The sequence below is a fragment of the Vitis riparia genome, chromosome 7, assembly GCF_004353265.1.
Source record: "Vitis riparia cultivar Riparia Gloire de Montpellier isolate 1030 chromosome 7, EGFV_Vit.rip_1.0, whole genome shotgun sequence".
Taxonomy (NCBI): Eukaryota; Viridiplantae; Streptophyta; class Magnoliopsida; order Vitales; family Vitaceae; genus Vitis; species Vitis riparia.
Window position 1 is genome coordinate 13,419,234 of NC_048437.1, and position 72,089 is coordinate 13,491,322.

At 33.7% G+C, this 72,089-nt stretch overlaps 2 protein-coding genes across 2 annotated transcripts; both read right to left on the reverse strand.

Moving 5' to 3' along the window:
- Positions 1 to 24,257: 24,257 nt before the first annotated feature.
- Positions 24,258 to 28,158, reverse strand: LOC117917733. Its single transcript, XM_034834105.1, has 4 exons — positions 27,969 to 28,158; positions 26,285 to 26,371; positions 24,928 to 25,007; positions 24,258 to 24,838 (listed from the first exon to the last, which is right to left on the reverse strand). Exons 2-4 carry the CDS (start codon positions 26,351 to 26,353, stop codon positions 24,577 to 24,579), a joined length of 411 nt encoding a protein of 136 aa, XP_034689996.1. The 5' UTR covers positions 26,354 to 26,371; positions 27,969 to 28,158; the 3' UTR covers positions 24,258 to 24,576.
- Positions 28,159 to 44,663: 16,505 nt separating this feature from the next.
- Positions 44,664 to 59,482, reverse strand: LOC117917264 (ADP-ribosylation factor-related protein 1-like). Its single transcript, XM_034833488.1, has 7 exons — positions 58,931 to 59,482; positions 56,838 to 57,038; positions 56,249 to 56,389; positions 48,251 to 48,363; positions 48,064 to 48,124; positions 45,262 to 45,365; positions 44,664 to 45,080 (listed from the first exon to the last, which is right to left on the reverse strand). The coding sequence occupies exons 2-7, from the start codon at positions 56,928 to 56,930 to the stop codon at positions 44,972 to 44,974; spliced, it is 621 nt and encodes a 206-aa protein (XP_034689379.1). The 5' UTR covers positions 56,931 to 57,038; positions 58,931 to 59,482; the 3' UTR covers positions 44,664 to 44,971.
- Positions 59,483 to 72,089: the final 12,607 nt, after the last annotated feature.

Genomic DNA, 72,089 nt, shown 5'->3' on the forward strand with positions numbered 1-72,089 from the left:
TCAAATAATTTTAATTTCACTCCAATTTTCAAATATTTTTTAATTCTACCACTTTTCATCATTCATTAGGGTTTTAAGTTACTAAAAATCTCATTTTAAATAAACTTGTTACATTTCCTTTCAGGTAAGCACTTTCACAAATTTTCTTTGATTTTAAAATGATTTTCATGCTTTCCTTGATTTTTAATAAGCATGAAGACAATTCTTATAATTCCAAAACAATGGAATTTGTGGGATTAATTCATGCAAAATAAATTAGGCTTTGGTGGGGGCCCTATATATGAGTTTTCTCTTTTGATTGTCAACTGCTATACTTAATGAATATTGCTTGATTTTTATCCTAATCTTTGACATGCATGTGATAATTTTATGCTTGAGCTAATCTTGTTTCCATGATAATGCACTATTATTTGCTACTAAGGTACGATCTCACTCTCGCTTTGCTTATTCTCATACATGTTTCATTTTATTATTTGATAATTTCATTGGTATCTATTGATTTCCTAGTTAATTGTCATGCTTGCTTCACCTTATTTAGTATAGACCCGTTTTTAGGGACTTAGAGGGGTGTTACGGCTCACTAACGTACCTTCGCAATAGGTAACCTGACCCCCGGACTTGACTCAATTTTTCACAGACATGTTTTTCCAAATAAAGAGTCACACTTAGGGTTTTTCTTTCTTATTTTTTTTTCCTTAAAAAATAAAACAAAAATAAATGGCCACTCTAAGCCTTTTCTAAAAATCATATTTTTACCAAATAAATGAAAAACGAGTTGCGTCATCGAATGGGAACGCATCAAGCGAAAATGCAGGGTCCACAAAATGGCAACTCCAGTAAGGACGTTTTGAGGGTTAAACTTGAACTTAAGTTGAGGCAAATGTGGCATTTGATTAGTTAGTTGATGGATACCTTATCTTTTTGTTTTTCTATGCTTGAGTGATCATAGCACTTTGAGGATTTTGATGTGGCGATTTTCTATGCTTGATTGCTATATCCATTTGCGACATTGACATGCTGATGATATTGAGTGATTATCTTGCTTGTCTTAGTGCATCGAATCTGCTCTTGCCATGATTATCTTGTTCACTTTGACATGTATGTTCACATTGTTGTATGTCTTGTTTGTCTTAGTGTTGGTGATACGTTCCCAATTGGTGTCTCAGCTGATTCATGTCCAACTGGTGTCCCTTGATTTTGGTCCTCAGGGAGTAATCAAAAAAATTTATAACCTATTACACCATGTACTAGGATAGCCTTAGCTAGCATAGCATAGTGGCTCTAGGGTCGTTCACTGGGATGGGTTTTCACTTCACAATTGATATCAATTCAAAGCTGAATTGGTGTCTTTTCATTTTAAGGTTAGCTTTAAAAGAAAACATAATCTTTAGTGGAAAAAGGTTTGGTTTTAAACTAACGAAAAATAGTAACTGATTTTACTTACAAAGAAAAGTGTTTCTTGGAGTTTCAGATCACTAGGTTCAGGTTCCTTATACAAAAAGGGAGTTCCGGTCACTTGTTTCTTTTCCTCGCATTAGATAATTAACATATAGTTAATTCTCTAACCGGTGTGGTACAAATGCTTCCCCTTAATGGGTTCAAACACTAAATCCCTCTCACTGATGCATCTTGCAATGGCTCATGCCTCTCACCTAGCATTTACCATTCAAGGTGATCTTTAACCTTGGATTACCCGTCAAAAGCTCGCAAAAGATAACTAATGGATGTCTCCTTAGAGTCCAAAAGCTTACCAAGTGTTGGCTATTCTAGAAAATCCTACCTTTAAACCACCTCCCAAAGGCTCGCAAGAGATAAACTAGTGCATCTCAATGGACGGAGATCACTTGCCTTACCAAGTGTTGGCCCAAGTGATTTAAAAGCGTTTTAAGTTAACTAAAAAGATAAAAACCATTAACGAGTCACACTTTCTCTTTATTAAAAACTAAAACAACAAAACTTCCAATTTATGCATGAGGAAACTTACCCGACTTTCTTCACTCCAAGAGACGAAGAGCCTAGCCTCTCATCATCTGAGGAAAAATCCTCAGAGTTTGATTGGCTAGAGAAAAAATAACGAGAAAACAAAAATATATATGAAAAGCAGAGCAAGTGCTCTATAGATATATTTCTTACTTATACAAAAGGTTGTCTCTGAGAACAAGCTCCCGAGAGATTTTTTTCTAAAGAAAATTACAAACTATATATAAGGGGTTATTCACCATTTGTTCTTACTTAAAGACTAAGGAATCCTATGATAGGTGGGTTACAAGGAGAGTTTGGGGATTTAGACATCAAATATCTAAAGCAAAAAATCTCAAAATGTCGGTCGCAAATATCAAGAAGCTTCAGGAAAACACCATGGCACTGTGCAAAATGGCTGCGAAATTTTCGCAGCAAAAGGACAACATTTTCGCAGCCGTGCAACATTCTGCCTTCAGCTTGAAGTGATCGGCTTCCAATGGTTGTAACTCCCTCATTTCAACTCCGAATCGCGTACCATTTGAAGCATTGGATTGTTAACTTCCTGAGCTTCGAAAAAAAACTCTCCAGGTAAGTGCTATCAGAGAATCCGGACATGTCTGACCGGGGAAGTTGAAACGCCCTCCTCTCCTATCCGGTGTCAGGCGCCGGATGTGAAATATCCGGAGAAGGTGGAACGTCGGCCGGACAGAATTCTTCCTCAGGTGGAATGAGCTATGACGCGTGTCGCAAGGGGGACCGTCTACGTGTGCAGGGGAGAGAGAGCCAAGTGGCATTTTTTAGGGAGGGTCCCACACTCCTTGCATTCCGGATTTGCTTATGGCAAAGGACTTCAAAGCTTCGGTTCTTCATATTTCTGAGCTTTCCATTGCTTTGCCATAAATTCCAAAGAACTCTCCTCAATATCGAATTGCTTTGGTGATCAAAAAGCTATCAAAACACCAAAACTTAACACAATTTGATTAGAATTGATTGCAAGGGTCCTTAACATGTTAATTGGGTTATAAAGTGATAACTACTACTCAAAAGTGTTTAAAAGAGTTAATTACAAGCTATCAAATAACACTTTTTGAGTAGTAATCAATTGGCTCTCTTGCTTGTATATTATCTTGATCATCTTGGAGCATGCTATCCTTGCTAGATATTCATCTTGATTATCATATTTCTTGCTTAGCTTGTGCGTAGATTTGGATGACATACATGTGCTTTGCATGACTGTCTGTTGCATGACTACTCTTTTCCTATGTGATTGCATGTTGCTTGTCTGTGTGGGTCACACACCTATCCTCTTACCTTAAACCCTCTGGTTTCAGTTATTTCCTTCATTTCAGCTCTTACTTTTGCAAGTGTGAGGCCTTGTGTGTGTTTGTTTTTCTAACCAAGCTAGAGGTTAGGATTAGGGTCTAATGACAGGCTATATCTATGTTTGGGAGCATTCTGGAGGTGGCCGACACATTGATGCTAATTAGAGTCCGACCTTTGAAGACCTGTATAGCCCAAAGCTAGGTTTCGGGATATTTGTGTGGCCAATGTGTTGTCTTTTAGTTTCATAAGATTTTCGGATGCACCCACACCGTTCATTGTGCACCTTATATTACCACTGAGTGTTAAGAGTTGTAAAAGCTTTCACCACAGGAAACCCCTTGGGATGTCGAGGTAGTGCATGTGTAGAGGTGATGACCACCTTGCATGGAAATGTCTCGTCTCTTCGGAGGCGTGCAGAGGGTTGCGTACTGCCGGAGGGTATGATCGCTTCTACTAGGGATCTTTTAAAGTCCACCCATCTCCTTTTAGGGCCACCTTGACCTTGTAGGATGAGCTTAGATCTTTTTATTAGGATTCCTTCCTCACATGTGGGTGCATCTAAGAGCCTTACGAGCCGCTTTAGTCACCATTTGGATCTAGTGTTTTCTTTTTTTGGTTTCCAGTTGAGAGTGCTCAAAGATCAGTATGAGTTTGAGTATCGGTTAGATCACCTTTTGTCATGTCCCCTTAGATTATTTTTTTCATTCGATGAGTTTAGCATGTTTTCTCCTTAGGGCTTTCGTATTCCTTTCTTGGCTTGGCACATCCTTTCACTTTGTCGTCACTTTCTTGATGCTTTGGGATATGTTCATTGATCATGATCATCTTTTTACACTGTACACCTATCACGGGCCTAGTACCTCATTCTTCGTTTGATCATTGATTCGATTTTTGACTCGATGCTCATATTTTTATTACAGAAAGGTGAAAGGCATGTTTTTACATTCACACTTTTTTCGAGAGATTCGTCTTGATTACCTTATCATTTTTTCTCTTTTTGGAGCTCGAGTTGAAGGTTGAGTTAAGGATATGTGGTTATAGATGGAGTATCAATCTCGTGATAGTGTGTTTCTCACACCTTTTTCATCTTGGATTATTGATAAGAATTCTCTAGTCACATTTTTAGCCATCTCATAGTGGACACCTTTATGACTCTAGAGTTCTCATCATACATCCAGATTTTGGATTGCCACCCCAGGACCATGTACTTACATGTTGTACAGTTATCTTTTAGGGTTCTATCTAGTATCCTTCATCCATTTTGTTTGCATTGTAGGGAGTCAGTTTAGGAGTTGGTTGAGTCTGGAGTCACCTTCTTGAAGGAGAGTTAGGGTTCGATTGATGAGAGTAGATTCACATCAGAGTTCAGATAGTTTAGTTGAGATGTCAGACGAGCTAGCTTCTAGACTTGCTTCTATCCAGGAGTTCATGGCAGGAGTCAGTAGAGGCTTGGATCAGATAGAGAGTTCTCGCCAGGATCCTCATCTAGTTGGCATGGTCACTGACAAGATAGTTCCTCATGCATCTCAGACAGCACATGCTCTTCTACCTAGGGCTTCACTTGGTATTCCATTCCATCTAGCAGATCATTATGAGACCATTCCACCACCCACTGTCACAGTACCACCTCCCATTGATACTATTACTGACGATACTAGATTGACCAAGCAAGAGGCCAGGGTTGAGAGGCTTGAGTCCAAGATGAGATAGATCAGATTACAGGATGGAGGTTTGACTTGGGATGATAGGAATGGCATACCAATGGCTAGCTTGCCTGCTAAGTTTTGCATGCCAGACATTGAGCGTTATAGTGGGATTGGTTGTCCTAAGGTCCACTTGAGACTATATGGCATGGTCATGAGAGCACACGGGATAGATGATGCACAGTTGGTGGCCCTCTTTCCCATGTCACTTAGTGAGGCAACTTAGAGATGGTTTGCCTCGGTTAAGCCTTCGAGACTTCGCACCTGGAAGGATGTGGCTCATGAGTTCTTGACTTAGTTCACTTTCAATGTCGATATTGATGTATCTAGATGAGAGTTGAAGGCCACTAGACAGAGGCCAAATGAGTCTATTTCTTCATTAGTCAGTCGTTGGAGGGTAAAAGTGGTTGGTATGATAGACCGGCTTAAGAAGCAGGATCAGATTGATATGGTTCTCCGGAACCTACAACTGAGGCTTGCTAGGCGTCTTGTGGGCGTTCCATTTCAGGATCTTAAGAGTCTAGTTCATGCAGCTTTCAGTATTGAGAAGGCCATTGCTCAAGGATTATGGATAAATATTGCTCATTTCCCTGACAAAAAGAGGAAGAGGTCGGTTGGATCATCTAGTAGATCTAGAGAGGTTGGCGTTATTAGCAATTAGCATTAGAGGCTCGCACATCACTCACTTTACAGGCCTCCTACAGTCAGAGCTCATTTCTCTCATCCACAATATTCATATCAACCGGTTTATGTTCAATACCCTTACATTGCTCAAACTAGCATGCAGCCACGACTACCACATTCGAGAGCCACTACTCTCCTGCCACCTAGACCATATGCACAGAGACCCGTGAGACAGTTCACTCCATTGGGCATGACTTTGATTAGAGCTTTTGAGAAGCTCAGAGACGCTAGTTTGATTGTTTTTTTGGCGCCACGCCTTTTGCCACATCCGATTCCTTCTCGTTTTCGCTTACATGAGCATTGCTTATATCATCAGATTCAGGGGCATGATATTAAGCGTTGTGTGGCACTCCATCATGTGATACAGGACTTGATTGATTCAGGGTTGGTCAACTTGTTTGGGCCAAGTGTGACCACCAATCCCTTGCCTACACATTCTACACATGCAATTCCTCTTCCTCCTAGTCTTCAGTAGATTGATTTGGATATTGATGGTACTGATGGTCATATGGTATTTTAGGATATTCCGAGTTGAGGACTTGGTCCAGTCAACATGGGTACATCACTTTGTAGTAGTTCGGCTCAAAGCACTTTTCATTTTGATTATGGTCGTCATCAGAGTCATTTTCGTTTTGTTGAGTCTAGTTTTTAGTTCATTAAAGTCATTTTTGCCTTGTTGAATCCGATTTTGGTTGAGCGTAGTTTATGGTTCATGTTGAGAGTCCCATCGTTTGTAGTCTTTATCATTTCACACATGGTGTACTCATTGGTTCATTTAGTGATATGATCTTTTTATTTTGAGTATGTGTTCTTCTCTTTCTCATGAGTATGCTTTACATATATTGTGTTGATGTGCGTTACGCTTTCGATATGAGACATCTTTTCACTTATACATCACGATCACTTTGGCCTGACCTATCATGGAGGATATTGAGCCTATTAACCTAGGATTAGGAGACCGACCTAAGGAGTTCGAGACTGTGACCCATTTCACCTTTTGATCAAAGTAGCACCATATCCATATCCATACCCTGATTTTGTGGACTTGATGACCTACCTATTTTGAGCCTGACATGACACCACCCATTGGGACCATTATACGACTTTACTACCCTTGTTCACTTTAGCACATTACAATACCATTGCCTATTATTTCCATCATTTCCTTGATTTGACCAAGTAGAGTCTGAGATGGTTAGACCTGAGGTGGGCTTTGCATGATGATAGATGGATCTTGATGAGAGAGTGGTTTGACTGCTTGATGATGTTGCTGAAGCAGAGGAGTTATCATGGAGCATCCAGATCTGAGCCATTGCACATGACTTCAGAGAGTCGGGACGACTAGAGATGGTGATCTTATGAGACAATGGTGAGTGGCTTATGATGATAGAGTGAGGTGATTGTCAAAGGGCTTTGATGATAATCACAAAGCATCAGTGAGAGCTTTCACACGTTTTCAGAGGAGTTGACATAGTTGTGTTTGATGGATGTCAGTCTTTAGTATTGACCATGTGAGATCTTAAAAGCACGATGTTTGAGGTTATGGTCAAATGATAGGTGGCCATCATTTCATGAGCCCATTTACCCTATCACCCTTACATATAGAGTTACCCGTTGCTAGCCCATTGAGCCTCACACGAGCACCATAGCCTTTTCTTTCATCACCTCATTTACCTATTACACCGGGTTGGGGACCCTATAGTGCTTTCATGCTTTGATTAGATACGTCGTGAGTTCTAGACCTGACATACATATTCAGGTCTCATCTCTCACTCTTCATTGTGATATTTTCCACTTTGACATCATCTCATCACTTTTTCCGGCATCACATATCACCACTTGTGATATTCGTTCTCTATCTTTTCTCTCATCATTGCCTACTCAGCATTATCCTTGTTTCACCTTGAGTGGTGGTTTTTCACACATCACTATATGGAGGATTGCCACATTCTTTCCCTCTGTTCATCCCATGGGTAGTGGTTCAGATATCTCAGTTTGAGATATTGTCTTGTTAGTGAGGATTCATGTTACATTTGTATGTGGAGGGGGTTTGATCATTTGGGTATATATTTTCACGGGAGGTCATTCATTATTGATTAGAGTATGCGCAAAAAAAAAAAAAAAAAAAAACAAACAAACAAACAAACAAACAAAAAAAACTAAAAAACTAAAAAACTAAAAAATAAAACAAAAACACAAAAAAAAAATAGTACATTCTTCATTGTATCATTCTCCATTGGGCATATGTATGGACACACCAGTTTGCTTCATTGAGTTTATGTGATAAAGAGAGTTCATATGAGAGCTTCTTTCTGAGATTCTATCTTGGTATATATTTTGGGTGAGAGTATGAGTCGACCATTCAATTTTTGTGAGAGATGCGAGCGACCTTTCTTTAGGATTTCTGGATCTTTGCCCTATTCATCATTACATCCATTTTTATGTGACTTATCTTTATGCTTTGATGTAGGTTGACCATCACTCACTTTTCTATCACTTCATCTTCTTCTATCTTTATTTTATTCCTCCATTTCACTCTACCTCATCTGATTTCTTTCTTTTCTCATCCTACATGATGTTTGACTTGGGTTTAGTATCCACACTTTATTCTTGCTTATTCAATATGTCCATTCCTTTATCATCACTTTTCGTGTGGTAACCCCTAAGTCCGCGACTCATGACGTTTTCTACACATTGCATCTCATGCATGAGGGATATAGGGATTATATCATTGAGACCTTTGAGCTTAGTTTCCTTTCATTTCTTTCACCCTATAACCTTACCCTACGTTATGTCCCATATCTTAAGACCACCTTGAGGTCATGACTTCACATTGTGTTTGACAGCTCACACGTAGGCAATACTCGAGATTGGTTGGAGATGATTTCTTAGAGCATGATGGATGAGAAGCTATGATACCCCGTTTACACTAGGGCATACCCCTCTTATTAGTGATGGATTTTCAGAAGCGATGTGATCTACACTAGGGGCATACCCCGCTCATCGATGACATTTTCTTTCAGGATGATGTCTTGCGCTGAGGCATAGTCAGTTCACTTCTTCACTTGGATTATAATGGATTAAGAGTTGTAGGATGACCCTACACTAGGGTATAACCATTTAAGATAGTACTTTTATTGGAGATACAGTCACTCTACTCAATATTCTACATTGGGACACACTCCACTCATTGATGGTTGATTTTTGAGATGATGGTTTATTTTGAGACACAATTGCTTCATAGATTGTACATGCTAAGACATAGCTCTCTCATTGGCGATGGACTTTGGTTTATCTTGGAGCATAGTCACTTCTGATGGTTTATACTGGGACATAGTCACTTCATTCACACTCATAGAGCATGGGGATTCTGATTTGTATGGATTATGTCGAGATGTTTCCATTTTTTAGCACCAAGAGTAGAGATTGATTGATTTGTTGACCCGCACTAAACATGGTCTTCTTAGCAGTTGTTGACTCAGATACACTACTTTATACTAGGGCATAGCCGGGGGGAGAGCATTTTTCATTGGAGTATAGCCACCCTATCGAATCCTTTACACTAGGGCACATCCATCTTATGGAGGGAGATCAGATTGATTCTTTACATTGGAGCATCCGACAAGTGATATAGAGATCATTGGATTGTTTCATGTTGTCTTCATTACATACTGAGGCATAGCCACCTAGTCGGCTATTTTGAACATCGAGACTTGACTTTCTATTTATGATTGCTGCTTTCAATAGATTATAGAGCTATTGACACCTTGGGTTTAGTCTTCTCAACATACTTAGATGATCTCAGATACCTACCTACCTTTCATTTCATACTCAAACATTTCACCTTTGATACTTTCATGCTTTCTATCTTACCAGAGCTTGATCATTACCTTCTTTTATCTCACACATCTCATCATGACACATGACCTCACACACCTCTCTCGATTAGAAGAAAATGTAGATCAGTCCTCGATTTCTTTGATTGTGCTTTCGTACATCTTTTGGACTTTAGGTTCAACATCTTCCATGATAGCAGGGCTTAACAGATTGTTGATTTATTAGTGATGATGCTTTCATTTTGGCAATTGGCATGTTGAGTGTCGATTTGCCCGCTCTTTGCATTTTGAGCACTGGTCACCATTGTTTTTATTCATCAGTTAGTTTTGTTTTGTTAGCATGGTATCATGATACATGGTCTTTTTTGGCTACGTATTCAAGGGCGGACATTTTCATCACATGATGGATGAGCATATTTCATAGCATAGTAGTTTTGAGGCATTTCATATCTCAATTTGTTCACCATCACATACTAGGGTGTACCACATTTTCTGAGAGCACCAGACCTTTCAGCAGACTCTCATTCACCTTTCAACTTAGTTGTTGACCCCTGTGAGTTGCATACTGGGGCATACTCTCCTTCCCTGGGATCATCGGACCTTTCATAGGCTTCATTATCTTTTGACCTAGTTGTCGATCCTTATGAGTTGTCATACTAGGGCATATCCCCTCATGCCGAGTTTGCTTCCATCACTATCCTAAGTTATCCTTTAGCTTTGAGCCACTTGATCAGATCATTCTTCTTGTCAATATGAGATTGAGTCGGGGTCGCATATATATTGATCAATCATTCATAATGTCATTTCAATTAGAGTTTTGGGACCGCACCTATATCGATCGGTCATCATCTTGTCAATTAGAGTTTCCATTTTTGGGGCCGCACCTATATCAATCGGTCATTCATCTTGTCAGTATGAGTTTGAGTTTTTGGGACCGCACCTATATCGATCGATCATTCATCATGTCAATTCAGTTAGAGTTTTGGGACTACACCTATATCAATCGGTCATCTTCCATGTCAATTTGAGTTTTCAAGGCCGCACCTATATCGATCGGCTATCTTCCTATCAGTTTGAGTTTAGTTAGGGTTTTGGGACAACACCTATATCGATCGATCATCTTTCGTGTTAGTTTGAGTTTTCAAGGCCACACCTATATTGATATGCCATCTTCCTATCAGTTTGAGTTCAGTTTGAGTTTTCAAGACTGCGCCTATATCGATTGGTCATCTTCATGTCAGTTGGTGTTCAATTCGAGTTGGAACCACACCTATTTCGATCGGTCGTTGTCTTGTCAGTTTGAGTTTGAGTTTTCAAGTTCGGGACCGTACCTATATCGATTGGTCATTGTCTTGTCAGTTGAGTTGAGTCTTGCTCGGCTTCGTGCCACGCCTATCTAGTTGAGTCATTCGGCCTTGAGCCACACCTTATCTTTCATTTGAGTTCTTTTTTCGTGTGCCGATCACTCCTTGTCTCAGTCATATTTATATTGTTCATAGTATCACGGTCTAGAGTTATTCATTGCATATACACCCCTCGCATTGGTTGTATCTTTGGCTAGAGTCTCACCTCCCTAGTATGTGTCCTTGATCTCGAGCTTATCGTGTTATTGTGTTTAGACCAAAATTTGGGGTTTTTTCTATTCTTCGATACAGTTCACTTCATTCCATTCATCTCTCACGTATTCGTGATCCATTCATTACACTTGTGATCTCTACCAAAGATGGGCATATTTGTAGACCCTTATTTTGGTCTAGGTTTTTTATTTATTTTGGGAGCAAATTTGGACCACTTTTAAGGGGTTTTTTTTTTTGCAACCGATATGAGAGAGTGGGCTGGAGGGAGCAATGGCTTTTTCTATAAGCAACCAAAGAGTGACACGTTGTCATGGGAATATTCTGAAACGGTTATGGAGGAGCGGGGTTGTTGTTGGAGAAGGAGAGCTTGGGAAGATAGCTTGGGGGGCAAGATATGAGAGGACATTGGAGGGGCAGCAGCTGAGGAGAAGGATAGCTGAAAAACGAGGCATTAACAAGATGATTTAGGAGCAGGTAAGAGGAGGAATAAAATGATTTTTGTTGTGGACTTCCAGGTAAAGTCGCTATGAGCTTGATATTTTCTCTTTTTTCTTAAGATTCTATTTCATTTTTTTTTTTCTGGCCTATGAGCATTGTTTTGTTGTTCAGTTTGGATAACAAAATTTTCTTGGCTATTTTGGTTGAATCTCATTGTTTGCATGTAATGCTCTATTTTGGTCCCCTTTTGTATTCTTGATTTTCCTCTGTAAATAGTCGGATTCATCTTTGGGTTTGGTGTTTTGATAGCCATGTTGTCGCTTTCAGTTTGTCCCATCAGTTTTTAGCCCGCTTATCACTCATAAAATGAGGTTTTGCCTAATAAATCTTCAAGTCTCTCGTTCTTGCTCTGATTTTAACAAATTTCTTTCTTCATACTTTCTTCTTGCTCCTGTTTATCTAGTTGTGGAAATGCATTGGTCTGTGTACCACCATTTGAGAGTTCCAGTTTAAAGAATAGCTCAAGCATGTGGTCTTGTAAGTTTAGAACCGTTAAAGATTGTGGAGATTCTCAAAGATTGTCTATCTTGGTTCTGAGACTATTGGAGCCTTGAAGTCTTTACCATGTTTCCAATCGGAAATGAAGGAACTGTAGAACTCTTATACACACAAATATATGCCCCAACTACATTGGCTCCTGCACGGAAATGATGCATCATTGGCCACCCTTCATACACACCATACCCACCATACCTATCGTCATGTCCACATCCTCATACCCACCATTAACAACCGGCCTTACACCCACCCCTCCCAAATCCAAATCTCCCATTTTATTTTTTCAGAGAGATAACGTTAAGTTTTAGAGAGAGATGAGCAACAAACCTCCTCCAAAGCGGGAAATTTTAATTCTACAAGGAACTTTGGAGGTAGTGTAAATCTCGAGACCAAGAAAATATTTGTTGGAGGGTTGCCTACCGCCCTAACTGAAGAAGGATTTCGCCAATATTTTGAAGCTTTTGGTCATGTGACCGATGTAGTAGCAATGTATGACCAGAGTATCCAGCGGCCTCATGGGTTTAGATTCGTTTCCTTTGACATAGAAGACATAGTTGATAGGGTTTTATACAAAACTTTTCATGATTTGAATGGTAAGCAAGTGGGAGTTAAGTGGGCCCTTCCTAAAGATGCCAACCCTAGTCGGAGAAGTCGTTCCATGGGTTGTGGAGTAGGCGGGGTTATAGGAGGTGGTTTTCCACCTTATGGTTCTTCTAGGAACAATGAACCTGGCTATAGGTATGGTCCGGCCAATAGTGGTATGGGATATGATGGCTATGGTGGTAAAGGGTATGGAAAATGGGTTTGTGGTGTTTTTTTATTTATTTGTTTGTTTATTCCTTGAGGATATGCTTGTACATGTTTGGCCAATGATGCTAAGACCATATTTCCTTTGTTTTATTATTTTCTTATTTTTCTTCAACTTTTGATGCCAAAAATTTAATTTTCAAAATTTTAATCTTAAGATAATTTTCCAAAACTCCAATTTTAATTTAATTTTTCAAAACTCCAATTTTTAAGTTTAATTTTCAAAACTTTAACTTCCCAAACTTTAATTATTTTCAAATTTAATTTTCAAAATTTCCATTTTCCAAATAATTTTTTAAAGTTTCAATTTCCAAATTTAATTTTTTTTAAAATTCCAATTCTTAAATTTATTTTGCAAAACTCCAACTCTCAAATAATTTTTAAAATTCCAATTTCTTTCAAATTTAATTTCCAAAATTCCAATTCTTAAATTTAACTTTCAAAATTCCATCTTCAAATAATTTTCCAAAACTCTAACTTTCAAATTTAATTTTAAAATTTTCATTCTCAAATCATTTTCAAAATTCCAATTTCTTTCAAATTTAATTTCCAAAATTCCAATTCTTAAATTTAATTTTCAAAACTCCAATTTTCAAATAATTTTCGAGACTTCAATTTTCAAATTCCAGTTTTTCAAACAATTTTAATTTCACTCAAATTTTCAAATATTTTTTAATTATACCACTTTTCATCCTTCATTAGGGTTTTAAGTCAGTAAAAATCTCGTTTTAAATAAACTTGCTACCTTTCATTTCAGGTAAGCACTTTCTCAAATTTTCTTTGATTTTAAAATGATTTCCATGCTTTCCTTGATTTTTAATAAGCATGAAGACAATTCTCATAATTCCAAAACAATGGAATTTGTGGGATTAATTCATGCAAAATAAATTGGGCTTTGGTGGGGGCCCTACATATGAGTTTTGTCTTCTGATTGTCAACTGCTATACTTAATGAATATTTCTTGATTTTTGTCCTGATCTTTGACATGCATGTGATAATTTTATGCTTGAGTTAACCTTGTTTCCATGATAGCGCACTATTATTTGCTGCAAAGGTACGATCTCACTTTCACTTTGTTTATTCTCATACATGATTCATTTTATTATTTGATCATTTCATTGGTATCTATTGATTTCCTAGTTAATTGGCATGCTTACTTCACCTTATTTAGTAGAGACCCGCTTTTAGGGACTTAGAGGTGTGCTACGGCTCACCACCGTACCTTCCCAATAGGTAACCTAACCCTCGAACCCAACTCAGTTTTTCATAGACTTGCTTTTCCAAATAAAGAGTCACACTTAGGATTTTTCTTTCTTATTTTGTTTTCCCTTTAAAAATAAAACAAAAATAAGTGGCGATTCCAAGTCTTTTCTAAAAATTATATTTTTACCAAATAAATGAAAAACAAGTTGCGCCATCGAATGGGAACGCATCGAGCGAAAATATGGGGTCTACAATGTAGGAGTAAGAACAACTTCCCCCCAATAGGACTTAGGAACATTCCCTTGCAAGAGTAAGGCTCGGGTTGTGGTGAGTAAATGCCTATTTTTCCTCTTGGCTACCCCATTTTGTTGGGGTGTGTTAACACATGATGAGTCATGGAGAATGTCTTATTATTGAAAATAGGATGACAAAATCTGGTTGAAGTAATCTCTTGCATTGTTTGTTCTAAAGCTTTTTATTTTAACCCCAAATTGGTTTTGAACCATTGAGTGGAAATTAGGTATAACAATGTTAACATCAGATTTTCGTTTAAGAAGAAAGATCCATGTAACCCGAGTGCAGTCATCAATTAAGGATACAAAACAACGAGCCCTAGAAACATTAGGTATAGTCGAAGAACCCTATATGTCACTATGAATCAAATGAAAAGGATGAGAACTTCTTTTATTGCTAATAAGAAAATATACATAAGTATGATTTGCCAATTCACAAGTTTTGCAATGAAACTCAGAAATATCTAATCCTTGGAACAAATGAAAGATGGATGACCTAGACATAGGTGATACAACCAAATGGTATCTTTATTTGAGGAACTGAGAAAAGACAACGACAAATTATTACTAGTTTTCTGAGATGATTCAAGGTGGTAAGGACCGCTCCTTTCCTTAGCAAGTCCAATCCTTCTCTCCGAGCCTTGTTCTTGAAAAACATAATAAGAAGGGAAAAAAATAGCATAACATTTAACATCATGGGTAAGCTTTTGAATGAAAACAAGGTTGGCCGACAATTTTAGTACATGGAGGGCATTTTTAAGAATAAGGGTAGGTGTGATGTATATGTCTCCGAAACCTGCAACGGTAGCTAAAGAGCCATTGGCCACTGTAATTTTCTTGTTACTTGGGCTTAGGGTATAGGTATGGAAAATTTGAGATTTAGAGGTCATATGGTCTATGGCACTGGAGTCTATTATCCAAGAGTCATCATAAACCCTATGTGAGGCATTTATGCAAGAAGTGAATGAAGGTGTACCTGAAAGGGCCAAAGAACAAGTTCCAGTAGGTTTGTCAAGGGATCCCAACAAGCTTCTTAGCTTCTCAATTTCTTCACTATTGAACCCACCTGTTGCTGATTTTCCTTAGTTTTGGGCTTCTTTGCCATGTGTGCTTGAGGCCTTTACTGTCCTCCACGGTTTCCCCATTCACAACTTGGTGGCTTACCATTTAGCTTCCAACACTTCTCTTTTGTGTGCCTTGGTTTCTTGCAATAGGTGCACCAAAGATTATCCTTGTTCTCCTTCCACTGATTGTCTCTACCTAATTGCTTAGGCAGATCATTCTTTCTTTGCTCTGAATATTCTGTTTTCGCAATTAGGGTTGATCCATCCAAGGTTTGTGGTTCAAGCATAACACTCCTTCGATTTTCCCCGCCTCAAATCAATGCCACCACCTCATTAAAGCACGAAACCTCCTACTTGCCAAGAATCTAGATTCTTACTTGATCAAATTCTGGGTTAAGCCCAACAAGAAAATCATAGACTCTATCTTGTTTAGTGAAATCCTTTAAAACAGCGGCATCCTCAAGACATTTATTTTTTATCACCCTATAATGATCAAGTTCTTGCCACAAAGCTTTCAATTGATTGGCATATTCAGTAACTGTTTTACTTCCCTATTTTACAGCAATCGTCTTCACCTTAACCTCATATACTTGAGCCACATCTCTAGCTTTTGAATACGTTTGTTGGATTGCGTCCCAAATATCCTTAGCTGTAGCCAAGAACATACATGTGTCGCTAATCTCAGGAGCCATAGAATTATACAACCACGCCATAATCATAGAATCTTCTTCATCCCATGCTTCAAAATGGGGATCTCCTGGTTTCGGCCCTGTACCCATAAGATGGTTGATCTACCCTTTCCCTTTCAGCACAGTGCGAACAAGTTGAGACCATTTAAGGTAATTTTTTCCATCCAGCCTATACGCAACCTGAATGTTTTGTAATTCCCCGAGTTGTTGAGATCGAACAATCTCCTCCAATTGTGTTGTAGTAGTCATCTCTACAACCTCCGACATCTTCAACGAAAAACCTGGTCTCTTTGGAATTAAGGCAGATCGTGAAACAAAAAACCAGCAGCAATGAATGCTGGTAAAAGAACACGTGAAATACTCTGTTTTGCCTTCAGAAAACAGAGCAAAACAAAGCAAAGAAAGAAAAAGTGAATAAAAAAAATAGTGATGAAGGCCAGAATAATGCCCAGGTTTTAAAAACCTACTGCTCTGATACCATATCACGAAATATGGGATGAAAAATAATAAGTTTTGTATATTAGATTGACTATACACATAGTTTATATAATTACAAGAGAAGAAATAGGAAACTAACTTATTCATAAATCAAAAAGCTATCTAAACGAATCCCTTAATTTAAGGGATTTTAAAATAATTCTCCTATTCTATTTATAGCTCAATTACAGCCTATTTACAACCCGACAGAGAGCATTAGCTCAAACGAATGACAAGATTTTGATTATTGTTTTCTAGTCAACTACACTTATTAATATGTAAGCTATGTTATGTACAGTACTACAAAGTATGAACTCGCTCTCTTGATCTCATGATGTAATTGATTTTAAGGAATGGGTTATATTTTGGTGATTTGATAGCTCGATAAATGGAAAGCTTTTGTACTCATCAGTTATATATTGTAAATATTTTCTTATTGAAATGAAAGAAAAAGAAAGGGAATGATTTATGAGAAGGAAAAAAGACTTAATGAGCTAGTTTTCATTTTTGCTCTTCTTGGAGTATAGGAGCAATTTTGCGAATAGCAACATTGAATGAGTTCCTTGCGCCGCAAGGAATGATTCCTAGGCTTACAATTTATACATCTTTGCTTTAAGACATTTCACACAAAATAAAGATATTTATGGAATCATCTAAGGACTTTCTTCTATACTCATATGGCTTGTGGTTTACTAATATGTTATACCATCATTGATTTGCTCAAAATGAGAACCTAATCCATCCTAAGGTAACCTGTTTTAGATCATCTACAATGTTATGCTACAGCATCCTACCTCTCATTTCCAGTTGTAATGCCTACAGGAATATGAACAATAAATTGCATGCCTCTAAAAACATTCAACGCAAGGGAATATAACGTCAAATTATAAACCAACGAGGCATCAACTAGAACTTCCAACTAATACCCTATCATCTATGTTTAACATGATCCAAAAATTACTCATCGTAAGGGATTTTCTCTGAGATAGAACCTTTTTAAACTTCCCTGCAATATATATAAATATATAATCAATTAAAAGGTGTTAGGATAACTCAATAAGATCAAAACTCAAATTAGCTCTCACATAATAATAAAAGGTGAAAACAAGTGAAACAAAATAGAACATTCTATTGTTGTGAAAAATAATTAATATTCCAACCTTCCACTGGATCTCCTAGCTTAAATTAAACCTTTGACATATGGTTCTTTTACTTGGAAAGAAAATATAGGCTTATAAGCTTAGCAGTTGGATTCTAGCAAGTTCTTTGAGACAAAAACCTTGGGCTTTATGGCTTAAAATGGGAGTAGAAATTTGAAACTTTTTCATAGGATGGCTAACATATAAGGCATGATTTCATGAGTAGATTGAGAAAGGAGATAAAGTCACTTTCTGTTAGGTTAAAATTAAAAAGGGGGGTCTATGGTTTTTCTTGAGTTAATTTTTAAAACCAGGGGTTAACTAACTTGTTATTGAGGATATGGTTTTCAAGCAATTAAATCAGTTTACAAAGTGGGTTTTGTGGGTGATCTTAGTGAAGAGTAGGCTTTGACGGCCTTATATAATAAAACCTTGAGCTGTACAAGTTGACTATTGTTTTTATGAAAATTTATTGGACCACAGATTTAGATGACATGATGCATTTTCGCTTGATTTCCAATGGTTTGGGGAATTCATTTGGAGCTTGAAGGCTATGTTTTTAAGGTTGGATGCAAGAGAGGCGAAGAGGGCATCAAGGAGTTTAGGCCCATTAGCTCAATGAGAGGCTTGTACAAACTTATATAAGGCAAAAATCTTGGCCAAAAAGCTTAAGGAGATTATTGAAATAGTGTCTTTTGAGTCATGAGATGCATTTGTCAAGGGGTGAAAGATTTTGGACATAGTTCTGAATGTCCAAACATGAAAATAGATGAATGAACTTTTTAATTTTTAAAATAATTTTGACAAAACTAAATAATAAAATTCTCATTCACCTTTAGCTTAGCATTTAAATGTGTACTCTTAATGATTAACAAAATTGAAAAAATTAATACATTTGCATTAGCATTTTATTCCTATTATAATTTAATCTATTAATATTAAAAATAAAATTATATATATATATATATATATATATATATATATATATATATATATATATATATACACTTTTAACATTTATTTTAATTTGATAACATATATAGATTATATACTTATGATGTGATGCTAAATATTATAGTTCAACCATAGTTGAATCATTAATTAAATCAATAAATCCTAATTGGATGAGTAGTTCTGAAAGCATTACACAGAACTTTAATTTCTATATTTATACATCTGAAATGATTATTTTGAATTGTTAATAGTAACAATCTATTAAAATAGTGTTTTTACAAATCCCTGCCTTGATAAGTTAGATTGACCTAAAAGGAGGGGATGTGAGTTTCTCTTTTCAAACTTGAACCCTTCTACCAAATTCATAGATTAATCTAGTTAACCTGCTCCACCATTCAATTGCAAACCATAAAGCAAAAAATTAGTAGCGAGCAAGATGCTAAAATTATGTAGAAACCCCATTTTTAAGGCACCTACACATACTGGGGAAAAAACTAGAGACCTAGGACCACAAGAATTTCTAATAAAACAAACAAACAAAGATTAAAAGATTTTACTAATCATTAGGTACCTACATTCCAATCTTGGATGCAACCAAACTCACATTTTGATCCTCAAATTCAGGACCCCACTAGAGCCTATGCCCTTGGAGCCTCCTTGGAACTCCAATAAAAACCTAACTCTTCTCCAAGAAGAACATTCATGAAGTACATTGTGATGATGAGAGTGAGTGGGGTGAATTGTTTTTCAAAATCTAGAGAGGCACACACTAAAGAAGATTAGGTTTCAAGGGAATTAAACACATTTGGGCACATAAAAATCCTAAGGGAATTGGATTAGGAAATTTCATAAAGTTTCGATCATTGTTAAATTACTTTCTAAAATAATGTGTTGAGACTTGATCAATTGAAGACAAATTTTCGATCCATCAGGCACCTAACTTAGAAAAATATGGTCTGGTATTAACACTTTGATTGACCTCTAAGCTCAACCTAGTGTCATGGATTGTTTGTTTGGTGTTCGTGACAATAGTGGAAGTACTTATCAAGAAGAATGTTGGTTGGTCAGAGCATAATGAAGTGAGGATCATGCTCCATGGATTAGGCATGTAGGCGTTATTGGAAGATTCTTCAAAGTTCAAGCATGTCAACCCAATTGAGTTTAGCAAGTTTGTAGCTAGTCGAGGACTTAACAATGAAAAGGAGATTTGGCCACTCCTACACAAATTGGTTAAGGGTTGAAGTCGTTCCCCTGCTGAGTCCATGGCAGGACAAAACTAGTTAGCATAAAACCTTTGGAAAGTATGGTGTGCAGGTTGAGCCCCTTGAATAGGCTTATAGGGGTTGCCACACGGGTCGTGCCATTACAACAAAACTCTAAGCCCATGACAAGTGGTGTCAAAGCAAGGAAGAAGTGGTGAACATGGTGATGTTCCCTTCTAATGATCTTGGTCGAAGAGTTATCTCCCCGATGGGAATACAAGTAATCTATGAAGACTCACATTGCAACAATGCAATCAGGCGGACATTGTGGTGTGTATCAAAGCTACACTTATGAGGACCAGTGAGGAATATAGGTGCCTTTGGATTGAAAAGGTTTCGTTTGTTGTTCTAGGAGCACGCAAGGTCTCCCCTACTAAGGCTAGAAGTTTGTGTCTAGAAGCACACTTCCGGGGTGTTACTGGGATAACACAACGAGTGGATGTCGCATCCTAGGGTGAGAGGATGTCCTCTTTGGCCCATTGGGTGTCAACCACAAACCTTGGTGATTATTGGCTTATAGGGAGCAAGCAGTATTCGAAGGCATCATTTGGTGAAGACAAAAAGCCTTGCATGGGGGCGTGCAAGAGATTGGGTGGGGGAGAATGTCACAAACTATTTATATGGTGTTTGTGATAGTAGCGGAAGTGCTTACCAAGAATAATATGTTGGTTGGTCAAAGCAGAATGAAGTGGGGATCATGATCTAGGGATTAAGCGTGTAGATGTTGTTGGAAGATTCTTCGGAGTTCAAACATGTCGACCCCATTGAGTTTAGGAAGCTTGTCACTAGTTGAGAACTTAACAATGAAGAGGAGACTTGGACACTCCTACACAAACTGATTGGGAGTTGGAGTCGTTCCCTTGATCAGCCCATGGCAAGGCGAAACCAGTTAGCATGGAACCTTTGGAAAGCATAGGGTGCAAGTTGAGCCCCTTGAATAGGTTTATAGGGGTTACACATGGGTCATGCCACTGGGACAAAACTCTAGGCCTATGATGCTAGGGTTTCATAAAAAAAATTTCAATACAAATTTTATAACATAAGCTTCAAAACACTTGGGCTATGTTTGGTTCCCGGAAAATGCTAAGGAAAGGAAAAAAAATCATGTGGAAAATTATTTTCTTTAGGTTGGATGACATGGAAAATATGATGGAAAAAAAATATAAAGGAAAATATTAAAGAAAATATCATGATATTTTCCCTACCATTTTCCTTAAAAAATAATGAGAAAAATAAGAGAAAAAAAAGAAGGGAAAAGTTGGGGGAAATTTTATCGGGCTCATGTATTGTCCTCACCGAGCATCTCCTCCCTCTCCCCCACCTCCCTGGTTAGCTTCTCCACCCTGGCCTTCTGCTCCGCCTCGAACCGCTCCATCCCTGCCACCTTGGCCCTTAGGCAGGTGATCTCCTCTGCGGCAACATGGATCTAGACTCACCATATGCTTCTCTTCCCTGCTCCAGGCTTCGCGGTGGCCGGTGAAGATTTCAACAAGTCTGGCGTTCTTCAAATCAAGTTCCCATGGATAAAATGAATTCTTCAAAATAGATGGTTATTTTCTTTTCCAAATTTTCTCATCTCCCATGCTTTTCTCAACAAAAAACTATAGTGTCAACCTAATTTACCAAACCCTCAATCCATTTAAGTTCATCACCATCATTTGGCTACCTAGAAATGAGAGGAAAAATCCTTTTTTTTTTTTTTACATTTTTTTCCCCTCTCTTTCTCCAAATCTCCTCACTCTCATTCTTTACCCTAACTTTTTCTCACGAGACAAACAGAGCATCAATACAGATATTTCAAAGAAGAAAGATACCTGCTTCTTCGATATAAGGGCTTAGGAAATTTCGCAAGGTTTCGAGCGAAACTTCTGAAACGTCTCTGATGGGCGACGTTATAAAATGAAAGCCGAGGCGAAATCTCAGAGATCAACAAGCGTTTTGAATGAAACGCTTTCATTTTCCGTTCGGTTTTCGGACAGTCCAATAGTAAAATAGTTGAAGGCAAGTTTGAATGGAAGAGCACATGCCCCTTTGTAAACCCACTCTATTTGGCCTTTTTTTTTTCTTTTATATATATATATATATTTACTGTATATTTTTTCAATAAGGGTGTGTTTGCAAATCGTTTTTAAAAACTATGTTTTAATGTTTTTGGAAAACCAAATTGGGTATGGAATTGTTTTAATCTATATTTAATGTTTTAAAATATATTTTAAAATAAATTTTGTATTTAATATTTTATTTTTAATTATTTTTTATATTTATATAATTATTTTTTAAAACAATCAACTTAAAAAAATTTAGATTAAATAAAAAAATTAAATTAAATCATTAAGTCACTTTAAGTCGTTATGCCAAACTCTTATATGCCAATAGAGATTTTACCTGTTTCTTTATTTTATTTTTCATGTGATTTGCATTTTCTGTTTCTTTGTTGATGTTGTTTTAACATTACTTCAATTCTCCATGGCTATAATTTAACAATAATAAATGTAAATTTTGTACTAGGTCATGCTACTTCAATCTAGATATATCATATAGATTATCGAAGCATTAATATAGCAATAGATTTTTAGAAAATAAGAGCACAAAATTTATTTTATTATTCAACAAATTGATAAACTATCTAAGACAAATTGTTGATTTTATTTTTCTTCCATTCTTCCTTGACTTTTTTTCATGATTAACCAAACAAAAGAAAATGAATTCTTTTTTTTTTTCCTTGAATTTTCCATGGATAACCAAACAAGTAAAAAAAGTTATATTCATTTCCTTAGCTTTTTCTTTCCTTCCATTTTTCCTCCCAATTTTCTTTCTTTCGCATTTTCTGAGAACCAAACATAGCCTTGGGTAAAATGTTTTTCCAATGTCCATCTACCATGAATTTTTCAATATTAGCCAAAGTTTTGAGAAATTTTTAGTTCAATGAGAAACAATTTTTATGAAGTTATGAACGCGATGAAATAAAAAAAAAAAAAATTAATCTCAACTCACTCTAACAGCCAACTTTAGAAAGAAGATGAACTTTTAGAACCTTGAAGGAGGACTACCAAATCATAATGACTTGAGACAAAATCCTTAACAATGCTTTTCAAATAACTTGAGTCAATTTTTAATATAGATTTTTCCAGAATGATTTTTAGAATCATTTGAAAATATGGAGAAGAATTAAAAAAATAGACTTGGAAAGGTGGGTTATACTCTTTTCCATGAAAAGATAATAGAGAATAGAGAATATCTCTCAAACAACTTTTGAAAAATGGTCTTTAGAACATGAAAGAATTTTAGTGAAAAAGATGTACAGAACAAAAGAGTTTAGAAAAAAAGAACCCTTCAGACAAGCAAGTTTTCTTTAAAATAATGTAAGGTAGTGACTAATGAGATTAGTTTTTCATGGTGATGAAGTCTCAAAATGACAATCACTAATGCCGCATTATTTTAATACAAAACGCTAGAATGCATTAACAAAGTGTTTCTCTTTTCCTAGTCATCCACAGCTACTTGAAAAGTTTTTTAACAGGTTCCTGTAACCTATTTTGCTTCACTATTTCATCCCACTAAACACTTGTTTTTGATCAAAAATCATAAAGATTATTTCATGGTCTCATTCTAGAAAATTGGTTTTGTTAATATACAATCAAACATGCTCACACGATCCGTCCAGAAACTAACAGCTATTGACCCTCCACCTTGAGCTCTATCCATCTTTCCCCCACCAAAAGAGTTCAAAATTATAAAAATGCAACATATCTTGCAATTAAATTTAATATGGGCTTGACAAAAATAAATAAATAAATATATAATCAGAATTTCTTATATCATTTATTTTCTTGAGCTAATAAATCTCTTCCAAAATTGTGGGAGGAACTGCTTTCGTCATGTGGAAGGACATAATTTCAAATTTTTTACAAGGTTCCTGTGACTTTGCTAAGCTTATTAGGGTAATCTAGTTGTAATTTTTCTCTTCATTTTTTCTAGTAGGCAAATTGGGATAATTCTATTAGTATTAGTGTCCAACAAAAGGGGGTTCAACCCAAGTAATTTAATTTTTCTTATCATAAATCTTCCTAGGATATGGAAGGTTACTACAAATGTGAAACACAAGGCTATAGAAAAAATCATTTAAGCAACAAAAAATGTGCTAGTCAATGTGGTACAAGTTATCAATATCTTGTAAATGTTCAAAAACCTTACTCTGGACATTGTGACACAATAGTGCATCCATCAGGCAATTTATACAACTATAATTCATAAAACTATACAAAGAATGCAAGGACATTACGCCAACTTCGAATAGAATGATGTTTAGGCATATATCAAGAATCTACAAAAGCAAATTCAACGATTCATATACTTGCAATATTCGTAGAATATAGTAAGAAAATTACAAAGAATTACAAACTAACAGAAGAAAGCTCATCAACTGAGATTATGCAACTTCTGCAAACAAAATATAACATTCCTCATAAATATTTTCCATTCAAATAATTGTCAAAACAGATAATTTTCAGACTAAGCATTTTAGATTTCTCTATTGTAAAAGAAGCATAAGCAAGAAAAAGGACTGCTTGAGAAAAATAGTAAATACTATTTCGTAAGGTGGCAAGTTACTTTGATTTCTTGTTTCTCTGTAGAGATGAGGTTGGAGGAACTACTCGCTTCTTGCTAAATGATTTGGTTCTGCTCTCTAGATCCTCATCACTATCATCACTATTGTCACTTCCATTTCTTGCAGATAGAGTAGACTCCTTGCTACTTTTGGAAGATTTTCTTTTCCCAGCATCCAACTTAGCATATAATTTTCTTTCAATGGGATCATTTGAAGGCCCAATTTTGGATTGACGTGAAACTTTAGCACCCAGTCCAAGCCTGTAGAAATATATTAAATACATCTTTTGAAAAATAATAGGGAACCAAAATAATATCCAATGTGCAGTTACTAAAGGCAGATGACTCACCTAGAAGGTCGGGCTTCTAACTTAACTTCAGTTGGTTCATCCTCTAAAGGTGTGGACATATTCTTAACCCATTGCTCAGCCTGCATATACAAAAAGGCATAAAATCATGCACAAAGCACACTTTAAACCTAATAAGTAGGGGGAAAAGAAGTTGGTAGTGAATACTGGTACAATTGAGGCATCTAATATACCTTTAAAGAGTAGCTAGAGTAATTTTAATTTAAGCACACACACTCTCCCTCTCTCTCTCTCTCTCTCTCTCTCTCTCTCTCACTCACACACACACACACACACACACACACATATACACACACTTATGGGATTATGCCTACAAGGGCATGCGTATGAGAGAGAGAGAACAAAATGCATAACAAATTGATATAAAGAAATAAAGCAGCCATAAATGGAGCAAAGCAGTTTAGTGCTCAAAGCAATTTCAGTTAGAACACCAAAATTTTCAGATAGGCCTTCCTCTATCTTCCTTTCATTGTTATCAAAGTTATCAACACAAGCCACTATTATATCACATTGGCGGGATAATAACCTTAGAAAATAGACACAATAACATACTTTAGGCCTTCAATCCAAGAATTGTTTGAATCATGATTCTCATAGCAGCACCATGGCAGTACAAGTTCAGGGAGGTCCAATCTTGCAGAGATTGGTTGGCAAGGTAGAGCCTCAGTTTTGTGCTGGTTTGTACCATGTTGAGGGATTCTCCCAAAGGGATTCATCCTCTTCTGCATAATGATATTAGCAGGTTACTTTGCCTTGTTTGAGCATGGAGAAAACACCTCCATAGAAATAGATAGACACACAAATAACACATACACAAAGTGATGTCCTTTTGATTCGTATGATGTGCAATCAGCTGATGCCTTTCCCTGTCATTAGAGACACGCCTAGTCTCACTTCTCTATATTGGCTAATACCAATTGATCCACACACCTTCAGATATTTCTTCCTTGTTTGGTTTCTCTTTTCAAGTTTCAGTGAGGTGCTGAAGGTAGATGCTTGCAGAGAATAGAGGAATAAAGAACTGTAAAAGATGTCCATTGAAAAACCAAATTCACTTGTATCTTATCAGGCTTTAGCATCCTCTAACTTCAAGGATATCTTCTCCTCATCTCTTATACATGGGGATTCTTGCTTTCAGTTGTTAAAATGACTCTTTTTTTTTTTTATGTTGTAGGCAACACCATTGAGAGGTCTCCTGAAAATATCCCATTTTCAGCAAATTTTTCCAATCAACCCAAAGACTTTTGTGCTAACTATAATTTTAAATATTTTCAGAATAAATAAACAAAAAGGTGGGGGGAGGGGCAGGGGGATGGGGAGGGGTGGTGTGGGAATTTACCAATTTGAATGCTTTGTTTAAAACGACCAATTGAGAAGGACAAGTCTTCGGTGGAGTAGCCGTGCTCATTGAAATTTTTTTGTCGCCCTAAACAATCAACACAGGACAGAACATAATCAAACAAAGCCGTGAGATGTAATCAAACATCATTCATATTTCATGGAAGAAAGGAACAGGGAAAAAAAAAACCAAATAAGAAGAGTGTCATTGAAAAGCAAAAAGGAAAAAAAAAAAAACAAAATAATTTTCAGAATCAGATCTTCAAACATTTGGTGTGCAATTCAATCAGCCCCAACTCTAGGCCTTAAAGAATTAATGGGCATCATATTCATCTTAGGCACTTCAAACTAACCCTAACAGTAATCACTTTCATCAAATAACAACTACTACAAACAAGTGGACTACAGTGCACCAATTAGACAATCAGCACCAAGAAAGGCCCAAACCCAAAGCTGGATCATCAATGTTCAGTTTTTCAAACCAATCTATATCAATACTAAATATAAAAGTACAAAAAGTTTGTAGCCTTTTTCTTTCCCAAAGTGTCCATAATATTATATTCATTATACTTATTTTGCACTTTAAAGTTCTTTATGTTCCTTTAAGATAAAGATTTTTTTTTTCCAAAGGCTTACATTTACATGAGGTATCCATTTATGTTTCCATGGTAAAATTTGCCCCTTAGTGCTCTTGTATACATCTTGTGCACTTTGTGCACCCTTCTTTTGGCGCTTTTTAATATATTGTTTCCTTATCAAAAAATTGTTTCCATGTTAAAATTAGTGAACGTCAGTTCAACCTAATTTTTTTATATACAATGGTACAAGATAATGTTCCCAAAATTATAGCTTGAGCAGTAGTCCAAAATGAAATCCTAGAATTCAAAATTTTTACCAATAGCATTGAGGAGTTAAAAGCATTCAAAAAGAAACCCTAACCCTATGTTTGGTTTCCAAGAAAATAGGGCCAAAAAAGAAAACAACATCTTCATTATTTTGCTATCTCTTATCTATTGCTTCGAAAAAATAATAATAAAAAATAAATAAATAAATAAATAAACCCATTTCAACAAGGCCAAATAGTACGTGTGAGTTTTAAGTAAGAGGCACTTTTTCTATTATCCCTAATTCTAAGTGGTGAAAAATTCCCAATCAAAACTTTAATTACTTTTCTCATATTTTCTCTGCATCTAAACTGAATCTATTTTTTCAGAAGAAAATATTCCCAAACAGAAAATACCCTCAATCTAACAAAAATTTCAATCTTAGCTATGATCCAAACCACGTCTGTTCAACCTTAGATTTCAAAACTTCCAGCAATAGCATTCCCAAGTCATAAATCTCTAAGAATGAAATCTGACCCTCTGCTCGGGTACTAAGAAAAGGAAGAAAAATAAAACAAAACCACATTTTTATTCCTCTGTTATCTCTCTCACTTTCCTTGCTGCCAAAAATCCAAAATAATAAAAACAACAACAAAAAAGAGAAAAAAAAATCAGATCAACTAAGTAAAAAGAGTCATAAGATTCTTGTGTAAATCGTCGTTTTCTGTATTCTCGAGCCCTAGATGGTGAAAATTTTACGATTCAAAAAAAAAAAAAAAAAAAATTATCAGCATCCAAACGATTGTATCTAATAACCTAGAAGTCGATTGATTGAATTGAGAATAGAGACTGGAGCAGTACCTTGAACTCAGAGATTGATAGAAAAGCAGTGTTTGGAGAAAAATATCGATTGCTTTTGTGCAGATGGAGATCGGGCCTTATGCACTGCTAGCAAACCCTATGGGGTGTACAGAGCCACTTTAGCATTAGTCAGGTGATCAGCCAATCGCCCAACATCACTTTGCTTTGGAGTGATGATTTTAGAGTGTGTTTGGGATTCATTCTTGAACTGTATTTAAACTTTATAATACTTCAAATGTTAAAGTTTTATATTGTTAGAATTAGAATTATCAGCAAACACGCTCCTAATCATACAAAGTTATAAATTTGACAAATAATTTGATTTTCAATTCATGATCAATTTAATCAAATTTAATCAACTATAAGCCCGAATCGAGCTTCAAAATTTTGATAAATAAATAATTTTTTAAATGTATAGAACAATTATATTTAATGTCATATCAATTTTATAATTAATTAATTAAGTATACCTTAAAATAATTTAGATTAATTTTATATCATTTTATTTACTCAATCAATACTACTAACCTTTAACATTTTTCTACCTTAAAACAAAGCTCTTATATAAAATATTTTGAATTTAATAGGAGCTTCCATGAACAAAAGGATCATCATAATATGATTTATATATAGGAATGACAATGGGACGGGTTTTTTCAATTACCTACCTTGCCTTGCCCCTACTGGGATGAGTCTGAAATTTAAATAAACCGGGTTGAGTTGGGTTTGAGATTTTTTTAAAAACCCTAGACAGGTTCGAGACGTGTTTGGGTATTGTTTTGTTCCACACCGATTATATGTAAAATTTAATTTAACTTTTATTTTCCTATTTTTTATATATTTATTATATAATAATAAAATAATTTTAAAATAAGTTATAAAAATTATAAGGTTTTAATTATTTATAATATATTTATTTTAATATAATTAAGAATATTTAAAAATATTTAAAAAAAACTTTAAAAAAATTCAAAAAAAGTGTTAAACGTGATGGGGCAAGTATAAAATTTTCATACTTCGTCCCAAACCCTCCTTGTTATCATCCCTATATATATATATATATATATATATATATATATCATGCTTTCTTTTGGAATTAAAATATTACTAATTCCATTAATTTTGTTTTCAAACTTATTGTCTTTTTTATATATGTATTTAATTTTTACTAGTCTATTTATAAACCATTTCTTTTGTTTCATCCTTCTTATATTATCATTTTATATATACATAAAATTATATTACATTTAGAAGAATTTCATTTTACTAATAACAATTAAATTGTAATTTTTTAGTAATTATAACACATAACAATTAAAATTGTACTCTTTTTTTTTTTTTTTTTTTTGTTCAATTTGATTCCAATGGTTATTGTAAAAATTTTCATTAGTACATATTTTTCATCTTCCTTATTTATACATGATGTATTCATATAAATTCTTAAAATATTGGTTGGAAACAAGTTGGTACAACCTAAGTATACATCCAAATGAGGGAGGGGAAGGGGGGAATTGAATTTGATGTTGGGCAATTTTCAAAAACCTTGATCAATTTTTAAATTATAAATTATATGGGTGCAATGCAATAGTTAAAATAAATAGTAGATAAAGGGAGAAAAGGGGAGATATTGCAAAAGATATTTATAATGGTTCGACAAACTATATACATCCACTCCCTTTCGTTGCAATCTCAAGTTAGGAGGTTATCCACTATTCTTCAAAACCTCTTATAAGTAAGGTTCTTTCTTTATACTTAGATTTGCTATGTAGAGTTCACCTAGGAGCATCCCTCAATCCCTTAGGCTATGTTTAGTTCCCGAAAAATTTAAAGAAAAATGCAAAGGAAAGAAAATATAAAAGAAAAGAAAAAGTGAACAAAAATAAAAAATAGATTAAAAGTCGATAAATTAGTTTTATTTGTTACTTCAAACTCATTGATATAAAGATTAAATAATTTAAACATACATAAAATTTTAATTAATTTTAATTATATTTAATTTTCTTTTATATTTTTCATAGGACAACCAAACATGAAAAAACCATTTTCCTTTATATATTTTTTTCTTTCCTTAGTATTTATCGGAACCAAACACAACCTAAATCTCTTCTTCACAATTCCACAATGATAAAAGTGAAAAGAAATTACTCCAAGGTGATATTTCAAGACCCAATAGTTAGATAAGGGTCACAAGAATGGAAATGAGGCTGGGATTTTAAAGTACAATCAAGGAGAGAATAAATGCATTTTTGGATTGTTTTTGTACTCTCACAATGAATGTAATTAAATGTTATGTTGCTGGAAGAACATAAATGTGGGTTAAGAAGTCTTTTTATATGAAATGGAAGTCAACTAGCCATTAGAAACAATATCTTGAAGTGATGGTTGACTACTTATTTGGCCTCCTAACTAGTTATGCATTAAGCACACTTGCAAGTGACCTCAAAGAAACAAAACTATACTATAGTTTAATGTCCTAGTTGAATCAGAAAAGTCTCCACAACTCACTACCAAGAGAACAATGAATAAATTGTAGGGACCCATCTAAGCAATCACTTGTTGGAGTACCTAGAAAAATCTATTCTAAGCCTAGGATCTCAAGTGTGTATGCATCTACAATATTCAGATGCTATATCTAAGGCAACAAAAACATTTAAAGAGAAAAGTTTAAATCTAGGACTAAAAAAAGCTTTACCTTCAATTTAGTTGTTTTTAGATTAAATCCAATCAATGAAGAAGATCTTTAAATCCATGGATCTTCCACTTGATAACTTTATCTTTAATCCTTAGCACATGTGTAAACTAGCTACATAATCGAGAGAAAGAGAGATGGAGGCTAAGGCTCTCATTTTGGAAAAACAAAATGGATGAGTTGGCTAATCTAAAACCCTAAGAGGGTTTATATGACCACTATTGTGACTTTAACCCAACTTGCACTTGGCCACTTAATTTAGCTCACTAAGTTCTAATTAATTACTTAATCCTATTGAGCTTCAATTATTAATTAGTCAAATCCAAAAAAAACCCCAAAATAATTAATCATTAAATCTTATGCAAACTTGTACTTTCACTAAAATGCCCTTATGCATATAAATAATTAATTCTCCATAGAATCTCAAAATAAATAATCATAAGTTCTTATGCAACTTTGTGCTTTTACCAAAACCCCTTTATGCACATATATGATTAAATCTTCAATTCTCCTTAAACCTTTGTGCTAACAAAAACCATGAGATTGAGTGGGAACTACTAGAACTCATAAGAAAATACTGGCTCCTTCATAATCATGTTCTAAAGTTGACTCAACACTCCACTAAACAGAGTCATTTGCACTCTATTACCACATGAAATTACATTGAGATGAAAATTGATTAAATCAAATTCAATCAATTCTTAGGTTTGTGATTTACTATTCACAACATGTAGACTCCCCATAAATTGGTGTTTATAATTTAACAACGTAGAAGCTATTAACCTTTTAAGATTACCTTTGTGTAGACCCCTCTTTGGACTAAGAGGAACTAGGATTTTTTTGTTTTCATTTGGAGGAGTGGGGGACAACCTTCATAAGTGTTCAAAGCTGCATGCATGGGACGTGTGGCAAAGACATGACCACCTTGCCATGGTGGTGGTTAGGGATGAAGACTTTTTTTCTGAATAGAAGGCGGGAGAGAAGAAGGTAAGTAGTAAATATGGTGGAAGCTTGAGGGTGAAGCAATAGGAGTTGGGTGTTATGAAGCAGTGAGGGGACTGAATAAAAGAGAGGGAAAAAAAACACTTACTAGCTCTCGGGTAGATAGAGTGGGGAAGATGGAGGAGAAACGGGAGGGTTACTGATTGATTTCGGAGGAGAATGGATAGTTGGAAGCTGATATTCCACATGTCCGGAGAGGAGTCTTCCAAGTATGGATATTTCGTTTCTATTGTTTAGTTTGCTGGCCATACTGCCATTCTTTCTCTCTTATTGATTTCTAGATATTTTAACTTGTTTGGGAGTAGATGGTGATGACCACTTGTTACTCGTTGGAATCTAGTTCTAATATTTTTGCCATTGTTATGCTCATCTCTGTTTTCTTCGACTTTGCGCAGAAAATAATGTGAATATGTCGTTTTCCTAGTTGTTTGATATTTTTGCTTTATGCCTCTGCTTGGTTTTGAATCTACTTCTTTCTCCCACCAATCTTAGCCCATTGATTATAACATGAAATGTTGGCTATGGTTGGTTCATTTTGTTTCTTGCATTTGTACTATGTTTTCTTATTGCTTTTCCCCTATTTATGATGTCTGTCTATGGGGAACTGGGCATTGCAAATATAAAGCATTAAGAGGTTGTGAGTGATCATGGGATGAAGGAGTTTATGGAATATAGGTTTGGGAAGCATTTGTGGTAGTCTAATGCATTGAAACCTCCATGGGATTATTGTGTTGATCATTTCTTGGCCAAATCTATTGGAATTCAAACCATCGTTTTGATCACAAATGATAATGGAGATGAGGAGTAAGGTTCTGTGAAGTCAATACATGAAAGCTTAGCAACATTTGAGACATGATAGAGGTATATAACTCCCATGTGCATGCAATTTCGGCCATGTATGGCCACCTTTCCTAAGCTCAGTACAACATCCTAAGCTCCAATTGCCACCTAATGAGACTTGTGTCAGAGGATGAGCAAATAACCGGGAAACATAGGAATTAAGAGATGACAGAAACTGAGGATGTTCAGCTTCTTGTCTACGATAATGGAATCAGAATGGCCAAGACTAGATTTGCTGGAAATGATGCTCTGAGGGTCATGTTTCCTAGCATTGCGGGTATGCCATCCCATATGATATCCTCTGTTTTGACCTTGATGGGTGTGACCTAACAAGTGTTCTGATGAAGATTCCAATAGAGAGAGGAAAGCTAAAGCCAAGAAAGTTGAGCAATCCTCAGCTCGATACAATTGATAGAAAGATGAAGTGCGAGACCTGCGCAACGAATATGGCCCAATGTCCTGGGCATTTCGAGCACCTAGAACTTGCTAAACCTATGTTCCACATTGGGTTTATGAAAACTGTCCTCAGTATTATGCGGTGTGTTTGCTTCAATTGTTCGAAAATCCTCGCAAATAAGGAGGATCACAAGTTTAAGCAAACAAAAAAAAATCAGAAATCCCAAAAATAGACTCACACATATTTTGGATACTTGTAAGAACAAAAGCAAATGTAAAGGTGGAAACAAAAAAATGACTGAAACAACAATGGGGACAACTAGCTTAAATGAGATCAGCCTCAATCACAACTTGGTAGACACCCACCTCTTCTTGAACGCTCTGCTGCGAATAAGGCTCCAATGTCAAAGTCCTTGCCAGCAAGCCAAAATGTAAATGTTAGACCCTGTGCACCACAAAAGAAATTTGCTTATGGGAGTGGTTCAAAATAGTGTAGAACTTCAAGTCAAGCCAAAGGATTGGTCAGACAGAGACTGCATCCAGGGATGTTGTCTAGTCAGAACCATGCCATTGCTCATTATGGTGCTGTTACTAAATCTTCAGAGTGCAGATTCTGATTCAAGATTAAGGTTGTGGGATATTGTGTCAATGTAATACACTAGTGAACTTTGAAATTGTGTGGCTACAAACCAGCAAAGCAATGCAGTTGGCTATAACTAATGATCCAACACTTGTCTTATCTCCCTAGGCCCATTCCTGCATGGCCACCCCCCAATACACCACCCAAAGGCCGAGTGTCATCCTCTTAATTCTTCATTTTATAATTTTCAAAATTCCAATTGTCAAAATGTAATCTTTAAAACTCCAATTTTCAAGTTTAATTTTCAAAATTTAATTTTCCACTACTTCAATTTCCAAATAATTTTCAAAACTTCAGTTTTTTTTTCAAATATAATCTTTAAAACTCCAATTTTCAAGTTTAATTTTCAAATTTCCAATTTTCAAAACTCCAATTTCCAAATAATTTTCAAAACTCCAGTTTTTTTTTTTTCAAATTAAATCTTCATAACTCCAATTTTAAATTTTAATTTTCAAAACTTTAATTTTCAAAATTCCAATTTTCAAAATTCCAATTTTCAAAATTCCAATTTTTAAAATTTAATTTTCAAAACTCCAATTTTTGAATAATTTTCAAAACTCCAATTTATCAAATAATTTTAATTTCACTCCGGTTTTCAAAATATTTTTCATGCCACTCCAGTATTTCAAATAATTCTAACTCCACAACTTTTCATTCTTCCTTAGATTTTTTTTAGGTCCCAAAAATTCCATTTTCAATAAAATTTGCTGCCATTTTCTTCCCAGTAAGCATTTTTCATAATTTTCCTTGATTTTAAATGTCTTCAAATAAACATTAATTAAATTCTATAATTCCAAATAATGGAATTTATGAAATTAATTCATGCAAAAATAAATTGGGCTTTTGGTGGGGACCCAACATCCATGATTTTATTTTCTTTAAAAATGTTTTGAGTGTAGTGTTTAAATTGATATTGATTGGTTTCACTCCATTTTGTGAAACATGTGATATATTTTATACTCATTATTGTGCACTAACTTTGTTTCATGATAGCACATTATTGCTTGCTAGCAAGGTATGCTATCGCACTCACTTTGTTTATTTCTTTTCCATGCATGACCTACTTTTTATCATGAGATTAATTCTTAGTATCCATTGATTTCCTTACCAATTGTCATGTTTACATCATCTTATTTAGTAGAGACTCATTTTTTAGGGACCTAGAGGGGTGTTATGATCTTTCATTGTATCTTCTCGATAAGTAACCTGACCCTCAGATCTGTCTCTATTTTCACAGACTGTCTTTTCCAAATAAGGAGTGACACTTAGTTTTCTTTCTTATTTTGTTTTCATTTTAAAAATAAAACAAAAATAAGTGGCGACTCCAAGTCTTTTCTAAAAATAATTTTTTTCACAAATAAAAAACGAGTTTGCCATCGAGTAGGAACGCATCGTGCAAAATATGGGGTCCACACTTTATTATTCTTGAGTCTTAGATCCTCCTATTTTATGATCAATATACATAAATGGAAACTAAAAATCATAATAAAGAAATTTCTTAATGAAATATTATAAGGTTACATCATGTCATGCTTCATGTAATCTTTCTTCTTAGATGTCTTAGGACATTAATCTTGAGAAAGAGGTACTCCATGCTTGAAGGATGGTAAACCCTTCTTAGAGTTCTACATCACATACTTGACCAAAACTTGTTAATATATATGGTTTGAGATAACACAATTTTCCTATTCTTGAGGTCCTTAAGTACCTTAATCCTAAGAATATATTGCCCTTCTCTTAGATATTTCATATTGAATTGAGTAGATAACCAGATCTTGATTGAAGATAGTAATCCTACATCATTCCTAATGTATAGAATGTCATCAACATATAAGAAAATAACACCATCATGTTTTTCTACATCTTCTTATACACAAAGGCTTATCCTCGTTTTTATCAAAATCAAGAGTTGTGATTCTTGATAAAAACTCTTGTTCCATGAGTGAGATGCTTGTTTTAATCCATAAATGAATTTGTGCAACTTGAATACTCGATGCTCTTGGACCTAGATGTTATGAAACCATCTGGTTGCATCATATAAATGCTCTCATCAAGATAGTCACTCAATAACATTGTCTTAACATTCATTTTATCATACATCATAATCGAGATGTGTCGTAAAAGATAGGAGTACTCTAATGGATTTGAGTATAGCTATCTATAAAAAAGGTTCCCCCATAGTTGAAACTAGGTTTCTTAATATAGCTTTTAGCTACAAACCTAACCTTATATGTCTCAACATTTTCATTTACTCTTTCTTCTCTTGTGGATTTACATGCACCCTATGGATTTTATCTCTTTATGTGCCCTACAAGATCCCAAACTTTGTTAGAATACATGGGTTCTAACTCTAACCCCATACATCCTATTCATAGTTATGTTGGGATTGAACCCTTGAAAGCATGAGATGATATAATAGATAAGGATACATTTATAAATTTATTTATTTATGTTTCTTGGTTTTCCTTTATCCCTTTTTACACTATTGGGTATTTGAGCATACATACCTCATGTCACTTGAATTATACACAATTTGGATGCATTAGGAGTTATACAAAAGTTCCAAGTCATAGGTTCCTTGCAAAATGATGAGTTATCCATAATCGATTCATGGATTTGAGCAATCCATTTGAGACTATAGTGCACTACCTCCTAATTAGAGCAGTGACTTGTGTTGGTTGTTGGGATGGTTTTCCCATGGTGAGTGCACTAGTACATGTAATACACACTGGACTAGACCTATGGTGAATTATGACGTAAGACTATCAATTGTCATGATTCATCAAACTACTATATTGCATGGATTCTCAACTTTGATAGGATATTGAGCTTATGCCAAAGTCAACAAGAGGTTTTGACATATGCGTGAGACCTTAAGGTGATCATCTATCCTTATGGATTGGTTCACTATTGATGGAGGCTGGTGGCAATAGGTATTCTCAATAGATACACCATAGTATCTCATGAATTGATAGTGTGTCCCCTTGGGTGATCCTAAGAATATGTGATATAAGAGATTATGGCCATAACATTTCCTTTAAAGGAAATTTGACATATGCTTGTTGGAGCTAGAATATATCAATTGATTACATAATAAATGTGATTTGTAACTCAAAGATTAGAAAGGTAATCTTGATAGGTGATAACACTACTGTTAGCCCAAGGGTTCTCTTAATCAAGTTTTGATGATAACAAATCGTGGTTAAGTGGCTAATTGGTTTGAATAGTAAAGAATCTCAGGTATAAATTCGAAAATTTTTCAAATGACCAAATAGATACAAGATCGAGACTTTTGGTCATAGGAAACGAATGTAAAATGAATGCATGGGTGTACTTAGGTTTTTCATATCTTTTCATGCATTTTTGAAAACTTAGTTTATTCTCTAAAATTTCGATTTCATTAAAACCTGAGTTTTATCAAATGTACCTTAAGCAAAACGTTTCAAAATTGGCATATTAATTTACCTAAAGACCTTGCCTAAGTGTTAGAAAAGAAAGGAATTGAAAAATATAGGTTTTCGAGGTCAAAAGGCTTAACCGGTCGAAACTCTGGCCAACCAGCTCAATTGGTTGGGGAACCGGTCGATCGGCTGCCCTTGTCCGGTCGAGGTCCGGTCGAGGAGTGACAAAAACACTTTCTCTCATCCAGTAGCTTCCTCTTCCCAATTGAGGTTTCCTCCTTCCCGGTCGACCTCCGATCGAGGTCCGGTTGAGGCAACGGTAACCTGCCAAAGCATTAAATGCTCCAACAGCTAGTGAACCGGTCGACCCCCAGCTCGACCGGTTGAGGCTGCCTTTGGCTTTTCTTGGTTCCCGAGCTTAGAAACCTATAAATTGAGAGCTCCATTTCATTTATGACATAGAGAACACCTGCAATCAATTGTTTACCTACTTGTTATTGCCTTAAAAGCTCTCATTTCTTTCCAAGTGCATTAAATATTCACTTGCATATCTTTTAATGCACCCTTCTGAATCATCCTAGCTTTGATTTGTATTTGAGCTATCTTTGAGCTAGGTTGAGGGATTCATTCTTGTAAAACTTGAGTGTTAAAGCCTTCAAGATGTTTGAATCTTGAAGAGATTGTGTAAGAGCCCATTGGAACCGAAATCCAAGTGTAAAGGATTGGAAGCTTGGTTGAAGCTTCAAGCTAATGGAACCCTCACTCAGTTAGGAGCTTGAGGAGAGTGGACATAGGCAAGGAAGTGTTGAACCACTATAAAATCCTGAGTTTGAATTCTCTAACTCTATCTCTTTATTTTTTATTATATTGTGCTTAAATTTGTTGTGTTGAAAAAGTTTTTTGAAAAACCCAATTCCCCTCTTGGGTGTTTTTCTCATTTAAGCATAGCCTTTATTTTCTCAACTACCTTGTTAGATTACAAACAGCAATTTATGGGGAGTTTGCATGCAGTGAATATAGGTCATAGGCCCCAACTTCATCTCATTGTTATCACATAGGGTATTGGAATGTAGTTTATTCTCTTTAGTTGAATGTTGAATCAACTTCAGAATTGAATTTTGAGGGAGCCAATATTCCTATAAGTACTAATGGTCCTTACTCTGAGCTCATATACCATGATAGTATGATTTTTTTTTAAGGTTGGATTAACTCTAAGTTTACTCTTGTGCATAAGGGCGTTTTGGTAATTACATAAAATTGCATAAAGGATAGTGAATAGGTTTTCTGGATTGGGTTAATTGATTAATTAAATGGTCCTATACAGTTAATTAATCAATTAAAATAAATTTTTTACTATATTAAGTGACCCAAACATTGGTGGGCTCAAGTCATTTAAGCGTAATAGGAGAGCCCTATAAATACCCCTTTAAGGGTTAGGGTTTTCATTACCTTTTGATGTGAGTTGTCTTCCACCTCTAGAGAAAGAGAGACTCAAGGATTCTTCCCTTCCAAAGCGCACACTTTAGAATGCCAAGATTATGGTTCAAGTTATCAAGTGAAAGATCTTAGATGTATGAGACTTTCAAACTCTTCAAGCTTCATCTTCATCAAGCAAAATTGATTTGGGAACATCCCAATCAAAGGTGAAGTTTTCTAATGTTTTTCACCTTGATCCGAGATTGTTAAAAATATGAGTTTTGCTTTCATTACATAGGATCCAACGGCCTAGGGTAGTTTGCATGCACCTATATGATTTAGGTTATGTGAACAAAGAAATCAAGGGTTCCCAACAAGTTAAGCATTAACATCGCTCATAGCTTCATCATGATATGTGAGATCAGTCTCATGTTCCTCTGGAATTGACTTGAAAGACTTTATTAAATACATGAACCTATCTAATTGTATAACAACCCTCCCACTATGACAAGTCTCTTATGTACTAGAACTACATGTAAAGGTAGGTGTAGAAACCTTTAGATCCATAGTTTTTATGCTATTGTGGGAATGTCTTCAGGTGTTCTCTAGTCTATATCACATTTGGCCTTATTACTTATCATATAGTTTTTTTCTATAAACTTGACATTTGTGCTAACAAATATTGTTTTTGATCGACTTGACTATAAAAGTAATGACCTTTTGGTTCCTTTTAGATATCCTAAAAATTGACACACCTCCATATGTGAGAATATGCCACAAACTAGGTTTATGACATGTTCACATCTTTGTGGGAGTCAAAGGTACTAACTTGGAAGGCACTAGGTTAAGCAGGTAAGTTGTAGTCTCCAAGGCATATCCCCAAAAAGATATCAGAAGTGATTAAAAACTCATCATAGATTTCACTATATTCATTAAAGTTCAATTTATTCTTTTCGCTACACCATTTTGCCATGGAGTTCTAGGTGCACTCAACTAGGATATAATCACATCCTTCTTTAATGAAATAATATATATATATATATATAAATGCCTTAATATGTTTACCTAATTGTTTCTTTAATTTTGCCTTAGATTCAACTTTATCTAAAGAATCAGATTTCCTATGCATTAGGTAAATATATTCAAACATAGAGTAATCATTTATAAAGGTGATGAGGTACTCATAGTGTATTAACTCTAAACATTCTTTGGCTCTATATCCTTTAAGATTAAAGAACCTCTTAGTTATTTTATTTCTATATGGGATTCACAAGCTAGAAGTTCTTCTAGAATCAAAGTGTCTAATGCCCCAAACATCCAATTTTTGGATCCTATTTAAATTAATAACCTAGGCTTTGATGCCAAATGTTTTATTAGTATTAGGTTATTTCCTTTTTAGTGAGATGGGACTATTCTTATTACTTGAAAAAAGTGGCAATAGAGTAATAGACAAAAGAAGGTTATACCTCCCACTAGCTTGTACAGCTAACTTTGTAACTAAAGTTAAGGTAAGTACATTCCCATCATATAAGCTTCTCACTTGTTGAAAACCTTGTAAATAATCACAAATAGTGGGATCAAAATGTATCCAACACTATATATTCAACAATAATAATATGATGTGTACTTTCCTATTCATTAAGTAATCCAAGCATTCATTTTTCAATGTTTTAAAAGGCCACAAAGGAGTTACTTGCCCCTAAGCTTGTTATCTCATTTCATCTCTTAAAACTTTCTTTATTTGGTGTTTTTTTTCTTCTTGGTAGAAGAACCTAAAGAATCCATGACTCCCATATAAACACTCTTCTAATCTCTAAGAATCCCCTTAGTCATCCTAACGGAATCCAGTAAGGTCTGAGTTACTCATTTTAACTCCTTTGATGTGAGAACTATGTCCAAATTTCTTTTTTAATCTGCATAGTTAGATCTAGTCAATTTATTACTTGTGAGAATGAGGGTGATTAGATTATACAACATGATTGTTGTAATATAAAACAATAACATGCTTTAATAATTGAGCATTCATCATTAAATAAAATAAGAGTTTAGCAAAAATATAGAGCTCTTAGTGCTACATGTCTCTTGCTAGGTATCCCAATATTAATACAAGAGTAAAGCTTACATTGGGTAGGTCATGATCTTATCTCTACATAGAGACTGTTTTAGTTTAGAACTTATTTTATGAAAATGCCTATGTTGGGTAAGTCACTTTCATATTCCAAGTTAAGTGTAGAACCATAATCCTTGACATCAATGTTACTAAGTGAAGAATCTCACCATTGAGATGGTTGCTCCCACTACAAACATGTCTAGCTAAAATTCTCAAAGAAATATTCTATTTTGGTAAAAATATTATTTTCCATACATTATTTCCAACTTAATAAATATTCTATTTTGGAACTTATTTTCAAAGAATTATATTCCGATTACGTTGTTAAGTTTCCAAAATTGTTTTGGTAACCATCCAACAATAAATCACTATCATGAATCCCCTCCTCCCACCCTCCCCCACCAAAAAAAAAGAAAAAATATTTAAAAACTTCTCTTAAATTAGTATCCTATACAAAAGGAAAACTTCTATTCTTTAAAGAAGACTTTAAAAATAAAATCTTTAAGAATTAATTTTGAAAAAAAGAAAGAAAATGCTCTTAGTATTTTCATAAAATCTTTCTATAAAAATTATTTCCTTATTTCTTGCACTTTTCAATTTAAATAAGTACTGTATTTTGGAAAGATGATTCATGAAAATTTATTTTCCCTTTTTTAAGATAAAGCAAAAACTTGGTTATATGCCAAACATGTCATATATAACAAAATATACATAAAAGGGCATAAAAGCATATACATGTAAATTTTATTAAAAAAAAAAAATCTCATCGCATTTAGGGATCTTGTTACAAATTTGGGTAATAAAAATATGACATTTAAAAATTCCAAAAATCATCAAAATGCCGAAATGACCCTACAACAAAAATTAAGAATAAAAAAAAATCAAAAACCCTAAAATTTACACATAAAAAAGAAAAAAAGAAAAAAAAAAAAGGTTTTCAAATGCATATTGTATAAGTTACATGCAATTTCTTACTATTTTGAAATGGTTTTCCTCCATGAAAGCCTTTAAACCATTTGAGCCTTTGTTTTCTTCTCTTAAGTCACCACATATGGATTAAAAAAAATTACAATAAGACAAAAAACTTATGCTCTGCAAACCAAGCTTACAATCCATCTAAAAAAATTTATATTGGAATAAAAAGTCTATACTCATTAGGGAGTTTACAACCCAATCTAAGAAAAAGGAAAACAAATTCAACATTCAATATTTATATTATAAAAAAAGATAAGCATCCAAACATTCATCCATTTTGGCTATAAGATGAATCAAACTGCCTTGAAAAACAGAGCTAACACACCTTAGATTAGATCTAACATGTTTTTTCTATCCTAGGACTCTGATACTGGTTGTTGGGATAAGCCCTAAATCATAAGTGCATTCTCTCTACCAACCTAGGAACTCCAGATCTATGAAACAAAAGCAAATACTATTCTAAAACTATAGATCTATGGCTTTAAAATGTATCTTTGATCTAAACGTTTCTAGATCAAGATTCCAACCAAAGGAAGAGGACGATATTTCATTTATCATGATGATCTTCCACCCAATCTCTTGTTTGCTTAACCATGACACTTGTGTAGAGTGGCTACACAATCTTCTTGAGAGAGAGAAGGGTGAAAGTTCTCTAGAAATTAGGTGTTTGAAATATCTAAATAATAAAATCATAAACCCCTAAGGAGGTTTATATAGTCCTCCTAATGGGATTAAGTGACATGAGCCCACCTTGGGCTTAGGCTAATTAATTTAGTCCATTATGTCCTAATTAATTAATGGATTAATTGATTAAAAGGGATGAAAATATCCTAAATTTGTAAAATTAACCTCTCTCATTTTTTAACTTGAAGTGTAACCCATTTTTGACACAAATACCCTTCACCACTTCCATTAATTACATGTGTGTTTTGAAAGAAAGAGTTATTTTTGCAAGAAAAAGTGAGAGCATTCTTGTCCAAAATGGGTATTTTTTTTTTTAGGGTGAAAAAAAGTGGAGGGTTAATTTTACAAGGTAGGGATGATTTCATTCTTTTTATTCAAGTAACCCTTAATTAATTAGCCCAATTAGGTTTCAATTAATTAATTAGTCTAATATATATAAATAACTAATCATAAAATCTTGTGCAATCTTATATTTTTTACTCTTATGAGCTCAAGTGGAGACCATTAGAACCCATAGGAAAATATTGGTTTACTTTGAATTGAATTTTAGAGTTGACTCAACACTCCACTAAAGACAATTAATTGCACTCTAGTATCCTATGAAATTACATCAAGATATTAACCTTGAGTTTGTGACCTACTAATCAATTGCATGCAAACTCTCAATGATTGGTGTTTGTAATCTAACGAGGTGAAAGTTATGAACTTCTCAAGATTACCTTTATAATTCTTAAGTTTCAAGTCCTTTTATTATGTAATCAATTGACGTAATCTAACTTACAAAGAGCATATCTCAAATTCCATGAAAGGAACCATAATTTACATGATAACAAATTCTTAAGATCACCAAAAATGACACACTGTCTTAATCCCATGAGATATATCATGATGTTTATATTGAGAATATATGTTGTTACTAGCCTTAATAAATGGTGACCTAATTTGTAGGGAATATTTGACCACTTTAAGGTCTCACTCATAGGTCTAAGTCACTGAAGATCTTAGGACTAACTCAATATTCTCTCAAGGTTGAGAGTCTATGCAATATAGTTGCTTGGTAAATCATGACTACCCGATAGTTAATGTCATGATTTATCGTAGCTTCTGTCTAATGTATAATCATACAAACTAGTACACTCACCATTGGAAAACCATCTTGATGACCTAGAAAAGTCATTCCTCCAATTAGAAAGTAATGCATTATAATCTCTACTGGATTGTTGAATTCCATGAATCAATTGTGAACAATTTATCATCTTGTAAGGAACCTAGGACATGTATCTTTTATGCAAGTCTTAATACACTTAAATCATGTACAATGCAATATAGATATGAATGCTCAAACAACAAATAATGCAATCAAGGATATAAGTGGGGGCTAAAAATCATAATAAAGAAATTTATTAATGAAATCTTATTATGTTACGTCATCTCATGCTTTTTGGGGCTCTATCTTAACACTTAGAAACCCCTTTTAACCCTTGCTTTCCTTCAATGCATCTTTGAAGCCTTGCCGCCAAAATGGAGGAAGGAAGAACTCAAAGGGTTAGTAAAAGAAGAGAAAAAAATGATGATTTTTTTTCATTTAGTGTATGCCCTTCTCATCCCCGTAGAGTACCAAAAATACCCTTAATAGATACAAGAATAACAATATTGACCTTAAAATCTCTACACTCTAGATGTTCCATGTATCCCCTAAAATTATTTATTTTAATTTAATTAACTATATCCTTGATTTCCCAGTTACTTTTAATTACATAAATTAAGTTTCAAATTTTAATAAAAGTTATGAAATTTATGATTTTAGGAGAATTAATTCAACTATAAGAGTTAGGAAAATTTACTAAAATTATATTTAGAAAAACGTATTCAATTATTAAAATCTAATATAATACTTCAATCCTCAACATTAACCTTCCTTAACAAAAATTTAGTCCTTGCATTTTCTCCAAGCTTTGCTATACAACCTTACTAATGTAATTAAAGTTTTTTTCCTTAATTGTTTTGAGTTTATTTGAATTTTTAATTATTTTATTTACATTTTTTATTCAAAAAAAAAAAAAATCTATCCAAAAATCTAGGATGTTAGGGAGAGAAACCCATCAATTGGGTAAATATGCACCTAATTGCTAAAATAAAAGAAGTCTCAAAATGATTTGAAAGATAGAAAAATTTATAAGGAAAGTTTGCTGCAATTGCCTCTTTTCAAAATATACATCCTACATTAATAACATTGTATGACAAAAATAGATTTACACCCTCCACATGAACAAGGTTTCATTCCAGTGATTACTTCATAAATAATTATACTATCGATTCAATTAACATATTAATATATTTATATTTATATTTTCTTTTGTTGTTTCTTTTTATCCCTTTAGTAAAATTTATTGCTTCATATGCATTGTAATAAATGTTATCATAATTTTTAAAAGTAAAATAGTAAAATAAGGTAATTAATTGAACCAACAAATATCATGTTCTAAAATAAAAATAAAATATAAAAATAGAATTTAAAAAAAAAAAAAAAAAAAACCCTGAGTGCACAAATTCTTCTGCTATTATAAATTTATAACTGAATTTTCTTGTTTCCCAATCGGTTTCTGCGGAAACCCAGAAATACCCCAAACAAGGTAGTTCACAGAAAGGAATATTGACTCAATTTTCACCCAGAATTATTTTTTCATAAGCAATTTCACATAAAATTATACCAGAAGGCGTAATACTTAGCCAAAGATGTGTGTAAAAGATTTTAAGTTTTAATCATGCAAGATAAAAGCTCAACCTCTGGTTCTCTACACAAGTTTCGGAAGCAGTGAAAGACACAAGCTGAGTTGATTTAGTATTTTTCTAAGCAGATGCTGGGCCTGTCACGCCTGCACGAACTCTCAACATTTCGGTTCTCTTGCTTCTCTCCATAACCTCCACCAGCCAGTCCATGCTCTCTTTAATCCCCATCCTGCAATCAAGTTGCAATTCTCATGTTACTCTCTATTGTTTGTCCCATTTTGGTTTCAGGAACACTTCAATCTCAGATATTGTAAGAACTTTTATTTCTATAGTACTTCTATTATACTAGGAGAAATAACAATCATAAACATTTTAGCAGGGTGAAGAAAATTCGTAAGTTGTCTACTGACCCATCAAATGTTGAAACAGCTTCAAACATGTAAATCCTTTCATCCAAATTTTTGAGATCTAGATACCGAGCTAATTCGTCAGAAGATGCAGCATTGTCAAGATCCTGCCATATTATTTAAAGCACAATATGAAAGCTGAATAAGAAAACAGTATCACGAAGTCTGGTTCTCTAAAGTGATTGACAATAATGTGACTATTTTTGTTTGAAGCACAAAGGAAAGACATGAGAAAATGGAATCACATTGTTTGGTTTTCAGAAGAAAAGAAATGAAATGATTAGAATATTTAACAAATAAAGAATTTGTAACCATTTGTTAAGCACCTTCTTTTCCATCTCATCAGCCACCAGATTACCGGGAGTATAGCAGATTTAAATAAATGTTGCAAATAAAAGGAAATAAAAATATTCATAAATGTAAAGTAATATATTATAACTCCTAGTTAAGGTTTTGGTGAATTGAATGAAAAAGGTGATTGGTAAGGTGGGTATTTTGGGGCCTCAAAATGCATTTGTGGATGGCAGACAAATCTTAGAAGCAGCCTTGATCACCAATAAGACTATAGACTCGAGAAAAGAAGCTCTAGGCTAGGCTTAGTGTGCAAGCTGGATATAGAAAAGCCTAGTCATTTAAATTGCAATCTTCTCCAATCAGTCATGGAAAAAATGGGTTTTGGGTTAAGGTAGTTGAGGTGGATTCACTTCTCCATTTCTTTAGTGAGAATGTTTGTTCTAGTAAATGGTTCCCCTATGAAGTTTTTTCACATATCTAGACATTTAAGGCAACAGAACCCTCTCCCCCTTTACCTGTTTGTTCTAGTTATGGAGGATCTCAGTTGCCTGATCCCCAAGCAGTCAAGGAGCTTATTAAGTGGCTTCAAGGTATCAGGTAAGGTGGAGTAGAGATGGATGTCCCTCATTTACTACTTTCAGATGACACTTTTTTTGTGAGGCTAAAATTAAGCAGCTGAGATATTGGATATTGGTGCTCATATGTTCTGCACACATATTAGGTTTGAAAGTCAAATCTGCAGAAGGGTGACATGACTCTGGTTGGTGATGACAAATGGGCTTCCTTGTTTTGGTTGTAAAGTTAGACACCTCCCTTCCACCTGCCTTGAGCAACCTCTGGGAGCATTTCATATGTCTTATATAGGGTGGGATTCAGTTGAGAGATTTAAGAGGAGATTGACCTCTTAGAAGATATAGCACCTGAAGAAGGAAGAAAGATTAACCCTCATTTAGAGTACTCTCTCAAGATTTCCCATATATTTCATGTCCTTTTTGTGATGACCAGGAAAGTAAGGAGCAGATAAGAAAAATATCAAAGAACTTTGTGGGAGAATCATTCCAAGGAGAGAATTGTACTTCATGAACTGGGGGGACAGTGAGCAAGGATAAGAGGATCGGAGGCTTGGGCATCAGAAAGATGGATGTTCTTAATAAAGGATTGTAATGCTAATGGAGCCTGTGGAGGAGGATAATCCAAGGCAATTATGGAGAAGTGGAAGGAGTGGGCTTATGGAAAGTAATTAAAGGAGGACAGGAAGAATTCAACCTCAGAACTTCTATTCTAGTTAGGAATGGTGTCAGACTAAGTTCTAGCTGGATAGATGGGTGGGTGAGTGCCACAATGGAGGCATCCTCAGCTGTTCAAGCTTCCCTCTTCCAAGAATGCAACAATAGCTAACTTGTGGGTGGCAGGGAAGGGGGTAAACTCTTGGTCCCTTCTTTTTAGAAAATATTTTTAGGATTGGGAATAAGGGGAAGTAGATCAGTATAAGGAGCTCATCAATGAGGTGAGATTGCAAGAAGAAAGGAAGGATAATTTACTTTGAAGGGAGGAAAAAAGGAGGATTGTCCATGTGCAATCTTTCTACAATTTGTTATGTGATAAGAATCTAGTGCTATTCCTTGCCAAAGAAATTTGGGCCACCTGTGTCCCATTGGAACCTGTTTCTTTACTTGGGAGGTAGTGCAGAGAAAGATCCTAGCCATTGATCCCCTTATAAGGAGAGGATGATCAGTGGCAACACATGCAGTCTTTGTAAAATGAGAATATGTAAATCACATCCTCACCCAATGGTTTAGGGCTAGAAAGTTGTGGGAGCTATTATTAGCAATTTTTGACTGCAGTGGGCATTCCCAGATTTTTCGAAAGAGCTCCTTTTAGATTACAAGGTTATGGGTATAGGTAAAAGACGGAGGAAGGAATGGAGCATGGCTCCATACTGCTTGTTTTTGTGCATGTGGCGTGAGAAAAATAGAAGGATCTTAAACAAGGAAGAGCTTCCAAACCAAAACTTGTAGGAGATCCTTATTAAATCCCTTTTGGAGTGGTCTGAAGTCCCATTGGGGAGGAAGAATTGTTCTTTATAGAATTATATTGATAACATAAATTGTAAATACTGGCTCATGTTTTTGTTGTTTACATCTAGGTGTCACTGGGTTTTTCTCTTCAAGTGGTGCCTCTTGGATACCCCAATATACATTGGGTGCATCCCCTTTTATTGATGGCATTCTTTAATACTTTTTTTGTTTGCCTACCAAAAAATAAATAAAAATAAGGATTTCTGTAGAAAGAACAAAGAAACTAACACACACACACACGCGCGTATAAAGTTCACCTAAGAAGATTCATGCACACAGAAGAAATGCCCACTACAAAATAAAATCTCGATATGGTTCAAATTCTTGTCTTGTTACACACTCAAGTTCAAATTCACCATTATATATGATTATATAAGCATAAAGATTCATAATGACTTTCTTTGATCCAAAAAGGTCCAAGAGTTTATTTCACCTGCTTGTTTGCCAGTATTAAAAGTGGAGCTCCTTGCAAATCCTCATGCCGGATAACTTTTCTGATAATCAAATTGAATATCTAATGCATCATTGTAATTTCAATTCAAAACTCCTAAGTAGTGGTAAAATTGATCAGTATTAAAACAGTACCATATGTTCTACAACATTAAATAATTGCAAATTACTTACCCAATGCTGATTTTGAATCTTCAAAACGCAACGGGCAAGAAGCATCAATTACAAATACCACAGCATGTGCCTCTTCATAATATTTCTCCCAAATTGAGCGAAGACTGGGCTGACAAAAAAAAAAAAAAAAAAAATCTTGTATCAGTGAAAAGAACTTCAAAGTAACCCCAAAACATAATACTTGAAACAGTTTTTTTCGTTTAGCTCCGTGTTTTGAATCATAGACATTCAGAAACCTAGAATCTAGCAGATACAGGCTTGCTGAAGCCTGGAATTTTTATTGCTCACTACATTTCAACAGTTTCTAGTAAAGGGAGCTTATGTAGATCAAAAGAAAGAAATTGTCTTTGAAGAGTATAAGAAAGACCTATGTAGTACATACATTTTCCTTTATATTGTCTTGAGATCCAAGGCCGTTTTGCATTGCATACAACCATGCAACTTTGATACCTTTTATAGAACACTGTACTGTCAAACCCATTTCTCATCCCTCCTTTTCATGTGAGCTCATTTTCGATTATACAACAAAAGCAGTTAAGTTTACCATGAAGAAACTAATCATTTCCTGTTACTCAAGGATGAAAATGTTGCCCAGTATTTGGCGATATTTCTACAAAATATTGTATGTCAGTGGACCTTGACATAATATACAAATAGGAAATATCCAAAGACCTATTTTTTGGTTTTTTTTTTTTTTTTTTTTGGAAATTTCAGCAAATTTTCAGTTTTATCCCAATTTTATTGGGATTTTCAGCAATTTTATCACCATGTTTGACTAGTCATTGCAGGTCAACACTAACAAAATTTGTTCAACACCATAAAATGAAAGAAGAGAGAGCCAGGACCATGAATCAAACCCAGTCTTCTATGTGATCAATGGGTAGCTAACCAACTGACCAACTTAGCCCTTTAAAATATGTATTAATAAAATCATACGTATTATTTGTCCCCTAGGCTTTGGATTTAATTAAATCAATTTCAATAAATATGTAATTGGCTGAGTCATGCCTTCGGTGCTATTACTTTGAAGAAATTAGAGTTTTCAAAGCAAACCTATTGGTACGGACTTAGGTGTTTCCTAAACTCACAAGTGACACTTAGACAACTCAAGCCACTCGACGTTACTAAGTTAACCTTCCCCAATCCTTAGCTTGTTATGCTAAGCAATGCATACGACTTGGAAGTTAAGAACAACAAAGGGAGCAACAGTTAGAGAGTTTGGAAGAATGAAACTTGAATTCAACAAGAATGCTTTACATTGCTAGGAATGCTCTCAAGTGCTTGGTGTCTTGGTCAAATGAGGTCATCTTATATTTATAGACACCTATGGAGCTCTTAGACCCTCAAAGGTTCCCCTCTACTCTAGAATTCTCTAAAATATCCTACACAAAAGCTATGAACATGATATGTACAAGAGATCTTTGGAACTTTCTAGACTACTTCACACCTTTCCCTTATCTTTCCTTTTTCTATAGAGATGTATGGATGTCTTTAGGCTTCTCTAGAATCTTCTACACTCCACCAATAAAGATGTGTAGATGACTCCACATAATTACAAACTTCCTACTCTCCTTTAAAAGCTAAGCAATGGTTATTTTGAGCAGGTTGTGATATTATGCTTTGGAAACATTAGAAAGGAATAACATCATAGGATTTCGGTCCTATTATGTTGACCTCTAGGATCGAAGTAATGATTATTAGAGATAATCAGGGGCATTTGTATTTAATAGTCGAGATGAATTTTTAGATTCATGAAAGACATATAACTACGAAATCATTTTCCAAGGATTTTTTCATTAATCAAAAACGAAAGTTGGGAGCTTAAAGACAATTAGGTATCATCCAAGTCTCAACCATATATATATTGGGATAAAGCCTTGAAAGCATGATATGATGTAACAATTTTAGACTCATTAATATATTTATTTATTTATAAATCTTATTCCTTTTATTATCCCTTATGCATTAATTGTTTATCTAAGCATAAACGTTCATATTTCTTACATTGTGTACATGACTTGGATACATTATGTATTGTACATAAGATATAAGTCATGGTTTCCTTGTAAGTTGATACGTAGTTCACAGTCGGTTCTGGACTTGGACAATCCAATAAAGATTGTAGTATACTACCTCCTAGTTGGAAGGGTGGTTTGTCTTGGCCGCCGAGATAGGTTTTTCATGGTGAAGGCACAAGTATATGCGGTTATGCATTGGATAGGATCTATGGTGAATCATGATGTAAGACTATCAATTGTCATGATTCACCAAGATACTATGCTAAAAGGACTCTTAACCTTGAAAGGATATTCAACTTGTGCTAAAGTTAGCAACAGATTTTGACCTATGGGTGAGACCCTAATGTGGTCATATATTTATATGAATTGGGTCACTATTGATTGAGGCCGATGGCAATAAATATTCTTAATAAAGGCACCATGATATCTCATAGGATTGAAACTGTGTGACCCATTGGGGTGATCCAAAAGACATGATCTAGAAGACTATGGTCATAGCATTTCATTTAGTGGAATTTGATATATGCTCCTTGGAGCTAGAGTATGTCAATTGATCACATAATACATGGATCTTGTATTTGTAACTCAAGGATTGAAGAGGTAATCTTTATAAGTGATAATACTACCTTATTAGACTATGGACATCAGTTCATGGAGAGTCTGCATGTAGTAGATGGTAAGTCACGAACCCAAACATTCGTTTCGTTGTAATTATATAAGATACTGAAGTGTAGTTGATTCTCTTTGGTGGAATGTTGAATCAATTTCAAAATTGGATTATGAGGGAACTAACATTTCCTTATGGGTCCCAATGGTCCTTGCTCGAGCTCCTAAATCATAGTTGCACTTTTGTTTTGAGGGATTTAGGTTTTAAGTTCATAAGTGTGTTTTGATAAAAATGCAAGGTTACACTAAATCTTATGAATTGTCTTTTTGGATTGAGCTAATTAATTAATTAAAACCTAATACAATTAATTAATTAGGACCAAGTGGACTGAATTAGGTGACTCAAGCTCAATTTAGGCACAAATTACTTAAACCCACAAGGAAGCCTATAAATACCCCCATAGGGGTTAAGGCTTCAAGTTTTTGCCATTCTGTCTTCCAGATAGCTTCAAGAGAGAGTAACCCTAGCCCCTCTCTAGAAAGAAAAGCCCATCCTTTTCTCATGCCTAGATCCTTGTGAAGAATGATCGAGTAGAAGAGCATCAGGTAGACAAGCTCCAAAGAGTTTTCTACTGTTTCGGATTCCTCTATGACGTCTTCATTGGATTAGAGACAATCTGGAAACATCCAGATCAAAGGTATGATCTCTATACTCTCTAAATCTATTGTTTTTGGTATTTATAGCCATGTTATTCCATTGTGATAGATTTAGAGATGCCTATGGTAAGAAGCATACACCTATGATCCAGGGCTAGATTCAAAGTTCCCAAAAACTAGTGGCAAAGCCTTAGGATGTGTTTTTGCATGTTCGATCTGCTCCAAGGTATGCTAACTCTGTTTTGAAGGGTTATTTAACTCATCTTATGGCCCTAGGGATGAATGTATGTGATGGTTAATGGTCCACATATTGAATGTAATTGTTGTTTCTTATGAAAAATTGTTTATTTATCTAGATTGGGTTGTAAGTTCCATGGTTAGGAGCATAGGAATATCTTTCATTTGTAAAAAGTTTTTCCTTTTGATAGATGGATTGTAGGCCCCGAATGGATGGAGCATAGGTTTTGTTTCCTATGTAAAATTTGTATTTTTCCCATCTTTGTAACCCAAAAGAAGATGAAGAAGCAGCCCATGACTTCAATAATGTCCATGGTGGAGAAAACAAGCAGTCAGGGTATGTTTTCTGAAGGAAAAACAGCCGGAATCCATGGCATAAATAACCACAAGTGTGCTGCAATAGGGGGAGTAGGGCTTGAGCGCTTAGATTAGCCCTTGAGTTGTCACTTTTAGCACTAAAGCATTCAAGGCGCTAGAGGCAACAGTAAGGAAAGGGGCAATGACAAAAATGGCAATTTTGGATTTTTGTAATAGTTTTCGAGTTTTTGGTTAACTAATCCTAATTTTTTGTTACAGGATTATTATGGTAATTTTAGTAATTTGGATTTGGTTAAAATCTAATTACCAAATATGCAACTGGATCCCTAAGGGCATCAGAAATATTTTGTTCTATTTCCTTTTGTGATTACTATGCTAAATATATGTTTTTGGCATAATTTGGACATTTTGGTATTCTCAAGGAGATAATTTTTCATGCAATTTTTCCAAAATAAGTGACTTGTTTATTTGGAATGTGTATAGTTGGAAATCCTTAAAGATTTTAATTAATCTTTTTAGGAAAAGGATAAGAGGTTACTTTCTTTTTTAAATTAATCCTTAAGGATTTTAATTTTACTTAGAATCTTATCAAAATTTTGAAATCTCTAAGAATGAAAATTTTCCATTTTATGAAAGGGCTCTTATTTTTCTAAATCTTTATAAAACAATATTTTCCTTTTTGCACAAGATTCCAATTTAGAAAAATAAGTTAATTTTAGCAATTTCATGATAGACAAATTATTTATATATATATATATATATATATATATATTTTAAATTTATGATTGACAAATTATAATTAAGAAGGATTACCAAAATGGGTAAATAGTAATTAATAGAAATAAAATATTTTGAAATTTTTTTCAATTTTTGTAGTGTTTATTTAAATTGTAAATAATGAATAGAAAAGGAAGACTTTTCATTTTGAAAAGGTTTTTCTAAATTCTATTCTCCTCTTTACATTAAGCTTCCAATTTAGGAAATAAACATATTTGAGAAATTTTTCATAGAGAATATTTAATCCATTAAAGATTTACTATTTCTAAACAAAGTTCTTAACTCTAAAAGATTAAATGGGAGAGGGCCCTAAGTAAGCCCATGGCCTCCATTGTCGAACCCGTCTTGATTTTGGTTCATCATCACCCCACTGATGGATTAGGCCCCAGGAATAAAGGGATATGGACTATACATTAAAATGAGACTAGACATGTCTGTAGTGGGAGCTACCAACCCCCTAGTGGAGTTCTTTACTTAGTGACATGGATGTCAAGGACAATGAGTACACACTTGAGTTGGATAGTCCATGGGCTAAATGAAAGGCATGTTGATCTTGCCTTAAAATACCTTTATAGCTAAGGCAATGAGATCAATTTGAAGGCGTGGTGTCTAATAACAAGGTCATGACTACCCCACCATAGGCTTGATTCTTATGATAGTAGGATACCTTGTAAATAGATATGTAGTTTTAAGAGCTCTACATTTTTGCGAAATTATTACTTGCTTGTTGTGAGTGTTCAATTAATTAATGCATGATTTATTTTTGTTATAGATATCATGTCATACAATCCAATTAATCTGATTCTCATTACTAACAAATTGATCGGACCAAATTATGTGGATTGAAAAAGGAATTTGGATATAGAATGCATTTCAAATAAGCTAAAATGGGTAACTCAAGAATTTGCTTCATCTCCCTCTAATGAACATTCCATTTAGGAGGACAAGGATGGTTATCAGAGTTGACAAAAGGCAAATCAGAAGACCAAGTACATCATACTTGGGTCTTTGTATAATGTGTTACAGCACCGACATGTGTCTATGCCAACAACTTATGATATTTTTACCAATTTCCATGAGATGTTTGGGGGTAAAGGTAGGCCAATTAGACAAACTACTCTTAAGACTATTATGAATGTTAAGATGTGAGAAGGAACTCCTATTAGAGATAATATGATTCGTATGATTGACTCTTTAACGAGATGGAGATCTTTCAAACTAAGATCAATGGGGAAACCTAAGTTGACATGGTTCTAAAGACCTTGTCGGATTCTTTCAAGCAATGCAAGCTCAACTATTCTATGAATAAGTTGGTGATGAGCATACTTGAACTGATGAGAAACTCCAAATAATAGAGGAGATTCTCAAGAAATAAAGGGACATTCATATGGCAATCATGGGTTCTTCAAGATCTTCTAGCTAGAAGAAGAAGACCACTTTAGAGACTACAAAGGAAAAAGGAAAGTTCAAGGGCAAGGGGAAGAAGAAAAAGAGCAAGTGTCAGGGCAAGTGCTTCCTCTATGATAAGAAAGCTCAATGGAAAAAGGAGTGCCCAATTTTCCTGAAGAGACAGTCATGCATCCATTAATCTCTTTTGGCTGAATCATGTTTAGTGGTGGATTCCACTAATTCTTAATGGATACATTTCGAGGCCACTGACCATGTCTATAATTCTTTATAAGGGTTTCAACTAAGGAGAAGGTTGAATGATGGGGACATGTACCTTACATTAGCTTCTAAAGCGAGGATTGTTGTGCAGGCAATCGGACATGCTACCTTTATCTTAGATGATAGTTGTTTTCTGGAATTCAAAGATTGATGTTCTTGAATCTAGAAAGAACTTAATTTTGGTTTCTAGTTTATTAAACTAAATTATTCAATGGTTTTTTATAATAAACATGTTTTTATTAATTTAAATGATTCATTTATATGCTTTGGATTACTGATAAATAATCTTTATTGTGTGACCCCATTATCTAATTTGTTAAGTAATGAGAATTATCATAACTCACTTAAGAGAAAGAAACCTATCATTAATTTTTTTTTTGATAAGTAAAAGAAACCTATCATTAATCAAACACAGCTTTGACACTTGATCCTAGGTCATATTAATCTAAATAGGATCCAAACTGGTTAAATTTGGAATATTACCCTCTTTGATTCCAAAAGATCTTTTAATCTGTGAATCCTGTATAGAAGGCAAAATGACCAAGAAGCTCTTTACTATTAAAGGATATAGAGCCAAGAAGTGTTTGGAGTTGGTGCATATTGACGTGTGTAAGCCTTTTAATGTCTATGCACGTGGTGGGTATGAGTACTTCATCACGTTTACGGATGATTACTCTAGGTTCAGGTATGTTTACCTGATGCATAGGAAGTTTGATACCTTGGATAAATTCATTGAATTTAAGGAGGAATCGGAAAACCAATTGAGTAAACACATCAGACACTTTGATCTTATCAAGGTGGTAAGTACATGTCTACTCAGTTCAATTCTTTCCTTAAGAAGCATGAGATTATTTCCTAGTTGAGTGCACCTAGAACTCCACAGTAAAATGGAGTAGCAAAAAGAAAAAATCAAACATTGATGGATATACTAAGATCTATGATGAGTTTCTCATCACTTCTTGTATCCTTTTAGGGATATGCCTTAAGAGCTGGAATGGGGCCCAGTTAGGAAATAGGTGGCTAAAAGCTTGGTTAGCTGCCCCTTCGTGTCTTTTCTAGCCCATTTGGCGCAAAAGAAATTGAAGGGCTTTTGAAGACGTGGATCTTTTGCTAAAATCCTCTTTTCTACTTTCCTTTATGGATTATGTTAGGCCTCTTTTAGAAGGAAAGTCTATGTCCATCAATTTTATTGATTGGTTAAGTGCTAAGTAATTGTTGGGCAGGTGGTTTTTCCATTTTTTGTCCTCTCCACTCCTTTCTTTTTTCACTTGAAGCCCTTTGTATACTTCCGGTGTACTTTAGCGAGCTTTAGCTATTCTACTTTGTAAAAACCTTATATATATATATATTGCTTATAAGAAAAAAAAAAAAAAAAGGTCAGAAGCGACACTAGTTTGAATAGTTGTAAATATCACATATATTCATAATCCCACTCATGTTTGTTCTAGCGGCTATTAACAGTAAAATAACAAAGCACTATTATGTTGCAAAAGAACCAAGTGCTAGAAAAATGGTGTAGTATTTTAACAATAATTATTACAAAAGTGAAAAACCTAGTAAATAGCCTAACCCAGAAACTGTTATCAATGCAGATGATTACATGAGATCCTATTGTTGTAGTTCAAGAGAACAGTGTTGGGACTTTTATAAAGTAATAAGAGAAACTCTAAGAGTATCCACTTGATTGTCAGTTGTAGAATGCCTTTTACATACCTGACCTCCCAGGTCCCAGAATACAAGTTTTGTATTTGACAATTCAACACGACCAATATTGAGTCCCACAGTTGGAACAATTCGATCAGGGGGGAGACCTTCCAAGTTCGTGTATAGGGCCTTCAACTTCTCTAGTAAAGTCTACAAATTCATATATGTTAGTAGGTACTAATAGAGTTTCCAGAGACATGTGCAACATTTTAAAGAAAATGAAAAAATAAATTTATTAATAATATTAAAGATGAATCAGAAATAGACAGTTAAAAGAAGACTTTTGAACTTATATGCTTCAAACAAGAATAATGCTCCTTTAAACTACAAACAAAAAGGAAAACTCTGCTCCTTTCTTAGCAAACACAGAGAGCACATACTACAGATAAAAAATTAAAATATTAAAAGTAATGAAGAACTTAAAAGCCAAAGTCATCTAACTTTTGGTCGATCAAGGGCCTAAACAGTTTGTAGAAAGGTAACCAAATTTTAGCAATTAATGATAAAACTGAGCTTTATGTCATTCCACACAAGACAAAGAAGCATGCATAGGCAACTTTTCATTTCCACATAAGAAGATAAGATGATGATATATTACTGTTTTCCCAGCCTTGTCAATTCCAAGAATAAGAACATGAAACTCTGCCTTACTGAAGAGATACTTCCAAAGTCCATGAAACAGGGAGAACATGTCTGGCTTTTAATCTTGTTTATTATTCGTTCCCTTTAACGTTCAAGTGTAGCAAGAGGATTTCCTGATGTCTAACTTTGTCCTTCTCATGCTCACCATTTTAAAATCCTGAAAACACAAAAAGACAAATCAACATTCAAGACAGAGAAGATGTCCAATTTAAATGGTTTGATTTCCATTTCTTTTTCTATCTTTTAGTTTTAACAGACTAGAATGTGATTAGATGTAATCTTTGCAGGTACAGTAGTAAAAGTAAAGCAAATTCATGATCTGAAATAGACTATCCCATTTCTTCAACCATCACAGTTTTCTTCTTGCTAATTCCAATTTAGATCCATTCTACCTTAATCAATTTTCCTTCTCAATCCTTGAACTTGCATGTTGATAATGCATTTCAAGTTGGATAGCTTATCATCATACTTAATTTTAACATGGTTTCCTATCAAAAAAAAAAAAAAAAAAAAAAAAAAAAAAAAAAAAACTTAATTTAACATGTTTAAATCACCCCAATTACCACTCATTTTCTTTTCTTTTAAGGAAAAACACAATACACCAGAAAATGTTGCAGTGGCCTGAAGCAATGCATATACAAAGCATACACCTAAACTAGGCAAGAAAGAGAGTTTTTTTTTTGGTCAATATTAGATAAATAAATTAAAAAAAAAAAAAAACCATCGCCCCCTGCTAACAACACAGGCTATTGATTCAATAAGGAGCTCCTCTCATATGAAGATGATCTCACCAAACATTTCCTCACCATTCTTATTCCTTTCCGCTAATCCATCTTGACATCCGTATTGTGGCCAATTGTTTTCACGAAATATATAAGATTAATAACAGAGTAGAATTTCTATTTCAGAAATGAAATATGCAAAATTATTCAGCGAAAAAGAAAAGAAAAGAAAAGAAGAGAAAAGAAAATGAGTCCCTCAAAGTATTGACAAAAAACTGGTGTCAGATATAAATCTTAAAATATCAAGATACCCTTTAATGAAATCATAGACCTAACTTTTTAATGGAACATTCACTTGAATACGCATCAAAATTTCACTTTCTCTCAAATATTTTAGTTCACTGAAACACAACTAATCCTCCTAGACAACAAAAAATAAATCATTCAAAATTATGAATTTAAATTGTTAAATACAATGACAATCAATATCATAATGAAGTGTTGTGATTTTCTTCAAATTACATTAAGTCTCAAAAAAAACCAAAGACAACTTTGAAGTAACTTTACATATCACAAAAAGTAGATAAATAAAAAAGAAAAAGGTTGTTGTCAATGTGTATCACACACAAAATAAATTGTATGTCAATACATCATGCATAAGTGGATGCTCGCTCATACTCTAAATTACACTTTCTACTGCATCTGCAGGTCATTAGTTTTAGTATTCTGTAACACATTGAATTTTTCAGTATTGCTATTTGTTTCAATGATTTCTAGAGTTGAACCACCACTTAATCTTTACAAGCCTTAATTTGTTGGTATCCATAAAAAAATAGAAGGCTGTATCTAGTTTTGCCAATAACAGAAAAAGATAAAAATAAAAAAATAAAAAATAAAAAGATGCCCCCTTTCTTGTTTTTAGTACCAAAACACTAAAGAACCAGCCCTCCTAGTCCATATGTCAAGCCTCAATGGCTTTCTATTAGACTATTGCTGCTTAGGAAAAAACCATTTCATTTGAATACCTTCATCTAAAAGACCTATATTTGCAATGAATGATATGATATGGAAATGGGACAACAACAGCAATGGATGCATGTGACATAAAAAAAAAAAATTAAGAATTCAGAGGTTTTGAGCTAGATTTTACTTTTTTTGATGCAAAGTTAAAGAGGATGCTGCATTTTATGCAATCTCGAATGGATTGAGTTCCTGCAGTAACAATCTAATACTCTGCTCAGGCCTAGATGGACTTTGTCATTTTTCCTTTTTCTCTTTTCTACTTTTCAATAGGTGATGTGAGCTAGATGAGGTTTGTAGAACTTACTTTACGTTCACAGGTCCCACATCATTCACACCAGTGAGAAATGGTAGCATGATTGCTGATGATTGCAGAAAAGGATCTAGTTCTCATCCAAGATCCAAATACACGGCTGCTGCTTGCCAAAAATTTAAATGACAGCAAGGATTTCAGAGGTGAGATGACTCAGAGTGGAGAAGAAACATCTAACATAGAATGATGGTTTTAAGGATTAAAATGACAGAGGAAGAATGATGGTTTATTGTTGGAGATGGAAATGAATGAACCACACACATTATGGCAAATACTGCATTGTTGTTCACTTAGGAAGTCAAGGGAATTTTCCAGAAGAGCAATAAAGGGTAGAGATGGATGAGGTTCCTATCTTTTGCTAGTGTCATATTTGCATTGTACAAAATGATAAGTTCCCGACAAAGAGAAAAGGAAACTTAAATACCAAAGCCCATCAAATATTCAACAACCTAAAGCAGTTCCCAGAGCATTTTCCCCTTTTAGCTCCCAAAACTCAAACTTATAAGAACCAAAGACTTAAGCATTTTGTGTAACTTCAGAAATACTAAGCACCAAGTGCCATGCATGGGCCTGGGCAAGTCCATTAATTTTTGCATTAAAAATGTTTATTTTAATTTGTATAATCCCTTTAGGAAACAAATGGTTCAATGTCAAACAAAATCCGAAAGATAATCAAGAAATAAAAATCACAGACACTGAACATAATTTAAACTACATTCTGTATAAAAAAAAACCATTCAAAGATAACCAGGGGGCTAGAGAAATTTAATGAACCATAAAATTAATAGATTTGCAAGGGCATATCTCGACATCAAATGAAAATTATACTGCCTCATTATCTTTTAAGTTTTATCTACACTTCTACATACAAATACAACACCTGAAAATAAGAATTTTCACAAACCAGAATCTGCCAGCACGACTGAGGATAAAATTTCAAAATGGTGCCTCTTCAGTGAAATCCCTAAAACTGATTCCATCAACGTATGCAACATCCCCTCAAATTGCCTTTAACAGCAGGTAGCATGCAATGGGCCACTCAATTTTCACAGGATGACAGAATGTAATCTAATTTTTCAAGAATTGCTATTGATTTTGAATATCTAAATCTGAATCACCCACCAGATCCAACAGTCATTTTTTCCTAACAAAAAGGATCTATATAAACTAGAGTGTAAACCAATTAAATTCACAAATTAAACCCCACTTAACCTTCCATCAATAACATAACACCAATTTCATATACGAAACTTCGAAACTATGATATTGCACAAAGCATAAGCCAAATCACAACTCATTGACCAATAATTAGCAACCGAATAATCCAATAATCAAATATTCTAATTTAAATCACAGATTTGGAAACCTTTATCACAAAAACGAATCTCACAAAGTGGAAATATCAGAAACTATGACTTTTGAATTGATGACAATAACAGATCCTAAAACCTTCGTCTGGTTCACGAGAAAATGAAGAAAGTGAAAGAAAGTTGCAATCTTCGCAAAAGCCAATTCAATCATAATACTACATTAAAAAAACAAAGCTTTGTTTCATTTTCTAGGAGTTTCTCGGCAAACAAACAGCATGAGAATACTAATTCGAAAAGGAAAATTGTTCATGCCTGAGCGATATGGACTGGGGGACTCTGAATTCTGAGTCACATTGAGGAGTTTCTGAAGTTTTGTGCGTTTTTTTGTGTTTTCCAAGAATACCCTTGTGAACATTTCAACTTGATTACGTGCAATACAAGGATCAAAATGTTGGTTTCATGGATGTATCGATAACTCAATTTTAGTACAAAGTATCCATGGTTGAAATTTGATAAAAAAAAATTAGAAATATTAAAAAACTTCAAAAATAATAATGCATATATATTATTTTAACAAAAAAATTGATATATATTAAAAGATATACTGTATGTAATTATGATATATTAAATAATATAAAATAAATATATATATTTATTTATAAATTTATATTTCTCTTGTATTTGATTATTAAAATTAAAGTTAATTTATTTATAATAAATTTATTTTAATTAATTTATAATTTATAATATAAAAATTTTATATATATTACTAGCAGGCCTCATATGATAGAAAGGCAAGGTTAGGCTATTAGTTAAGGCTTTGCATTCCACGTGCAAGGCCAAGGTTTAAATCTTGTGGGGTGCGTTTTTAGGTTTTTGATTACTAATATCCCGGTGAAATTGAATCCCACATCGGAAAAGCTTAGAGGAAATTATCCTTGTATTTAACAAGGGACTGTTGTGTTATTTGTTATAGGCAAAATGGGTTGGGTTGAGTTTAGTCGTATTAGACATGAATCAGACTAGGATTTTTGCACAAGTGCCATAATTATGTATGCCAGTAATAGCTTTTTGTACATGTGCCATAATTATATATACTAGCAATAAAACATGTTCGGTGCACGTGGATGATGTTACTTAACTTGCTTTTCACAATTTAATCTCTTATTCAAATGTAGCTTGCATTCATTTTGTCAGTCATGTAAATTTTTAGTTTATTTCTTATAGCTCTAAAAACCAACTTCATAGAATATCTTTTTTTTTTTTTAATATTTAAAAAAAAGTTTTTTTTTTCCCTTTTGACTTTATTATTTTGAATCTCACGTATGAATTTATTTTTAATGGTTATCCAAAATTTTCTATCTATCATGGTTTCATGTAAATTCTTTTAACTTTTATTATGACTAACAGAAAGCACATGTAATGCACATGAAGGTGTATGTAGATTGGTGATTGTCGGAATTAATGGAATATGAGATATAACACTTGGAAAGGTAATTAGTGAGCAAATTTAAATTTGTTTGATTTAAATTATTTGCAAATAATTTTACATTGATTAAAATAATATTTAAAATGATGTAACATACCTATAATTTAATTAATCCATAAATAGAATATATGATTATATATGATTATAGCAATAGATAATATATTATTTTAATATAATATGATGTTTATGGTTGCTTTAAATTCTTTATATCTTTTATTTAGTAATTAAGTTATATATGAAACTCATCTTAAATGTCATATATTTGTTTTTTGAATTTGTTGTTCATCACAATTTGAAATACATTATTTAAATCGATATTTACTATTGTAACTCTAAGATGTTATACTTATAGAAAAATAGATAAAATATAAAATTGCACAACGGATATATTTGTATCATAATCTTTATGTTTTGTAATCCACCTTGGTTGTGATGTATCATTTGAAATAATTAACTTAGTTGTCCTCTTGCAAAAGTTTGGAGAAATCATCACTATAATAATCATTAACTACTTGTTTGTTTTTGTAGTAGTCTAGGTTATATTCTTTTCTTTTTTTTCTCTTATAGAAAAGTTACACACATTTGAAAAAGTATTTGTTGAAATAGAAAAATGATGTTTTAAAAAATATGAGTAAATTTTTTTTACATAAGCTAAGGGTACATTACCTTATATTATTTTTTAATATATTTTTTTTTTTGTTCATTTTTCTCTTGATATTTAAAAAATCGCATAATTTGCATTGAAGAAATAATTAAGTTTTATTATTTTGGATGTGTTGATATATGAATACCCACATTTCGCTATTTGTTCTTTTCAATTGGAGGTGCAATCTCATGGAAGAGTATGAAGTAGTTTGTCATTATCACACCCACTATGGAAGTTGAGTTTGTGGCATGCTTTGAGATCATTGTTCATGGATTATGACTATGAAACTTTATCGCAAGACTTGAAATTATCAATAATATTCCTAAGTCAATGAAAATTTATTATGATAACTCCACAACCATCTTCTTTTCAAAAAATGATAAGTATTCAAAGGGTGCTAAACGTGTGGAAGTGAAATACTTTGCCCTTAAAGAACAACTTTTGAAACAAAGGGTATCAATCAAATACATTAGCACTAACCTTATGATTGCAAATCCATTAACAAAAGGATTATTGCCAAAGACATTTAATGAACATGTCAAAAGAATGAACATTATTAGGTATCGTTATTGACATTATGTTATTATTTTATATATGTTTTTATGTATTTAACACTTTGAGCTCATTTAAATATTGTTTATGATATTTGAATATCCAATTTCTTATCATTAGCATTTACGTGAATGATTTATGTGAGTTTTAATTGGATTTGTCTTTGATAAAAACATTATTATTGGACTATTATGATATATCTCGTTACAAGTCGTGTTAAGTTTGAAGCTAAATATTGTGATACATGGAAGAGACTGTGTCAAGATAATAACATATGACCATTATGACCCTTATTAGTTTTTACTTGATGATAATTTATGATGTGACCAATGTAAAAAAGGTTTTAGCTTATACTATTGTGGACCCCGCATTTCGGCTCATGCGTTTCCCACTCGATAGCGAGCTCAATTTTATTTCAAAAAATTGATTTTTTATTGATTATTTGAAAATGACTTGGAGTCGCCACTTATTTTTGTTTTATTTTTAAAAGGGTAAACAAAATAAGAAAGAAAAACCCTAAGTGTGACTCCTTATTTGGAAAAGGTGATCTACGAAAAACTGGATCGGGTTCGGGGGTCAGGTTACTTATCGGGAAGGTACGGTAGAGACCGTAGCACCCCTCTAAGCCCCTAAAGTTGGGTCTCTACTAATAGAATGAAGCAATCATGGCAATGGACGAGTAAATCAATGAGTACCCAGAATAAAATCATACACACGTGAGAATCAAAATATGCTTAGATAATTACCAGAGTGAAAGTAGGTGCGTACCTGGGCAGCGATCTATAAAGCGCTATCAAGAAATGAGGTTAGTGCACAACTAAGGAATAATTTCGAGCATGTCATAGAGCAGAAAAAAAATCAATCATGCATGGCAATTAAATCAATCAATCCTCCAATCGATCATAAAATCACGTATGTGGGGCCCCCACCAAAGCCCGATCGATCTTGCATGAATTAATCTCACAAATTCCATTATTCTGAAATTATGAAAATGACATTCACGCTTATATAAAATTAAGAGAAAAAAAAGAAGATTATTTGAAAATTGAAGTCCCGAAGATTATCTGATAATTGGAGTTTTAGAGATTATTTGAAAATTGGATTTTTAGAAATTAAATATAAGAATGAGAATTTTAGAAATTAAATTTGAAAGGAATTGGAATTTCAGATATTAAATTTGAGAATCGGAATTTTGAAAATTTATTTAAAGAAGGAATTTTAATAAACAAATAAGTGGATAAATAAAGGAATGAAATAATAATAATGATGAAATAAATCATTAAACAACTGAATGTGAATAGTGGAATTTCTAAGATTGAAAATTAAATTTAGAAAACGGAATTTTGAAAAATTGAACTTTAATTATTGGAATTTGTAAAATAAATGAATGGAATAATAATAATAATAAGGAGAATAATATTTAGACGAACGAACGTGAATAGTGGAATTTTTGAGATTGAAAGTTTGAAGAGTTATTTAGAAATGAGATTTTAAATAAAAGAATAAGTGAATAGATAAACGAATGGAAATAATAGTAATAATGATTAGGTAAATAATTGTGAAAATTGGGAAGTGAACTTAGGAATTGGAAAATTGAAGAATTATTTAGAGATGGAATGTCGGAAAGTTAAATTTCGAAAACTGGAAACCCAAAAAATTATTTTAAGGATGGAACGTCGGAAAATTAAATTTCGAAAAGTGGAGACCCGAAAAATTATTTTAAGGATGGAATATCGGAAAATTAAATTTCGAAAAGTGGAAACCCGAAAAAATATTTTAAGGATGGAATGCCGGAAAATTAAATTTCGAAAAGTGAAAACCCGAAAAATTATTTTAAGGATGGAACGCCGGAGAACTAAATTTCGAAAAGTGGAGACCCGAAAAATTATTTTAAGGATGGAATATCGGAAAATTAAATTTCGAAAAGTGAAAACCCGAAAAATTATTTTAAGGATGGAATGTCGGAAAATTAAATTTCGAAAAGTGGAAACCCGAAAAAATTAGTTTAAGGATGGGATGAAAATTAAATTTGGAAAACGGAATTTTAAAAATATTGCATTTTTTTTTAAATAAAAAAAACAGAATTTGGAAAATAAATAAATAAATAAATAAAATAATAGTAATGTTGGAAATAATAAAGATTAAATAAATGAATGAAAAAAATGGAATCTTGGAAATTATAAATTGAATTAGGAATTAGGAATTATGGAGAATTGAACTTTAATATTAAAACATGAAGGAATAAATAAATAGATAAATAAAGTGGTGAGTGGTGGAATAAATAAATAGGTAGATAAAATGGTGAGTGGTGGAATAAATAAATAGGTAGATAAAATGGTGAGTGGTGTTGGCAGCTTGCATGCCAAAATGGCCATGCAACGTGTTACCCAGCGAACATTCATCACTCTGGGGCTTATGGTAGTTTCCCAGCAAAGTGAGCAAACAATCATCACTTGATCAATCATCGATATTTACATAACATCATGGACGGAAGCTAAATCATTCAAACTCATCACCGCCTTAGATGGGTTGGGACTCAAACGCTTCATTACCGGAGGTCTCAATGACGGCATCTGAAGTGGGCTTTGTTCAGGCTGGGTGTGAGCATTTTTTCTGACCTCATCACAGCTTCTATAAGCTCAACATGCGGCTGGTCTGGTTTATTCACTTTAGCAGCTAAGTAGCGTGCCAAACAGTCTCACAATGTCCACATCAGCGCCATCAACCGAAGCTTTCATGGATTCTTCATGAGGGGTATGTGGTGTGGGAATACGGGTATGGGACTAAGAAGGGTGATGACACACATGGGAGGTGAGATATGGGTGTAAGGAGGAGTGAGTGAGGACGTGGGCATGGTGGATACGTGATAGGCATGGGCGTAATGGAAATATGGGTAAAGGCGTGAAAGATTTAATGGGTATGAGGTACGGTTTAGTGAGAGAAATGATGGTGAGAGGGTGTAGAAAGTGGCTGACATGGGTATGAGGGGGATGAGCAATGGCATTGACGTAATGAACCTCCCATTATAGCCATACATTGAAATCCAACCTCGTGCATACATCTTGAACACGGTCAAAATACCTTCTGTCACAGAACCATGAACTCCTCCAATCTGCTTGCCCAATCAGTCTTGTCTTCATATCCACAGCTAATGACATGGTTCGTCTCTCTTAAAAGGGTTTCAAGTTTAGTTAACGGAAGAATGCCGCCTCTATGGATAGATTTGAGTCACCAGTACAAAACAAGCTAGATGTCTCATTTACAGATGAAATGAGTGGAGCATAGCCATGGCCTTTCTAGTACTCACAGACAGGGAGCATATCTCTTGGGTCCTCTTACTCCTTCAAGCTGAGATGGAAAGTCTGATCCCCTCTATGGCCGAGCACCAATGACAAAGGGAGAACAGCAAAAACAGAGCACAAGCAATAGACACAAAATCCCTTTACACGCATCATTTCATATAACGATCCATGGGCTCACATACAGGAGGTGTGTCAAAATGTATTTCAAACAGATTTCTAAGAGAAAACCAGATGAGCATGACTAACAACTCACAAACAAAAAAAAAAAAAACGCAGAACAGAGTCTGAAGGATAAGTCAGAAAACCAGATGCAGAATATGAGTGAGCAAAATTAGATACTAAAAAAAGTAAGCATCTTAGTTGGTCGCCTCTAAAAAATGAGGTAGCATCTCATGCTAGCTAGAAAGCATAATAGAATGTGATGAACACAAAAAGATCCTCAGCTAGCAGGAAGAATACTTGTATCGCCCTCCTGCAAGGTGTTTCCCAGCGTGTTTTTCTTCTTCCTCTTTTTTCGTTTTTTTTTTTTTTTGTTTCCTCTCAGCTATCCTTTTCTCTTCTCCCTTCTCTGAAAAATCCCCCCTCCTTTTGCTCTAGTCCTGCCTGCCTGAAGAAAAGCCCCAGATATCCCTTTTCTTTTCCTCTGTTTGTGTCTTCCTCAACAAGCCATCCTCGGCTCCACTGCTCCTCTCGTCAGCAAGGATGGAGTCTCTGACCATCAGCATGGCCCGTGATATGCCCAGGCAGCTGATTTCCCGGTCATAAGGAAAAGGGGGCCCCACTTACCTCAACTGCTGCCCGGCTCCTCTAATGCTATAAAAAAAAACTAACATCTCCCAAAATGGGGGTCTACAACTATGTATATTATGTTTTATTATTAAACCAAGATAATGTCACGTGAGCTAAGTATGAGAATGTTAGTTTTTTTTCTTTAATGTGGGCCACTTAGCTTGTTTTATTATTAATAATCTTTCCTTTAATTTAATATTTTTTTTATTTAATTTAAAAGATAATTATGGTAGGCTTATTTTATTATTAATTATCTTTTATTTAATTTAAAAGGTAATTATGGTTAAGGTGCTAAAATCCTATTGGTCCGTTGAGAATATGTTTTCTACACAACTGTTCATGTTGATGGAATGTGAAAGGAGACTATTTGGATTTGGTCCTCTCTTTACCCAATATATATACAATTTTCTCACCATTAAGATACGTATGTCAAACTAAAGGGGGCCAAGAAAGAGAACCGGGTTTTTTTCTAATTTGTAAAGCTATCATTAAATAAAGGGTTGCCAAAGCGCTTAAAGAGAAGGCTACAGGAAAAGTTGCACACGCTACATTGGGAGGGAATGAAAATGGAGGACGTAAAGTTGTACAAAAGTAATTGTAGGGAAACTATTTTGTCTTAATCACTTAACGTTTGTTTTTTTGAAGGCATCTTTACTTCTTCTTTCTTATTTTATTTCAGATTTATTTGGGTGGTCGCCGTATTATTACAATTTTGCTAAATTGAATGTAGCATACAAAATTCAAATTTAAAGAAAAAATTACTAAGAAAACTAATTGGTTTTGTTATAAAAAAACATAAAAGGAAAATCTAATATAATATAAATTAGGTAGGATTTTTAAATTATTTAAGTTATATTTGGTTATTAGAAAATACTAAGGAAAGAAAAAAAAATATAAAGGAAAATGATATTTTTATATTTGGTTATATTATGGAAAATATCAAAGAAAATCAAATATAATTAAAGTTAGTTAAAAACTTATATATTTTTAAATTATTTAATATTGATATCAATGAGTTAAAATAAGTAAAATGAATTTGAAATAGAAACTAAAATAATTATTTGACTTTTATTCTATTTATTTTTCCTTCACTTTTTCTTTAACTTTTTTTTTTTACTTTTTCTTTGTATTTTCTTTCCTTTACACTTTCCCTTAAATTTTTCGAGAACCAAATATAGCTTTAATCCTATATAAAAAAAATTATAATAAGCAAAATGAATCTAAGGTAGCATATTAAAATAATTTATTTACTACAAATCGTTTCTTATTTATTATTATTATTATTATTATTATTATTATTTTACTTTTCTTCTTTATTTCTTCCTCTTATATTTTTTCCTCAATTTTTTTCGAGAACGAATCATAACCTTAGAGTGGTGAAATGGTGAAAGAATCATTCCATATTTTTTTCACCCTGTAAGATCCTAAATACAAAATGATTGGCTAGGAATAAGAGGACTCATGAGAGTGAGTTTCACTAAGGGTATAGTACTCACACCTTTCTTCAATGTTCTCGTTATTTGATTTATATAGGGCCCATATGTAACAAAAGAAAAGTTAAGGTCAAAGCCTATATGACTATAGCATTGTATTAAGGTTGACGCAAATTTCAAATTTAATTGAGATATACATGGGTGATGAATCAAGTATAAAACCTACCCAAATTTAACATAGATCTATCACTCATTTACATTGAAGGTTTTCATTCTCTATCTTACATCCATTCCTTTTCTCATACTGAAAATGAAGTTTAATTAAGACATTACAAGAAGGTATAGGATAGGGTGCATATGTTAAGTTACTATCTAATTAACAAAGCAGATCACTTGAAAGAATCTTGTTTATACCCCAAACTAATCACATTAAGTCAAATTTTAATCTCGCGAGTCATAACTTAAAAGACATGTTTGTTTTCCATGAAAATATTTTGTATTCATCATCATATCAAAAACAAATCTCGTTATAATTATCCATATTATGAGTTATATTACTGACAATCTTTTCTAGTAACTCAGGTCAATCCAATCATACCGCTTCCTTAGCACACTCCACTAAATTGTATCAATCATTACCCTTATATATCATGCTAAAGGAGCAACATCTAATTCTTCATGGCATAGTCTTAGGTTTAAGTATGTAGTATGAATTATCTAGTGGTTCACTAAGACTCACATGGGATAAAGAGGAAACAATACGAAAGGAGAGAGAGAGTTTTGCTATTTTTGAAGGTCTTAAATAAAAAGGTAAAATGTTTACCCTAGATTTAAGCTTCACAATTCTTTACTCATTTATATGACAATAGAAAGTCTTATTTTCTTGCATATTCTTAGCAATCAAACATTCATAATTGAAAATTTATGGAGAAAAGATATTTACCTTTTTCCTTAGTTCAAAGTAAACTAAAGTCTATGAAAGTGTCATGGTTGTAGAAATGTGTAAAAATAATAATGTATCTTAAAGAATTAAAGACATGTGAAAAGAAGCATGGAACATTTATCAATTTTTAGTAAATAAATTATCTAGTTTGTACAAAAGTTTAAGATAAATATGAAAATAGAAGGCCTAAAAAGAATTCAAGGAATATATTAGGAATTCTTAGTAAATAGATTTCTACTTTTTTTATACAAATTAATGAAAATATATATTAATATATTAAATAATAAGGAAATATGGGAAAGAAGGTTCGATAAATAAATTGTTTAAATATTAAATAGGGAAATAATAGGTTTAGAGCAGTATGGAAATAAAAGGATAAGTAAATACAAAAAAGGTTGACAAAATGAGAAAGATGCATGAAACATTAGGAATTTTTAGTAAATAAATTATTTAATTTTTATAAAAGGTTATGAAAATATTTATCTTAATGTATTGAATGATAAAAAAAAAAAAAAGAGAAAAAAATACAATAGGAGTTTTTAATATATAAGTTATTTATTTTTTATAAAAAATAGTATAAATTAAAGAGTAAAGAAATATGGACAAAAAAATAAAGTAATAGAAGATTTAGATAATTATGGAAATGGAAGAATAAGAAAATAAATAAGTAATAAAAGGAATAAAATACTAAAGATTAAAGAGATATGGAAAAAGTTAAAGAAAAAAAGGGAAAGAGAATGAAGGCATTAGGAAGTTTGAGTAAAAACATATTTTGCTAGCTATGGAAATGCCATGGTGATTTTCAAAGTTTTTTCTAATCATAGGAATGCCTTGGCGATGACCCTTTCAACCATAAATGCAAAATGAGTATGTAAGATTAATTTCCTATCGTGGAAATGGGGCATATCTTGTATAAATGTGGGTTTTAGGGTGCAAATTCTTAACATACATTTCTAAGAAAAAGGTTTCAAAAATGGCTCAATCTTCCAAGCTTCAATCTATTTTCCTCCTCCTCCTTGTTGCTTTCATGTTGCTTGTAGATGTCTCAATTGTAAGTATACTATTTGCTTGTTATCCATGATAATTTTCTTGAAGATTTCAAATGATTCTCCAAAATTTTGATAGAATTTAAAATACTAGTTTGGATCTATCGATTTTTCCTCTATTAATTTAAACTTTTTAACCATTTTTTCCAAACAAAAAATAAGAAGTAACAAAATATATGAATCTTTAGGTTATTTTTGGTTCCCGAAAAATACTAAGGAAAGAAAACAAATGTAAAGGAAAATGATTTTTTTCATGTTTGGTTGTCTTATGAAAAATATAAAGAAAATCAAATATAATTAAAACTAATTAAAAACTTATGTATTTTTAAATTATTTAATCTTTATATTGATAAGTTAAAATAAATAAAGTAAGTTTGAAGTAACAAAAAAAATTAATTTATCAATTTTTAATCTATTTTTTATTTTCCTTCACTTTTTCTTTCCTTTTATTTTTTCTTTGTATTTTCTTTCCTTTGCATTTTCCCTCAAATTTTCTGGAAACCAAACAGAGCCTTAATTTATTTTTTTTATTTTTTATAATTTTTCCTTTTACTCATTCTTTATACTTAAATTACTTGAATAACAATTCAGAAGAATTATCAAGTTTAAAGAAAACATTTTCTACCAAACATGTTCTATGACTTACATTTATTTCCTTGTGTGTTATATTGATAGGCTGGTGGGGAAGGATCTCTTACCAAAGCAGGTATATATATTTATTATTTTTTTCTTTTTGTTTTTAAAAAACACTTTATTTGTTTTAGCAAATGTAGAACTGTTAATGGAGAAAAATACTGAATCTTGGATATGATTTAATTTTCAGAATGCCCTAAAGCATGCAAGTATCGATGCTCAGACACACAATATCTGAATGCATGCCTGGAATTCTGCAACTTGTGTTGTCAGAAATGTCTGTGTGTTCCTTCTGGAACATATGGTCATAAAGAGGAATGCCCATGCTATAACAATTGGAAGACCAAGGAGGGTGGTCCAAAGTGCCCTTGAATCAACCCATCCATTTGGTTGACTGTATCAACTTGATCTTAGCCTATGGTGTGGTTGTTTACATGCGAATAAATTGTTCTCTATTCCTTCTCAATTATGAGGATCTCATGCTTCTTTCTCAATTGGATGATAATTTTCTAAAAATTGTAAGGTAAAGTGTTTTTGAAAGATATGCAAGAAATCCTATTTTGGTGTAACTTCATCTCACATTACATCAATATCTTAGAAAAATAAATTTAACTTAAAGTCGTTCTCTTGTAGCATGCTCGTACATCCTTTGCTTCATTTAATCTTCGAAGAAATTGATTTATAACTTTATAACCTACTCAAGGAACTTAAAAATATGATTAAACAAATTTTCTTTGTTTTATGAATGTGAAAATATGTGGGATGAAACCTTGAGCTAATATTCTACCTATTTTTTTATGATAATAAAACTAAGGATATATAAACGAAGCTCTTCCTCAAAATATGTAATAATGTAACTAGTGAAATTCACACGTAATAACTAGTAAATAATCATAGAACATGAAACCATAAGAATTGAAGCTTATGACACATGTAAGAATCAACAATCCAAATTATAGCATGAAGTATACAAAAAAGAACTACATCTAAAGCATATCATGCCCAAAATA

Bases quoted from the DNA above. Each gene is read 5' to 3' on its own strand.
- LOC117917264 (XM_034833488.1), bottom strand. From the start codon at position 56,930: ATGTTCTCCCTGTTTCATGGACTTTGGAAGTATCTCTTCAGTAAGGCA. The intron at 48,364-56,248 runs GTATGTAAAAGG...TTTTTTTGTCAG, and splicing joins TCTGGGACCTGGGAGGTCAG to CCCAGTCTTCGCTCAATTTG. The intron at 48,125-48,250 runs GTAATTTGCAAT...TTTGATTATCAG, and splicing joins TCAAAATCAGCATTGGGTAA to AAAAGTTATCCGGCATGAGG.
- LOC117917733 (XM_034834105.1), bottom strand. From the start codon at position 26,353: ATGAGCACGGCTACTCCACCGAAGACTTGTCCTTCTCAATTGGTCGTT. The intron at 25,008-26,284 runs GTAAATTCCCAC...TTGTATATGCAG, and splicing joins TAAACAAAGCATTCAAATTG to GCTGAGCAATGGGTTAAGAA. The intron at 24,839-24,927 runs GTGAGTCATCTG...ATATTTCTACAG, and splicing joins TTAGAAGCCCGACCTTCTAG to GCTTGGACTGGGTGCTAAAG.